Raw genomic sequence first — 72,089 nt, forward strand, 5'->3', positions numbered from 1 at the left:
GGAAATAGAAGGAGACCCTCATGTTTATACAAAATTACATATAAGAGGTTGTGTGGAGAATGGAAAAAAAAAATAAGGAGAGAAATGAATTACAGTAGATGGGGTAGAGAGAGAAGATGGAAGGGGAGGGGAGGAGGGATAGTAGAGGATAGGAAAGGTAGCAGAATACAACAGTTACTAAGATGGCATTATGTAAAAATGTGGATGTGTAACCGATGTGATTCTGCAATCTGTATTTGGGGTAAAAGTGGGAGTTCATAACCCACTTGAATCTAATGTATGAAATATGATATGTCAAGAGCTTTGTAATGTTTTGAACAACCAATAAAAAAAAGAAAATAAAAAAATATAAAAATAAATAGATTTTTAAAAAATGCCTGGGGATGTTGATGAGTGTAATGGCAACTTTGGTTTAAATCTTAAGAACCACAAAACAGAGCAGTTATTTATTTTCAGAAAGTTACGTAAATATGTTAAAAATTATAAATTGGGCAACATTAAGAAATAAACTTTTTTTGTTCAGTGGTACAAAGATGGGCTGGAGTTCTGGATCAGTGGCAGATCACTCACCTGGCACATATGAGACCCTCGGTTCCATCCTCAGCACCACATAAAAATAAATAGCATAAGGGTATTTTTTCCAGCCACAACTAAGAGTTTCTACAAAAGAGTTCAATGTAGATAAATTTTCAATTTCAATGTTGCCCTGTTTTAATTGGCCAATGGCTGGGATGAAATCAGCACTCCAGGTACTTTACACCCACTTTCTAGTTTCTCACAAACATGTATCCAGTAGAGTAGTTTGTAAAAAAAAAAAAAAAAAAAAAACATGTAAACAAGGCCTCTTTGCCTGGAGCTGGTGCTTCACACATCTGTTTACATTTCTAAGATAAGAGAAGTTACCAATTTGGCTCCCTAGTAATAGCAGGCAGGAGAAGCAAAGAAAGGGGAGAAGAATCTCTCCCCTTCTCAGGTGCAATCCTTAAAGGGTTAACTTGCTGAGAAAAGTGAAAGAAAAAAAAACTGCTTTTATGTGAACTTCTGCAGACTGTGAGCTTCTGAGCACTCCACTTATATGCTGGGTATAGAACTTTGAAGCTACCCAAACTTGGAGTTAAGGTGTTTGATTGAGTATATGAAAAGCTATGCCCTCTGAACCTGGCTGTAGCCAAAGAAAACTGTTTCCTGTTATCTCCCATGACTTGCATCATTTGTCCCCACAACATAATTTTATTCAGTTTAATTGACAGAACAAAATATTGCATAAGTATTATATACAGGTGATATCTGTGTAACACATTATATAGAGAGAGGCTTTTAAGGAAAATATGTGCAATTTATCACAAAACAAAAATTTACAGAGGACATAAAATGTTCCACTGTATACACCATGTGTGTAAATAAAACTCATAATTACAAAGAAAACCATTTATCTCAGTTTAATGTATAATATTTTCCCATTAAAATTTTAGTATGCATTAATTGTTCTTTTGAAATTTATGTAGAAATAAATATGTAAAATAGCCAAAAACCTTCTATTTTTAAGACCAAATAAAGTTGCTATTGTTTTGTGACATTAATGTATACTATGAAACTGTATTGCAATAATACAAACAAATGAATCATAAATTATCCAAATCTGAATCCACAAATATGTCAGTTTTTTGCATTGTTAAGAGCAATAGGAAGACCTAAATAAAAACTATCAATATGAAAAATAATATTAGACATGAATAGTAAAATTATCCAATATGAAGTTGGAATTTGGGACAAGTAGCACAATTTACAAGTAGAGTGTGTGTGTGCAGAAATTGCAAGGTACTTGGTTCCAAACTTAGAAACACAATTTATAAAAGGCATATGTTAGGGGATGATGTTAAAAATAAGGCAGAATATTAAAATTCTAGAGTTTTCCTCCATCTAAAAATATAATTAATAAAAAGCTACTCATGTTCTGAGTGTCTCTTTCACAAAGTTATAAATGAATAGAGAGACTGAAATACATTCAGCAATTTAGAAAATATTTACCTTAAATCAGAATGAAAATCTGGGGTACACTGAGTATTAGCCCAGTCTTGAGCAAATTAACCGCATATGAGAACAAATCCCCAATGGCCACTATCATCCACAGTAAACAGAAGTGTGGAAATAGTGATACAGAAGTGTCTAAGCCACAGAATGTATGGTGATTTCTAGGGGCAATGAAAGCCTCTGCAGTGTTTTATCAACTGGGATCAAGGCCAAATATCAAAGTTGTTATTTATCTCAAGAAAACATTTGCCAACATATTTTCCCAATTGCTGTTGCTTTCAGATGATATTCTCCCTAGATTTTATTGTGGATATAATAGGAGAAAATACAATAAACCCCCTGGTATCCTGAGTAAAATTCTAGCAGTTCATGAGCCCAGCCCCAACCCTGCTAACTCCAGTAATAAAGCCTGAACTACCAATTGCTCCTAGGAGGAGTTTGCTTGTATACTAAATTTCTAAACTTAAACATCTTTTGTTCAAGTTACTATGTTTTGAACTTCTAAGCTCTGGAAGCAAAAGAGACTGAGAATGTGCAAGTCTACATAGACTGAAAACCAATAAATTACATAGTATTTCTCTCACCTTTATGGACTATGATAACAAATATGAGAAATCAGAAACCACAAATCTGTTTATTCAAATAAATCTTTACAGAACACACCTACACTGGCTACTTCACATAAACTTGCCTCAGGAATTAAATGTATGAATTCAATCAATTTTCTGTGCCCTCTGCAATGCTCCTAAAATGTCTTTAGGTAAAATCTGAGAGCCAAGGGAGGTGGCAGAGGACTGTAATCCCAGAGGTTTATAATTGTGACTTGAAAGACACTCTTGGCTTCTTAGCAAGCCTCTAAGTAACTTAGTTAGACATTGTCTTAATATAAAACATAAAAAGGACTGGGGATTTGGCTTTGTGGTTTGCACTCCTGGGTTTATCTCCCAGTGCAAAACCAACTAAGGTGAACAATTTCTGAAAGATTACAATTATGCCAGTGTACATATACATGTAAAAATATTAGTGAAAATTAATATAGTTTTTGAAAACAGTGTTCAAAAGCTCAAGATAAAAATGACATATAATCCACTAATAATAATTTTGGGTAGAAAAGCAAGGCTGCATATGCCTATACTCCAGTGGCTCAGGAGTACAGCAAGAGAGAATCTCAAGCTTAAGAACAGTCTCAGCAATTTGGCAAGGTTGTAACCAAATGAGATGCTGTCTCAAAAAAAGGGAAACAGGTTAGTGTATAGCACAGTGACAAAGTGCCCATGGGTTAATCTATAGTGACCAAACTAATAATAATAATAATAATAAATAATAATAATAGTAGTAGTAATAATATTAAAAAATCTGGCTAAAAAATGCCATATAATCCAGTAATAATATTTCTGGGTACACATCTAAATGAATTGGAAAACTTTTCTCAAAGAAATAACAGCAATTCCATTTTTATTGTAGCTTTATTTACAGTATCTAATCAAAAATAAATAAAATGCCAGCCAGGCATGGTGGGAAATACCTCTAATCCCAGGGGCTTGGGAGTTTGAGGCAGAGGATGGAGAGTTCAAAGCAGCCTCAGCAATGGTAAGGCACTAAGCAACTCTTTCCAAAGAAAATGTAAAATAGGGCTGGAGATGAGGTTAAGTGGTGGAGTGCCTCTGAGTTTAATTTCTAGTATGCACCCCCCAAAAAAAATATCTTTTTAGATGAAAGGAACATCAAAAGATTCATTCCAGCTTCATAGCACTGAACTACTCCCCTTAGATGCTACACTTATAGTTCAAACTGATCTCTAGAAGACAAGACTCAGATAATGATATTTTCTAAATAGGCTAAGAGACATTGATATCTGTGGACACCTTATGTCAGACTGTTCTAAAACTAAGGACTTGGCAAATATGGGAGGTTTGAATGAGAACACAACACAGAGTTAAGTTCTTTAAAGGGGAATCTTAACTCACACACTGTGATATCTGAAACCACAGTTGGAGATAAAATTAGATTCTTTGCTTTACTGATTTCTGGGTTATTAATTCAATCCAAACAGATATGGAAAAAGTATTAAAGCTACTGGTTAATGTCTATGTAAAACAGGTTATTAAAAATGTATCAGGTTAGGACTGGGGTTTCAGCTCAGTAACAGAGTGCTTGCCTAGCATGTTAAGTCACTGGGTTCAATCCTCAGATCCACATATCAATAAGTAAAATCAAAGTCTATTGATAACTATTTTTTTTAAATGTACCAGGTTTCTCACATGGCTTTTGATGTTCAGATTCACTATGTAATCTAGCCCTTGTGATTAAACTTCCTTATAGTTTAAATCAAGTCCAGTCCCATCTTTATTTTCCTCCACACTAGGACAAAGATGTTTGCTGGAAATGTTTGGAATGCTTCTACAGGTCATTTTAATAAAGTGGTCTTACATATATGGAGTAAAAAACATCAATTAAGGTCCCATTACATTTTTTAAAAGTCTTTAATTGGGACTGTGAGGATGGCCTTAGCCCTGAGCTTAAACAACTCCATTTTAAAAACTCCAGTTTGAAACATGCAGTCACACCAGGCACACCCAAAGAGTCCTCCAGTATGGCCTAAAAAAAAAAAAAGTTACTTCCCCTTAACCTGATAAAGAGAGTGAAATATCTGGCAGGCTATATTTGCCTGATAACAGAGAAAGACAAGAAAATCAGAGTGGAGACCACAAGACCACAAGTTTCTGACCCCAGGGTAAATAATGTCCTGGAGAAATCCCATGATAGATAATAAGAATTGAAAGAGAGGTTAAAAGCCCCCAAATTTAGTATAAATAATAGAGCTAATGAGCAGGGATTTAGCCAGCAGAAACTAGGATGCACTCAAGCTGAGAGCCTGATGAGGACCTGACATACCATCACTTGTCATTGTTCTTCTGATCCTCTGCATGATTTTCTCTTCTCTCAAACTCTACCACTTCATCTGAATTTTGGTGAAAGCCACAACTTCTCCAAAGGTTCTCTCCTCAACATGCTGTCCACTCCAAGCCAGGAGAAGCCTGCCTTGGTTCTGGATCTGGTCACCATGGTCTGAGTGAGTGTGCATCTGCTGGACTAAAAGCCTAAGGCTTAATAATTTTGTTATGACATTTAAACTTAGTACACAGAGGGAATGTCTATCACTAGCCTGTCATGATTAAGTGACTTTTGCAGTGTTTAGAATTAATCTAGAATTCTTAGCAGTAAATTAATCAACCTATTTTTTTTGCTGGGAATGAATTATGTCTACTGCAGGGCCAAGCATTCAGGATCGTTATTTTCTTGAATAAGAACCTATAGAGTATAAATACATTTGTAAAGGTCTGGCGAATCGTCAGAGGGAGAGACCACCCAAGAGACTGACTCCATGCAATTGGCAAAAGGGGATATTTATTGGGGATCCATTCCAGCGGGCTGGGACTCTGTGCTCACTCAAGGAGGGAGAGCAGCTCAGAGCCCAGAGCAAAGGTCAAGCAGAGCTTAAGTACACTTTTTGGAGAGGGCAGGTGGGCTTTGCATACATCAGAACAAATCATCATGAGGCGTGGGGAAATTGAACAACAACTCTGAGACGTGATTGGCAAATTCATTGGTGAGAACAGCTCGGGCAGGGGTGATTGGTCATTCCTGGGGGGGGAGTGTACACATTCAAACTTATTGGTTCAGGCCCTGTGACAAACTGCACAGGACCCTAGGCTAAATGGCTAGTAGGGTGTTGTCTTAACTATCTCAGGAATCTGGGTGTAACAGAGGAACTCAATAATACCTAATCTTTTCATTTTAATTCAAGCCTTCCAGCTTAGAAACTTTACCCTTTCACATTGAGCAATTTGAGTGAATAAAGCATTGAAAGGGGCAGAAGAATTTGGACATTTTTTATTTCTCTCCTTTACTGCATATGTTGCAATTTTGCCCCTGGCGACTGGGACACATTGACTATATTATTTTATTAAGAAAAATGTCATCATTTTTAATGTCATCTTATTTTTTTCTGCTTTTTTCTTATGTGAAAGTCCCACAAGGATAAAGCAAAATCTTTTATAATTGCCATCCAGTTCTTGGAGAAAAAGAAATATAAATAAAGTATCCCTTTAAAACAAAACATGGGAAAAAATAATTATGTTGAAACTAAAGTTTTGAGATGAAACTAAATTTCCCATTTAACCAATTTTCTCTGGGATCTTGTCTCACAAGTTTTGAAGAATAAAATCTATGGACACTCCGTGAAGGTAATAGTAAAAAGAATAGGATTTATTTTAGCAAAAAGAAATACAATTCCCTAAATGTGGAAGAGGGCGTGATAGCACAAGAACCCATTTTTTCTGTGTCAGGTTCGACGTTTAAATATGTTTTTTGGCAGAGCATTGGTTAAAATCTATTTAAAATGAGTATTGAAAAAGACATTCTTATTACCAACTAGGCTGAAGTTTGTCCTTTTGGTATCCCATCCTCCTTCCAGTGACTTCCAATTGGGTTCACCCCAAGGACAAAGAATTTGGTTGAAGGTATTCCCACAAGTGAATCTCAAAAGTTCTTTCAATTTTAATAGGCCTTAATGGTGCTTATTAACATATCTATCCATTAACCTTCAGGTGTGGTTAAATAAGATGTCCATTGTCATTTACTATCTATTTTATTTTATTTTATTTTTTCTCAATCAAGTTGAGCAAGAAACCTGCTTTTGAGAATTTAAAGAGAGCTGGAAATTTTGGATTTAATCTCAGACCTATAAATAGCTAAACTATCAGATAGCCATTCAGGATTTAAGTTACTTCTTAGTCTACATTTAAAAAGCTCAGCAGGCATGAGGATACTGAGTTCAAAACCAGCTTGAGCAAGTTAGTGAGGTTCTAAGAAACTCAGTGAGACCTTGTCTCTACATAAATATATAGAAAAAGGTTGAGAATGTGGGTCAGTAGAAAAACACCCCTGGGAATAATTCATGGTCTAAAATAAATAAACATGTATACAACAACAATAAACACTTAGGAGGAACAAGAACAGGGGTCCCTAAAAAAGCCACAGCTTCTCTCACACAGGAACACAACTAATGAAGTTGGGGTCTTCTTCTGATGACTATCCCAGTCTTCACCACATATTCTGGGGACATGCTGAGATAATGGCACACAGATGCCCACATAGGAATTCAGGAAGGCCCTGAAAATACCATACAATTATGGAACAAAAGACTTGAGGTCTCAAATACTGATCTAAGCTCCACTAGTCAGATAAAACTAAAGGCCAAGCTGCCAAGGAGAGACCTTCTACCCACCAGACTCTGGAGACAATTATGAGGAGTTTCCAGCCACCATTGCCAATCCCACTGGCTTCAAACAGCCTCCCTACTCAGTCTCAAAATAAGAACACACACTTACCATTTCCTGGATTTCAGGATGCTTAGTGTTCCCCTTATATTTTTTTCAGCTCCAGTGTAGCACAGAAACCTGAAAGCATAGAAATGGATTCAATGAATGGTAGACTCCAAAATATAAGGAATAGAACACTGTGGAAGTCTGCCCCCTCATCACTGGCTGTGTCTTGATTGGATAGTTCTCACCCAAGAGACAGATTGGAAAGGGCTTCAGGAACTTCCTCCAAAATTGAGGCTGGTAGTGACACCACTGGTAACTGGTGACAAGTCTTACTTTCCCACATGTTGAAGTTTGAACATTAGAGAAGCATGTTCAGGCAAGCATACAAAGCAGGGTTTATTTAGAAAAGAGTAACATAGACTTCTCCCACAAGGGAGAAGTGGGACGGAAAGGGTAAAGTTTCTAAGCTGGAAAGCTTGAATTAAAATGTAAAAGATTAGGTATTATTAAATTCCTCTGTAACACCCAGATTCCTGAGATAGTTAAGACAATGCCCTACTGGCCATTTAGCCTAGGGCCCTCTGCAGTTTGTCACAGGGCCTTAACCAATCAGTTTGAATGACCAATCACCCCTGCCTGACCTGTTCCCACCAATGAATGTGCCAATCACATCTCAGAGTTGTTGTTCAATATTCCCATGCCTCATGATGATTTGTTCTGATGTATGCAAAGCCTCCTGCCCTCCTCAAAAAGTGTACTTAAGCTCTGCTTGAACCTCTCCTCAGGGCTCTGGGCCTCTCTCTCTTCCTGAGTGAGCCTTGAGCCTCAGTGCGCTGAATTAGGATCCTCTTCAATAAACTCACTCCTACCCATTGCATGAAGCTGGTCTCTTGTGGTCTCTTTCTCCAAGGATTCGCCAGATCCTTACAGGACATAGCTGGTATCAGGGTATCTCAAGAAGCAAGGTGTTCTGCCCTTTTTATATGTCCTAGGCTTCCTTTGTTCTCTTGCCTTTGCCCCCTTATCTTTCTCCTTCCTGAGGATATGTCTAGGCCTCAAAATGCTTGATGGGATGGCCTAAAGTTGGGAAATAGGTGGGTTTAAGGGGGGAGGGCAGGATGGAGTACAAGGACACATTAAAAATCTTATAGCTCTCTGTAGGGAGGGGAAATTCCTGGGGCAGGTTACCTTGGCAACATGTTGGAGCAGGGGCAGTTTCCTGATAATATCCCTCAGGGGATAGTCTCCAACTTTCCAAATTCACTCAAAATTGGCTTCCTAAATTTAACCTGATTTGATTTACATATCTACACTTTCTGTTTAATACAGTAGGCCTACTGTTTGAGTGATAGTGAATTTCATCCAGATCAGAATCAAATAAGGACACAAAGACAGGTTTTTGTTTGCTCTGTTTTTGTAGATCAAACACTGGGGATCCACAACATGAAGGGGTGCATGCCTGTAATCCAAGCAACTGGAGAGGCTGAGGCAGGAGGACAGTGAGTAAAAAGCAAGTCTCAGCAATGGCAAGGCACTAAGAACCTCACTGAGATTGTAAGGATCCAGCGAAGCGTTGGAGGAAGAGACCACACAAGAGACTGACTTCATGCAATTGGCAAAGGGGATTTATTAATTCAGTATGCTGAGGTTCCAGGCTCACTCAGGAAGATAGTGCAGCACAGAGCCCAGAGCAGAGGTCAAGCAGAGCTTAAGTACACTTTTTGGAGAGGGCGAGGGGGGGGGCTTTGCATACATCAGAACAAATCATCATGAGGCGCAGGAAAATTGAACAACAACTCTGAGACATGATTAGTACATTCAGTGGCATTAATAGGCTAGGCATGGGTGATTGGTAACTTCTAAGCGGGGTACATATTCAAACTGATTGGATTTGGGGCCTGGTTGCCTACGTGCTGAGCTACTCAGAGCCCTTAGCTATTAAACAACCAGAGGATCAGGAGGAACATTTACTGGGCAGTTCGCATATTGTCCTAACAGCTACAGGGATTATAGGTTCTAGGGGTACCAGTTCGGATATTGTCCTAACATCTACAGGGATTATAGGTTCTGGGGGTAGCAGAGGAATTTTAACAATACCTAGTCTTTCACTTTTTTACCCAAGTTCTGCAGCTTGGAAACTTTACAATGCCGGGTCTTTTACACTTTAACTCAGGCTTTGCAGCTTAGAATCAGCTTAGAAATTTTCCTTCACAAGATGACATGTTTAAATAAAATAGAAATAGGGCTGTGAATATGGTCTCAGTGGTCATGTGCCCCTGAGTTCAATTGTCATTAGAAAAAAAAAAACTGGAGATCAGATCCATGGGTATTATTCACTACAAAGTCCCAGGACCACAGATGAAGAGACTGAAGGATTAATAGAAACATAGATAGAGTCCTGGAGAAGGGTCTCAAATTCTTCTCTGATGGCTTTTCAAGTAACTGATATTACAATATTACAGGCATGCCTCACAGCCTTGGAATCAGAGTTTCCTCTCAATATTTAGATCTAGCCCAGACAGAAGTGTATTTATATAAAAATTAAGTATCACAATTACTTTAAAATTTTATTTAATATTTCTGTTCTCTGGCCTTATGAGAAAGAGCTTGAGACTTCAACTCATAAGTAATTCCCTGAGGCAGCTTTGTCCCTACTCCTCTACAAAAAAATGGGGCAAAAATAAAATTTCAAAGTTTCTAGTTTAATAAAATAAATAAGAGATGAACAGTGCCATGTCTCTAGATCTCTCAGTATTCCAGAACCTAGAGGATAAGGAATTAAAAATAAATTATTTGCAATTTTGCCTTGAGCATAATAATAGAATTATGATGTCTGTTTTTTCTTTGGTATGGGGTACTATTAGAATATTAGCACAAATCACAGGCATTATGTCTATATAGATTTTTTTCTACAATTCAATACAGTTCATCAACAGAGTCAACTTCAAATTTAAATGAAGAATACTTTAATTATTATTTCCAGTGTCCAGCCCTAGCAGGAATCCAGGGGTCCTGAAGTATGAATGGCATTAGGTACTGAAGGATATGTGGCCTCAGCAAAAGAAGAGGAGACAGGATGACAGGCTGAAAGTTACAAGCAGCCTTCAGAAGGATCTGAGGCCCATAGAGGGGACTTTATTTTTATACCTTTTTTACAGGTATTTATTCATGTAGTTAAAATAGCATCAAAGCCCAAAACTTATTTCATTTACATAATTTTCAAGAGTTGCAATCTTTTCTGACATATATTAACTTCATAAGATATTGAACACATTGTTTAAAATATGTTCCTGTAACCTTTGCCAATCATGATTAAGCTTTTACATTTTCACTTCAATCACTAAGTACTAGACTATGCAACTTGACTACCTGTATCATGACCTATTATTAACTTTTGACTTTAAAGCATACCTATTATTATTGGTAAGCTTTTTTGCTTCTGAACTAAAGTCCTAGTAATACACACTTAAAAAGAGTGAAAGCCTATTACTTAAAAGCCTACTACTCTGAACTGACTTTAAAATATATCTATATAAAATTTTACGTTATTTTGTTTTTCCAAACTAATTTTCTTTTTTTCACATGACCTATTTAACTGCTTTTTGAAAAAGTTTCTTTGGCCCTTCATCAAATTATGAATTCTTATCTCCTTATAATTTTTAATTAAAGAGCAGGCTCTGCACTTCAACTCATTTGCTATTACTATTAACTATGTGTTTCCTATTTTCATCATGAATTCCTGTGTAGGGCAAAGAAGGCTCTGTTAGTAAAAGGAATGTATGTTGGATAGGTTGTGGCTTTAGAATGAGGGGCTTAGTGTAAATTGTTAAGCTTTTCTCAGGAACCTTGATTTGCAATCTTTTCCCTGTGAATATCTTAAGAAATAACAGTATTGTTTGTATTGTCAGAGATACTAAAATACATCTAAAGACATATCTTATTTGTATCCTTAATCTCATTCTGGGAATTTTCCTGCAATCTCAGGACACATGTACTTTTATTATTGACTGTTGTATGCCCTAAACAAAACACTAAAAATTACCCATGGTGGTGCAGCCCTGCCACAGAATCCACCACACTGTGACCCAGTCAGACAGGAGGTGCAGGAACATCTTCACCACACTGTCTATAAGATACCAGGTATTTTCCACATAGAAACTAGCTGGTATCTTGTGATTGAATTGTGGCATCCAGTCAATAGTGAGTGGATTATTTATCTGTCATTGGATAACAAGTCATACTAAATGTATTCACTCACTGGACCCCTGAGCCAAACCTCAAGCCCTATTTTGTATTTTATTTTGATAAAAATTCTCACTGAGTTGCTTAACACCTCATCTTTGTTGAAGCCAAAATTGAACTCATTATCCTCCTGCTTCAGCCTTCTAAGATACTGGGATTACAGGAGTGCATCATTGCACCAGCTCTGTTCACATATTTAATGCCAGCATTCCCTCTTTGCCTTATCAACTGTTTCTTTTTTTCTATTGTTCATTTCAAATAAATGCAGTATTCTCCAAGAACTGGATGTCAGATTAAAGATTTTGGTTTCTCTTTGTGAGGATTTCACATGAGAGAAAAGCAGACAAGTGTAACTTGACAGTTTGAAAAATAAGAACAATTTGTCTCTGCTCTTTGTCTTCCCAGGTACAGAAACCTTATCACAATATCTGATTTGAAATTCTTCCTTTAAGAATTTCTGGTGTGATTTGTCCTCATTCTAACCTCCTATATTGTCCTATTTGTGGGTTTCATAACTGCTTAACAAAAGGTTTGAACAGCCACCATGTCTAAATTTTTTTGGAGGGCCTAGTGAATATCATCCCCTGTGTCTTTTCCCTCTAGAGAGCAGTATAAACTATGAAGTGAAGGTACTCCAGGGAGTCTCTGATAGCCCTTAGGGTGGCAAGGATCTTTTAGTGATACAGGGCTAGGGCACTCTGAAAAACTGAGATAGAATGAAGACCACCCCCTTCAAATGCAGACTTTTTTTTTAATCAAGATATATGTCTCCAAACTTATCAATCAGAGTGGCAGGCAATGAGTTTATTAGAAGTGATGTGAAGGAGGAAAAGAAAAAAGTGTGTTCTCTCTAAAAAGATAATAGCATGGGTCTCTTGAACTTCAGTTTTTTTGAAGATCTAAAAAAAGATCGCAAAAAATCTTGACTTTGAACTGACAGTAGGATAACATAAAACTCTCAAGTATCCTCTGCCATGACATCTTTAGGTTAATTAGGCTCATGTTCACCATTTCTAATTGAATTATTAAGCACTAATTCCAGGAAACCCCTTTGAAATAAAAAATTTTATTTACATTCCAGTCCTCAGTGGGTCATGTTCTTCTCCTGTAGATCCTCAACACCACATAAAAATAAGTAAATAAATTAAAGGTATTGTGTCCATCTAAAAAAAACTAACACCGGAAAACTGGGCACACAGGTGCAAGCCTATAATCCCAGCTGCCCAGGAGACAGAGGCAGTAGAGTGAGAAGTTCAAGGCAAACTTCAGCAACTGAGACCCTGCCCCAAAATAAAAAGGACTGGGGATGTAGTTCAGTAGCAGAGCATCCCTGAGTTCAATCCCTGCCACTGCAAAAAAGCAAAAGAAAGTACCAAAAAAAATAACACTTAGGATTTGCTCTCAGAAATTATTCCACAGATTTCAACAAAGTAAGGTACCCCAAACATTAGTTTCTTCTATTTCCTCTTTTTTAAATCTTTATTTATTTATTTTTATGTGGTGCTAAGGATTGAACCTCGTGCCTCATATGTGAGGGAAACACTCTACCAATGAGCTACAGCATACTTCTCTGTGCTTCAATATTGTTATGTCTCAGGGAGGAAATAATTTAAATCACAATCTTCAAAGAAGCATAATTTATGTATAAAATTTTTTAAATATGGTAAAATAAATAATTAAATCACATGCAGAGAGTAAATGAGAAAAAGAAGTAATGAATAAAGAGAGGAAAGATCAATATATAAACAACAGAAAAAAGTAGAGAAAATAGAGAAAAAATAAACTAATTAAATGCTGGTTCTTGGGCTGGGGTATAACTCAGTAGTACGGTGTGTCTTTACCATGTGTAAGGCCCTGGCTTGATCCCAAGCACACACACACACATAAAAAATAAATAAAAAATTTTAAAAAATAAATAAATAAAACACTGGTTCTTTGAGAAGACAGAAAAAAAAAGTGGAAACCTCCAGTTAGGCTAATGAGGGAAAAAAGAGAGAATATACATATTACTAATATCAGGAAAGAAAAGATGATATCACCACAGTTTGTAGAGTTATGAAAAGGACATATGCCAATAAATCCATCAACCTAAATAAAAACAACAAATTTCTAAAAAGATACCACCAAACTCACCTACAATGAAAACCTGAATTGAGTAGTCACAGGTTTATATTTAAGAGAATTGGTAGCTTGAAAATCTTCCCTTAAAATTTTTTTCAGATCCAGATAGCTTCACTGGAAAATTCCAACAAACATGTAGGGAAAAAAAAATTATACCAATTCTATAAAAAAACTGAAAAGGAGGAAATACTTCCTAACATATTCTGAGGCCAACATTAACCTGCTATCAAAGCCAGACAATGACATTACAAGAGGTTGTGATACCTCTCATGAACACAGGTGCAAAATCCTATACAAAATTGTGGGGAGAGTGAGGGGTTGTAAAAAGGGATAGAACCCAGGGCTTCACACATGCTAAGATAATGCTCTAATATGGCTAGGCTAATGCCACATCCTCAGTCCTTTTTATTTTGATACAGGGTCTCACTTAGTTACCTATCGTAGCCTTGAACTTGTGAACCTCCTGCCTCAGAGTAGCTGGGGTTATAAGTGTATGTCACCACATCCAGTTCCCAAACAAAATTTAAATGAATTAAATACAATAATATATAAAATGAATAATACCTCATGACTAAATGAGATTCATGGTAATATTTCAAAGCTGGTTTGCCATTCAAAACATATTGCACATCATTATATTAGCAAACAAATAATAACAATCCAATACCCATTCTTCGTTCAAAAACAACAACAATAAAAACCTTAGGAATACAACAGTCTCATTCTGATAAAAAGAATCCACAAAATAAACCTATATTTAACAGCACACATAATTTTAAAAAGATTGAATGTTTTTCTTTTAATATAAGGAACAAGATAAGGATGACCACTCCCATCATTTCTATCCAACAATATACCAGAGATTCTGCTTACTTTAATAAGGCAAAAAAAAAAATTGACATTCAAGTGAGAAAGGAAGAATTCAAGCTATATTTTTAAATGATGAGATTATCTATATAGGAAAATCCAATGAAATATACCCCCCAAAAAAAACTACTGCTAGAAGGTGAGTTTGGCAAAGCTGCATGATACAAGACCTAGATACAGAACTGAATTGTTCTGTTGGTAATGAAAAATTTTATATTGAATTTTTTAAACATACTATAATAATATCAAAAATGTCAAATATTTAAGACAAATTTGAAAGGGATATGAAAGACTTCTACTTTAAAAGATTGCTGAGAGAAATTAAAGAAAATCTAAACAAATGGGAAGAAATAACATGTTCATTTGTTGGAAGACTCAATGATGTTAAGAAGTCAATTCTCTCCAAGTTGATTCATAGATCCAATATCTCAGAATCCCAGCAGGCTGTTTTGTATGAACAGGTAAGCTGATTATAAACTTCCAATGCATATGCAAAGGACCCAGAACAGTCCAAAGAACTTTGCAAAAAAAAAAAAATCATAAGACAAACACTATTACAAAGATAAAGTAATTCAGACAATGTGGTACTGATATAAAGATAAACAAGTAGATCATGGTACAAAATAGAGGCCAAAATAGATCCATGTACACAGAAAACTTCCTTTGTCAATAGTACAAAGGCAATTCAGCAAAGAGACAATGTTCATTTTTAACAAATGTTGCTTGAAAACTAAAAACCCATATATAATAACTGATGAATTTTTACTCCTGCCTTGTACCACATACAGAAATTAACTCAAAATGGGTCATATTCCTAAGTGTAAAACCTAAATCAATAAACCTCCTCAAGGAAACAGGAGCTAACTTCTGTGACTTGGGGTTAGGCAAAGAGTTCTTATATATGATACCAAAAGTGCATTAAAGAACAATTAGTAAATTGAATTTCATCAAAATTAAGAACATCTGTTTTTTGAAAGAGACTGCTAGGGGAATGTAAAACATGTCAGACTGGGACAAAATATCATAAATCTGATAAAGAATTTGTATCCAGTATATAAAAAGAACTTTTAAAACAATAAATAAGAAAACCAAATACCCCAATAAATAATAGCATACAAGATTTGATACTTTACCAAAGAATGGCAAATAAGCACGTGAAAATATGCTCAACATCATCATCAGCCAATAGGAAAATACAAATTAATATGACAATGAGGGGCTGGGGTTGTGACTCAGTGGCACAGCACTTGCCTTGCACATATGAGGCACTCAGTTCAATCTTCAAGACTGCATAAAAATAAATTTAAAAAATAAAGGTATTGTGTACATCTGCAACTAAAAAAATATTTTAAAAATCACAATGAGGTAATACTATGTATCTATTAGAGGAATAAAATTTAAAAAGACTACCACAGTAAGTATTTAAGATGGAGACTTGGGGCAACTGATTCTTCACTCACTGCTGGTAGGAATGTAAAAGGAAATGACAACTTGAAAACAGTTTTGCAGTTTTAAAAATTAAAAATACCCTACCACATCGTCTATTTATATCACTTCTGGGTATTTTCCAAAGAGAAAAGCGAGCATAAATCCACACAAAGATCTGTAATACAGTTGTTCAGATATATTTAGTTCTAAGAGCCAAAAGCTGGAAACACCCAAATGGCTGTCAATGTTGAACAGATACATGCATACAATGGAATACTTTGAGCACTCAAAAGAATAAACAACTGGTATAATCAGAAACAGAGACAAATCTCAAAATAATTACACTGAGTGAAAGAGCCAAAAAAAAAAAAAAGAGTACATGTGATATAATTTAATTTACATAACACACTAGAATAAGTAAACTAACCTATAGTGACAGCAGATCAGTAGGTTGCCTGGAGAAAGGGACAGAGGACCATGAGGAGAGAAAAACATAGAAATTTGGGGTGGTGATGGATCTTTTCATTCTCCTCATTGTTATGATGGTTTCTTGGGTGTAAATATGTGTCAAAAGTGATTAAATCATACACTTTAAACATGAAGTTTATTGGATGTCAATTATATCTCAATAAAACTCTTTAAAAAGAGCTACCTGAATTATATATCAATTTTACATTGTCCCTTTTCTGTTAGCATACCGAAAATTTTCACTGTAGCAAACTTACTCATGTAACTGCTTCAAATACACCTTTTCCTTTGACATTTACTCTATATAAACATGACTGTAAAAGTAAATTACTGGATTATGGATGTGGCTCAAGTGGTAACGTGCATGCGTGCGGTGCTGGCTTTGATCCTCAGGACCACATAAAAATGAAATAAAGATGTTGTATTAACCAAAACCTATAAAATAAATATTAAAAAATTTTCTCCCTCCCTCCCTCCCTCTTTCTTTCTCTCTCTCTCTCTCTCTCTCTCTCTCTCTCTCTCTCTCTCTCTCTCTCTTAAAAAAAAAAACCTAAATTACTATTGGATAGAAAAGTTAACAAATTGATCTCCCTGAATTGCACAGTTGTCTGTTTACTGGCTTCAAATGAAGTCTGAATGTTTAGTTAAACTCTCAGTACTGAAGGCTCAGTCACTGAATACTGAAAACACTGTGTTGGAAAGCAGCCCTGAAGCAATTCATTAATTCAAATAAATGTTTACTGCACATGTGCTCTCCGTATGTTATGGTTAAAAGGGCTGGATTTTATGCAGAATGGACAGTACCAAATTACAAAGTTATTCCATGTCTTTTTTGGAATAATTTGTAATGTTTAGCAACACTTAAATCACATAATGAAAGAAGAGCAATGGAAGCAGACCACAGATGGCCAAGAACAGTGACTCTACTAATTAAAGGTTAAAATAATAAATTTCAATAACATGACTGAAGAACTGTATACTAACAGCTTAGAATTCCAAAATGACAAGTATCTCTCATATCTTAAGTGAACTCAGAACAGAGATTAAAAATTACTTCCACACACAGCAAGTATGGAGTCTGCCAGCTCTAAGTAGTCATTCTGGCTTAGAAATATAAAAAGATATGAAAAGACAGACCCCAAATTATTATTTTTTTAAATACCAATGACAAATAGAAAGTTTTAAGTAAATTCTCTAACAGTTGATATCAAAAATAATATTCTGTAACAGCATATTCTTCATTACTGAACTCAGCTAACTGGACCAAGAATGGAAATTACTATATTTTATAGAAGATACAAGCTTAATTATTCACCACAAATAGAACCATCCATAGCTCTGCCATAATATACAAGACCTTTTACAGCATAGCAAGGGCAGCCATTTGAAAACCTTATACTATCTTTTTCCCTTGCAATGATACTGCCCTTTAAGGTTGTTTATCTAAAAGAATCCAACATCTCCTTCATTTGTGTACAATGAAATGAGGCATTTTCTTCTGTCATGTATAACTGATTATAACTAATGAATAATTTTAAAAAAGAACCCAGGAACTCATGCCAGGTACCCAAAAAATCTATAAAAATCACTTGTTAGTGGTAACTGTGGATGGTATGTGCTTCAGATTCCCTTAAAAATTTACTCTTCTTCTAAATTTGTTCAGATTCTTCAAAACTGTGATGTTTTGTGTTCTCAAAGGTATAATTTTGCTAAACAATGAGCTTTTAATGAATTTTGACTGACATGATTTCTCTACATGTCTTTCAAACACATCATACCCAAATTCATATCTACATTAAACATTACTAATCCTAAGTGTTCAGTAACCATGGAATCTAGACATGAGTTCTGCAAGCACAATATCCAAGTATTCTTATCTTCACTGAGAAGTAATATGCACTAAACAAAAGATGAAGAAGACAACCATAGTATTCAGTTATTGCATCTTCTATTTATTGATTTTTTGTAGTTTTACAAATGAAAATGGTTTGCTTTAGGTAAATTGGTAAAAAAACAAGCAAAGACATTTAACCACTTATAATTAAAATTATGAAACATTACATCTCATCTCTGATACTGATTGTAATTAATATTGTGAAATAACAATACAGCTTAAGTTCCACTGAAGCTAAGAGCCAAATTGTGGTTCCTCGACACCTCCACTGTCAATTACTGCCCTCCTGTAGCATTTTAATTTGAAAAAAACCACTGTATCTTACAGTAATTTAAAAAGCCGAGATGCTATAACTTAATTTGAATTCTTATAAATGTCAATTACAACTTGCTAAAAGACACTGCTGCATCTGAAAATTTTTTGGCAAAAAAAGTAAATTTTAAAAGGCTCACATATACTGCAGGGAATAGAAAGATTTGAGACAATAAACATAATTGTTTAAAACACATTGGTAGGCTGGGGTTGTGGCTCAGCAATAGAGCACTCACGCAGCACATGAGAGGCCCTGGGTTCAGTCCTCAGCACCATATAAAAATAAATAAAGGTATTGTGTCCAACTACAACTACAAAAAGAAATAAATATTTTAAAAATTGGTCTTCAATATTCCAGGGTTCTACATGCATGGATTTGACCAACTGCAGATAAAAAATATTTGGGAAAAAAAATGCTTTTGTTCTGAACATGTACAGACTTTTTGGAGGGTCATTATTCTCTAAATAATAAAACATCACAATTATTTACACCATATTTATACTATATTAGATATTATAAATAATCTAGAGATGATAGAGAGTACTTGGAACAATGGGTATAATTTACATGCAAATATTATATCATTTTATATAAGAGAGTTTAGCATCTGCAGATTTTGGTGTCCAAGGAGGGTTCTGAAGCCAATTTCCCACATACACCAAGGGACAAACAAATATGCAACTGACTATGATATTGTGTTATATGATAGGGTGGTAGGACAAAAATATTTAGCCTCTAAGTTAATAATACTATATTTTTGCCTTAATTTTTAAAAGAAACAAACAGCCTCTCCCAAGTAGGAGAGTAATATTACTAATTTATATAAACACAATTATGATTTTATGAAATTTAAATAATAAAAATTATGGCATACTTAAGCTAAAAATAATTTGGCTTTACTGAATATGGAGTGAAGACAGAATTAGAAGCACAGTCATCTTAAAATTAAAGAGTAAAAATATCAAAGTTGAATTCCATTCTAGACTGGCATTCCAATAACTATTAAGAGATAAGAATCAGGAGTCAGATTTCAAGATGCCAAAATATGAAATCAGTAATCATTTTATTTTTGAATAAAAAATGGAACTACATTAACTTCTGCTACTTAGAATACACAATCTTGACATCAACTGAATTCTTACTTTTAAGGTGAACTTTCAGTCCTTTCCATTCACAAATAAGACCTGATTTATTAAGTTCCCTGATTTGTATCTCTAGAGTAGATCACAGCACATTCTCATAGTACAATATATATTGTTCCAAGTGTTTTATAAACATCTTTTGTGAGAATTTACAGAAGTGATCTGAAATCACTTCCAAGATTTCATCCTATAACTCAGTTATTCTTAAAAAAAATAGAGTTTCTCTGCCTTATTACTTTCATTTCCCTATTTATCAAAAGTCTGATTCTAATCTGCCCGTCACACACACACACAAAATCACTGGCAGGATTATCAACAGATAATTACTGGCATTAAATTCTAGGCAGGGCAAAAAGGCACAATTTGGTTACTTAGACATGAAAATTACAGGTCCACACCACAACTGAACTTTCATAAAAGTCTTTTAGCCAATAAGAATAAATCTCACGACTTATCAATCACTTAGCTCTACATGGGGCTCCTTAATCTATATTTCTTGATCAAATGATCCATCCCGTGCCTGCTATGCATGGCCACCTATATGCATTCATTCACAGATGTGCCAAGTACAGTAATGCTAGGCTCTGGAAGTCATAGCAAAGAAAATAGCTAGTTCCTAGAGAGGCTTCTATTAGTGAATAGAGTAAAGTGAATAGTCACAGGAACATAATATCTGGACAAGCACATCCCAACTAAGCTGGTCTAAAAGTGAACTCGGTTTACTTCATGCATTCTAGTCTACTCACTTGTGAACCTTGATCTTGCACAGAAATGCTAGCATCACAGGCTACTCAGGCCACAAACTTCTGACGTATTCTCAACCTTTTGCTTCAAATCTTTTTTTTTTTTTTTTTTTTTTTTTTTTTTTTTCTCATGGAATTTTGTTTTTTTTTTTTTTTTTTTTTTTTTTTTTTTTTTTTTATTGGTTGTTCACAACATTACAAAGCTCTTGACATATCATATTTTCATACATTAGATTGAAGTGGGTTATGAACTCCCAATTTTCCCCCAAATGCAGAATCACATCGGTTATACATCCACAGTTTTACATAATGCCCAATTAGTAATTGTTGTATTCTGCTACCTTTCCTATCCCGTACTATCCCCCCTCCCCTCCCCTCCCTTCTTCTCTCTCTACCCCATCTACTGTAATTCATTACTCTCCTTGTTTATTTTCCCATTCCGCTCATAACCTCTTATATGTAATTTTGTATAGCAATGAGGGTCTCCCTTCATTTCCATGCAATTTCCCTTTTCTCTCCCTTTCCCTCCCATCTCATGACTCTGTTAAATGTTAGTCTTTTCTTCCTGCTCTTCCTCCTTGCTCTGTTCATGGTTGCTCTCATTATATCAAAGAAGACATTTGGTATTTGTTTTTTAGGGATTGACTAGCTTCACTAAGCATAATCTGCTCTAGTGCCATCCATTTCCCTGCAAATTCTATGATTTTGTCATTTTTTATTGCTGCATAGTACTCCATTGTGTAAAGATGCCACATTTTTTTTATCCATTCATCTATTGAAGGGCATCTGGGTTGGTTCCACAGTCTAGCTATTGTGAATTGTGCTGCTATGAACATCGATATGGCAGCATCCCTGTAGCATGCTCTTTTAAGGTCTTCAGGAAATAGTCCGAGAAGGGCAATAGCAGGGTCAAATGGTGGTTCCATTCCCAGCTTTCCCAGGAATCTCCAAACTGCTTTCCAAATTGGCCGCACCAATTTGCAGTCCCACCAGCAATGTACAAGAGTACCCTTTTCTCCACATCCTCGCCAGCATTTGTTGTTGTTTGACTTCATAGTGGCTGCCAATCTTACTGGAGTGAGATGGTATCTTAGGGTGGTTTTGATTTGCATTTCTCTGACTGCTAGAGATGGTGAGCATTTTTTCATGTACTTGTTGATTGATTGTATGTCCTCCTCTGAGAAGTGTCTGTTCAGATCCTTGGCCCATTTGTTGATTGGGTTATTTGTTATCTTATTGTCTAATTTTTTGAGTTCTTTGTATACTCTGGATATTAGGGCTCTATCTGAAGTGTGAGGAGTAAAAATTTGTTCCCAGGATGTAGGTTCCCTATTTACCTCTCTTATTGTTTCTCTTGCTGAGAAAAAACTTTTTAGTTTAAGTAAGTCCCATTTGTTGATTCTTGTTATTAACTCTTGTGCTATGGGTGTTCTATTAAGGAATTTGGAGCCCGATCCCACAATATGTAGATCGGAGCCAACTTTTTCTTCTATCAGACGCAGAGTCTCTGATTTGATATCAAGCTCCTTGATCCATTTAGAGTTAACTTTTGTGCATGGCGAGAGGAAGGGATTCAGTTTCATTTTGTTGCATATGGATTTCCAGTTTTCCCAACACCATTTGTTGAAGATGCTATCCTTCCTCCATTGCATGCTTTTAGCCCCTTTATCAAATATAAGATAGTTGTAACTTTGTGGATTAGTCTCTGTGTCCTCTATTCTATACCATTGGTCCACTCGCCTGTTTTGGTACCAGTACCATGCTGTTTTTGTCACTATTGCTCTGTAATATAGTTTGAAATCTGGTATCGCTATACCGCCTGATTCACACTTCCTGCTTAAAATTGCTTTTGCTATTCTGGGTCTTTTATTTTTCCATATGAATTTCATGATTGCTTTATCTATTTCTACAAGAAATGCCATTGGGATTTTGATTGGCATTGCATTAAACCTATAGAGAACTTTTGGTAATATCGCCATTTTGATAATGTTAGTTCTGCCTATCCATGAACAGGGTATATTTTTCCATCTTCTAAGATCTTCTTCTACTTCTCTTTTTAGGGTTCTGTAGTTTTCATTGTATAAATCTTTCACCTCTTTTGTTAGGTTGATTCCCAAGTATTTTATTTTTTTGGAGGATATTGTGAATGGGGTAGTTTTCCTCATTTCCATTTCAGAGGTTTTGTCGCTGATATACAGAAATGCCTTTGATTTATGCGTGTTGATTTTATATCCTGCCACTTTGCTGAATTCATTTATTAGTTCTAGTAGTTTCTTTGTAGACCCTTTTGGGTCTTCTAAGTATAGAATCATGTCATCTGCAAATAGTGATAATTTAAGTTCTTCTTTTCCTATTTTTATGCCTTTAATTTCTTTCGTCTGTCTAATTGCTCTGGCCAGTGTTTCGAGAACTATATTGAATAGAAGTGGTGATAGAGGGCATCCCTGTCTTGTTCCAGATTTTAGAGGGAATGCCTTCAACTTTTGTCCATTCAGAATGATGCTAGCCTGAGGCTTAGCATAGATAGCTTTTACAATGTCAAGGTACGTTCCTGTTATCCCTAGTTTTTCAAGTGTTTTGAACATAAAGGGATGCTGTACTTTGTCGAATGCTTTCTCTGCGTCTATTGAGATGATCATATGGTTCTTATCTTTAAGTCTATTGATGTGGTGAATAACATTTATTGATTTCCGTATATTGAACCAGCCTTGCATACCAGGGATGAATCCTACTTGATCATGGTGCACAATTTTTTTGATGTGTTTTTGTATTCGATTCGCCAGAATTTTATTGAGGATTTTTGCATCTAGGTTCATTAGAGATATTGGTCTGTAGTTTTCTTTCTTTGAGGAGTCTTTGTCTGGTTTCGGAATCAGGGTGATGTTGGCCTCATAGAATGAATTTGGAAGAGCTCCCTCTTTTTCTATTTCCTGAAATAACTTGAAAAGTATTGGTATTAATTCTTCTTTAAAGGTTTTGTAAAACTCTGCTGTATACCCATCCGGTCCTGGGCTTTTCTTGGTAGGTAGTCTTTTGATGGCTTCTTCAATTTCATCTATTGATATTGGTCTGTTCAAATTGTGTGTATCCTCCTGACTCAGTCTGGGCAAATCATATGACTTAAGAAATTTATCGATGTCTTCACTATCTTCTATTTTATTGGAATATAGGTTTTCAAAATAATTTCTAATTGTCTTCTGTATTTCTGTAGCATCTGTTGTGATATTGCCTTTTTCATCCCATATGTTAGTAATTTGAGTTCTCTCTCTTCTTCTCTTTGTTAGCATGGCTAAAGGTCTGTCGATCTTATTTATTTTTTCAAAGAACCAACTTTTAGTTTTGTTAATTTTTTCAATAGTTTCTTTTGTTTCAATTTCATTAATTTCCGCTCTGATTTTAATTATTTCTTGCCTTCTGCTACATTTGCTGTTGTTTTGCTCTTCCTTTTCTAGGGCTTTGAGATGAAGTGTGAGCTCATTTATTTGTTGGTTTTTTCTTTTTTTGAGGAATGACCACCAGGCGATGAATTTTCCTCTTAAAACTGCTTTCATTGTGTCCCATAGATTCCGATACGTTGTGTCTGTATTTTCATTTATCTCTAAGAATTTTTTGATTTCCTCCTTTATGTCTTCTGTAACCCATTGATCATTCAGTAACATATTGTTCATTTTCCATGCGATGTAGGATTTTTCCTTCCTTCTTTTATCATTGATTTCCAGTTTCATTCCATTATGATCAGATAAAATGCATGGTATTATCTCCACCGCTTTATATTTACTGAGGGTTGCCCTGTGGCATAATATATGGTCTATTTTTGAGAAGGATCCATGTGCTGCTGAGAAAAATGTATATCCATTTGATGATGGTTGATATATTCTATATATGTCAGTTAAGTCTAGGTTATTGATTGTGGTATTGAGTTCTATAGTTTCCTTGTTCAACTTTTGTTTGGAGGATCTGTCCAATGGTGAGAGAGGTGTGTTGAAGTCACCCATAATTATTGTGTTGTGGTCTATTTGATTCTTGAACTTGAGGAGAATTTGTTTTATGAATGTCGCAGCGCCATTATTTGGTGCATAAATATTGATAATTGTTATGTCTTGTTGGTGAATGGTTCCTTTTAACAGTATATAATGTCCTTCTTTATCCCTTTTGATTAACTTAGTCTTGAAGTCGATTTTATTTGATATGAGGATGGCCACCCCTGCTTGCTTACGAGGACCGTGTGCATGGTATATTTTTTCCCATCCTTTCACCTTCAGCCTGTGTATGTCTTTTCCAATCAGATGTGTCTCCTGGAGGCAGCATATTGTTGGATTTGTTTTTTTAATCCATGATATCAGCCTATGTCGCTTTATTGGAGAGTTTAAGCCATTAACATTCAGAGTTACTATTGATATATGGTTTGTACTTCCATCCATGTTTGATTATTTATCGTTTTTTTTTTTAAAAAAAAAAAAAAATTTAGTTTGTTTTTCCATGATTATTTTTCCCCCTCGCCCTCTGTCTTTACCGAGGCACTTCCCTCTGATGGTTTTGGTTATTGTTTTTCATTTCTTCCTCATGTAGTGTTTTGCTCAAAATGCTTTGCAATGCTGGTTTTCTGGCTGCAAATTCTTTTAACTTTTGTTTATCATGAAAAATTTTTATTTCGTTGTCATACCTGAAGCTTAATTTTGCTGGATACAGAATTCTTGGTTGGCATCCATTGTCTTTCAGTGTTTGAAATACATTGTTCCATGACCTTCTTGCTTTCAGTGTCTGTGATGAAAAATCCGTTGTTAACCTTATTGGTTTACCCCTGAATGTAATCTGTCTCCTTTCTCTTGTAGCTTTTAATATTTTCTCTTTGTTCTGTATATTGGATATCTTCATAACAATGTGTCTTGGCGTTGGTCTACTGTGATTTTGTGTGCTCGGTGTCCTGTATGCATCTTCAATTTGTATATCTGTTTCCTTTTTTATTTCTGGAAAGTTTTCTGTAATTATTTCATTCAGCAGGTTACTCATTCCCTTGGTTTGAATCTCTGTACCTTCTTCTATCCCGATGACTCGTAAGTTTGGCTTTTTTATGTTATCCCATAACTCTTGGATGTTTTTCTCGTGATTTTTTACCAGCCTTTCTGAGTTGGCTAGACTCTTTTCAAGATGAAATAATTTGTCTTCATTATCTGACGTTCTGGTTTCTACTTGCTCCACTCTGTTAGTGATACTCTCAATTGAGTTTTTAATTTGGTTTATAGTTTCCTTCATTTCCAAGATTATGTTTTGATTCTTTTTTATAATCTCTATCTCCTGATAAAGGTGCTTAACTTCTTCTTTTATCTGTTTGTGTAATACATTCTCAATGTGTTCTTTTGCTGCTTGAATTTGCTGTCTCGTATCCTCTTTAAGGTTCCATTCCATCTGTCTAAGGTGTTCCTTGAGTTCTTTATATGACCATTTTTCTGATGACTCTAGTTCCTCCTGAATATTTAGGCTGTCCTGCATTGTTTGTACTCCTTTTCTTCCTTGCTTTTTGAAGCTGCTCATGTTACTTCTTGTTCTGTTTGACTGCTGCGTTACTGTTTACTCCTATAAATTTATTTGATGCTGTAGCCGCAGGTTTCAATGAAGTTATCTCCTCCGCCGCAGTCTGATCTGCTTCAAATCTTAATAACTGCCCAAGCCAGATTGAATTAAAAAAAAAAAAAAAAAAGATGGCTCTGCTCCACAATGCTTCCCAAATTCTGGGAATGCTAGTGATGATAGCAAGGAGTTCCCAGTAAAGCTTCTGCCTTAGCAGAAGGCAATAAAATCAAGCCTACAAGTAATCTTGGGGGCTGGGGTTGTGGCTCAGTGATAGAGAACATGTCTAGCATATGTAAGCCACCAGGTTTGATTCTCAAAACCACATAAAAATAAACAAAATAAAGTTCATCAACAACTAAAAAATATATATATATTAAAAAAAAAGAGTGCTCTTGGGATTTTAAAAAGCACAGCTGGGAGGAGACCCTCTTTTCTCTCTCTTGTTGGAGAGCCTGAGGATGACCCCTGCTCTGTCACTTTTAACCCCAAGGGCCTAAAATCTTGCTGGCTTCTGTGGCATTTCATTCCTTTGAAACTTTCTTCAGAAATCTTACTTCTTTAGTAATCTTCCTTTTAACTTATGGTGGTTGATTGCAGCCAAGCATCCAGATTTGCATGTTCAAAAATTTCCAGTCTGTGTATTCACTTCAACCATCAGTATACTAGCTCAGGTCCTCATTGGCACTTATCTGAACTAGTCAAACATCCCCACAATTCTCTTAGTTCTAGTCCTCACAACCACCATCTGTGATACAATAACAGGAAAAACCATGTTCCCCACACACACTCAAACTCATCAATAGCTCTGCATTATTAAAGAAAGATCTAAAATCTTTAATAGGACTCACCCCACTCTCTATACACAATCTTCTCTCCAGCCAAACAGCTGTTCCTCCTTGACTCACATTTTAGCTCTGACTACCCAGAACTGCTTGGCTTTGGGCTGGATCTCAGAAATCCTCACCCACCACACTGAATTAATTAGTAAGTAGGAAGTTCCCATTCTTGAAAACCTGAAGAAATCAAAGAAAAGTGGCTTTCTTCAGGTTTGTTCCTGTGTATCAAAGTCATCACAATGATATCTACATTTCATTACATCGATATCCATAAATATTGCTGTTACAGATAACTGGTGCCAATGTACACAACACACACAGCAGCAAGTATCTGAACGGAAGAATCAAAGATTATAACAAAAGGTTCTGATCATCCATGCATCTCTGCAGACAGAGCACCAGCACTGACTTGCTGTGGGGATTTCTCACCCAGACAGTGCCCCTTATCCTCCACTGGCACCACAACCCTCTGTAGAAATCCGTAGCCTGGCACATGACCTCTTGTTTCTAAAGGACAGGACCATGTCCCCAGCATTCCTGGATCTCCAAGCCCAGTAAAGTCCTCAGAATACATTAGACACCTATAAATATTTACAGAATAATATGTGCATTCTGAATAAGCAGAACACTCAAAGTCATTTTCTGATTTTAAAGAGGGCACTAGATATCAGGTTTGAAATCTTGGGCTTCTCCAATTAATTTCATGAAAATATTTGAAAACACATTATTTTTAATATCTCTAACCCATTGTGTAGTTAATGAAATGACCATTATTTCTATAGAAAAAATTTAATGGGGGATTTGAGAAATAAAATTTTAGGTTTTTTAACTTATAGAAAATTTCAGGGAAACTGCATAAGGAGACAAAAAAACTGGTAAATTAGACTCCAATAAAAAATCTATATGCTTCATAAGAAGTGAAAAGATTATAGAATAAGAAAAATTTTATACTTCACATATCTGATAAGAGTACATTTGTGTATATCCAAAATACATAAAAACTATTACAACTGAACAAGAAAAGAACAGCTCAATTTTAAAATGGGCAAAGGATCTGAATAGTCATTTGTCTAAGAAAGATAAACAATGGCAAACAATTACATGAAAATATTCAATTTCATTAGTTATCAGGGAAATCCAAATCAAAACCACAATGAGATGCCACTTCATACCCATTAGGATGACTACTATGGAAAAATACCATGGCAAAGTGTTGGCAAGTATATGGAGAAATGGAATCTTCAAACATTGCTGATGGGAATGTAAAATGGTAGAGTCACTTTATAAAACAGTCTGGCAGAGTTACTTATGGCCAATAAATTTCACTCCTCAGTATCTACTCAAAAGAAAACATAAGTCAACTCAAAAACAAAAATATTCACAGCAGCATGATCATAAGAATCATAATCATAATCACCCAAATATCCATCAAATAATAAATGGATAAACAAACTGCAGTGTATCCATATAACAGAACACTATTTAGCAATAAAAAAGAAATAAAGTTCTGTTATGTGCTACCTCAAAAACAGGCTAAGAAGCCAGACACAAAGGGCCATATATTGAATGATTACATTTATATAACAAGTCCAGAACAAGTAAATCCAAAAAAAGAGAAAGGAGATTCATAGCTACATGGAGCAAGAGTGAATGGAATGTGATGACTAAAGGGTATGGGTCTTCTTTGGAGGTGATAAAAGTGTTTCAGAATTAGACAGAAGGATAGGCACACAACTATGTGAATATACTAAAACTCAGTGAATTGCACATTTCAGGAGTGACCTTGATGATAATGTGAATTATATATCAATAAAGCTGTTATTTTTTAAAATGGCTACACAAAGTCATATAGTAACACCTCTGCACAAGGCTCTGGTGAATCACTCTGCCTGTGACAGAATAATCTGTCATAAAAACATACAATCTGTTAAAATGAGGAAATAATCTATGTTCCTACCAATAAATCTCTATTGCAACCAATCATAAAACCATATATAAAGTAAAAAGAGCAAAGAACAAAATAGAATGCAATTCACAATTAGCTGGCAGGTTACAGAATGAAACTAACCAAGGACTACAAAAAGAAAAATGCTTATTAAGACTATCCAGTTCTTATCAATTACATGGATATAAACAAGTCAAAATCCTGTATACTTATAAAAAAAAAATCTGGCAGCTTCTTTATTGGCACATAGCAAGGAAAAACAAGCATTCTCTCCTATAACCAAATTAACATCCCACAGAAGGTCTGTTTGTACTTGGCAGCATGAACCTTTCATTTCAGAGTGCTGCTAAATTAAACAAGCCTATGTTGTATTGAACACAATGAGCCAGACACCCTGGCATGCTCCTAGACTTCATTAGTTGATGCTGAGGAACATTAAAAATAAAAAGGATAGTATGAATTAGGGCAAGGGTGGCAAGAGAATAGAGTTATTGTCAGTCTTTTCAACATTTCCATTATCTAGAATACAACAATGAAAACAGTCTAACAACTTTCTTCTTTTTTTTTTTCTTTTTTAGTGGAACTGAGGATTTAATGAAACATGGATGTACTATAAAGGGGCTAAACCCCCAGACCTTTTTATTTTAATACATGGTCTCACTAAGTTGCTGAAGCTGGCCTTATACTATTGATCTTCCTGTTGCAGCCTCTGAAGTCCAATACAATTTTCTAAGATTCTACCAATACGCTTCTCTGTATGCATTACCCTTCTCTGTATGCATAAGAAAGCACTGGAACTTAGATAGAGAAATCTGAATTCAAGTGATAATTTTTTGTTTGTTTGTTTTTATTTTTTTAAACCTGCTAGCTACATACCCAAGGACAAATTTCACAATTTTACTGAGTCCTTGTTGTTTTGAGAACAAAATGAAGTAAAAATGCACACAAAAAGCACAGTGCAATGCTCAATCCAAGCCCACCACAAAAATCCTAACTGTTCACAACTCTGCACAGCAAATACTCATTTCAGAACTTATACCAGAGTAGGAGTGATTAATATTGGCAATCCTTCTAACTTGTAAACATCTAAAAATCTATGAAGATTTAATACTGAATGAATAATCTTCCTCCTCCATTCCCCTCCCACATAGGTTTTTTAAAAGCTATCAATAAAGTCTCTAAAAATATTAAATCACAGCATGACACAAAGCATTCATTCACCTAAATGGTATTTAAAAGTACTGAACTGAGAGAAAAACATGGAGAGGAACACTCTATTAGAAAGAAATGCCTATTTTGCAGTGCAATAATTGGTAATCTTTCCATAGAGATTGATGCAATATGATTATAATTTCCAAGTGTCAGTAATCTGTTTTTAAGGTAAAAGAAAAAAAAAGTGGGATGGTTTCAACCACCAAGAAAAGATGTGAGAAGATATTTTTTCTCATTGACAGCAATTAATGTTTGAGTGATGGCTGCTAGAATGTTCAGACTGAAAAACTTTGTTATATTAGAACAGACTGAAATATATCTAAAACAAAACACAGGGGGTTTAACATATACAAACACAATCTGCACCTAAGTGTCCTCTCTAAACAAACCAAAGAAGGAAAAGCTTGTGTGAAATTCCAATTGCACTGCTATAGATAAGGTGTGGGGAGGGGGATAGTGGTTTTCAGCCATATTCCCATGCTGGATGTCCAATTAAAGACAGCATCTAGACTCTGTAGTAATAGACTTCCTCTGCCTAGCTCCACACAAATTTGCATTATGTCACACACTAGACAAAACTTTCAGGGTTAGCAGGAAAGAAATTTCTCAGGGGGATGGGATGTTCAGAACATTGGGAGTTTCACTAAGCTCTGAAATCATTATGGACCTTGTGCCCCAAAGCTACTGTTATTCCCTCCTCTTTCTAAAACTCCACTCATAAGACTTTGAGTTAACAGTGCCCCTTGGGGAGATCTGGTCAGTTGCAGAGTCCACAGAAGGAAACTCTAAGTGGCTCTCATCTACACTGTACACCAGCACTTGGCATCTCTCCTGCCACTGCAGCTCAGTACTACCACCTTGATTGCAAAGCTGTTTTATCTCAAAGAGTACAAAGTCTCAAATTCTTCACAGGAAGACTGAACTTCTCTGTCTACCCAACTTTCCAATCAAATGATCACTTACTATGCCAGTCTAAATTAAGCTTTATGCCTAATATAGAAAGAAACTATTTTAAATGCACAAAATCCAACCCATGTAATATGTAATGAAGTCTTTTTTTTGATAGTTGTAGAAGAACATAATTAATTGATTGATTGATTGATTTTTGTGCTGAGGATCAAACCCAATGCTTCACACATGCCAGGAAGGCACTCTACCACTGAGCCACAAACCAAGAACTGTAATAAAGTCTTAATATCTATTTAAATGTAGTATAAAAATTTTAACAAATGCAGCTAACAGGAGAAATAAAGGATAAAGCCTTCATTTTAATTACAACTTCTATTTAATCCCTCACTTTTCAGGAATATTTTTAGTAGGCACTAGGGCACAAATTAAAGAAATGAACTCATCAGTATAATAAAAGGCACTGTATAAACAAATTCCTCTACTGCCACAGAAAAGAGATTCAAGAACCTCAAACTTCAAGATTTTAGGAAACAAATAAGATTACATCATTAGCCACAATAAGATCCCAGAAGGAAAACCTCAGAAAAAACTCATTAATCTTGCCCAATAATGAAGACTCAATAATTTCAAGTCTGCCTTGATTTAATTTTGGACTATGTATTAAGAAATAATGACTCAAAAAAATAAAATACTTGGGAATCAACCTAACAAAAGAGGTGAAAGATTTATACAATGAAAACTACAGAACCCTAAAAAGAGAAGTAGAAGAAGATCTTAGAAGATGGAAAAATATACCCTGTTCATGGATAGGCAGAACTAACATTATCAAAATGACGATATTACCAAAAGTTCTCTATAGGTTTAATGCAATGCCAATCAAAATCCCAATGGCATTTCTTGTAGAAATAGATAAAGCAGTCATGAAATTCATATGGAAAAATAAAAGACCCAGAATAGCAAAAGCAATTTTAAGCAGGAAGTGTGAATCAGGTGGTATAGCGATACCAGATTTCAAACTATATTACAGAGCAATAGTAACAAAAACAGCATGGTACTGGTACCAAAACAGGCGAGTGGACAAATGGTATAGAATAGAGGACACAGAGACTAATCCACAAAGTTACAACTATCTTATATTTGATAAAGGGGCTAAAAGCATGCAATGGAGGAAGGATAGCATCTTCAACAAATGGTGTTGGGAAAACTGGAAATCCATATGCAAAAAAATGAAACTGAATCCCTTCCTCTCGCCATGCACAAAAGTTAACTCTAAATGGATCAAGGAGCTTGATCTCAAATCAGAGACTCTGCATCTGAGAGAAGAAAAAGTTTGCTCCGATCTACATATTGTGGGGTCGGGCTCCAAATTCCTTAATAGGACACCCATAGCACAAGAGTTAATAACAAGAATCAACAAATGGGACTTACTTAAACTAAAAAGTTTTTTCTCAGCAAGAGAAACAATAAAAGAGGTAAATAGGGAGCCTACACCCTGGGAACAAATTTTTACTCCTCACACTTCAGATAGAGCCCTAATATCCAGAGTATACAAAGAACTCAAAAAATTAGACAATAAGATAACAAATAACCCATCAACAAATGGGCCAAGGATCTGAACAGACCCTTCTCAGAGGAGGACATACAAAATAATAAAATAAAATATAAATAAAAGGTTCTGGGAATCTAATTTACTGGTGAGGTGCCCCTGGGTTAAATCCCCAATACCAACTAAAAACATGTTATCTCAAAAATGTACTTTTTCTTACCTATTAGATTAGCAAAGATTAAAAAGATTAACAAAACTTGGTATGAGCAAGGGTTTTGAAAATAAGATTCCCATGGTCATTGAAAGGGATAGTTTTTACAGATAACAGCTTAGCCATAGTTATCAATATTTAAAACATATATAATATTTGACCTGGAAGTTATACCTCTAAAAAGATAAATGAATAAGTATACTATCATCAACATACCATTATTCACAAGAAAGAAAAACAAGTAACAATGTAAATGGTTATCAAAGGAGTAGATAGATAAAGTATGATGCCTCTAAATGATGGAAAACTAGGCAGCAAAGGGCTGGGGTTGTAGCTCAGTGGTAGAGCACTGGCCTGGCACCTGTGAATAACAGGGTTTGATTCTCAGCACTGCATATATAAATAAAGATCTACTGACAAATAAAAAAAATAATTAAAAAAAATAAAACTAGGCAGCCAGTTAATTGATCACCCATGATTATGCACATCAGTTTCAACTCACAATTAGAGATATATAAAACATATTAAAAATGACCACATAGCTTCATATAGAGAGAAAATGCTATTTATTGAGTCTTTTATACTGCTATTTATTTAAAGTCTTCTGTATACTTTTATATCCATCAATAAGTTTCCAAACATGAGTTAATGGTGGCCATTTCTTTGTGAAGGAATTGAGGGCTTACTATTTTTATTATGTTGTTTTTATGGGTAGAAATTTTTCTAATTATTATAATAAAAAATCACAACAAACTTTTAAGATAAAGAAGTGCCTCTATATCACCAGAATTACTTTAAGTCTTATCAACCTCCAATTTAAGAGGAAAAAATTCATTGAATGTTGCTAGATGTAACACAGGATCTCCTTCTCAGAACCACACTTTAAAATGACAAGATAATAGAAATTAAAATATTAGAGTCTAAGAGATAGGGAACGACAAACATCATTATTCAGACAGCTCACATTATTGGCATCCACCTTACCACCCACAGGTTCTATGAACTGAAACACTCCTAAAAAAAATATCCCTTTACAACTTAAAGAAGCAGAATAAATAATAATAATAAATAAAGAATTTTTAAGATGTAAAATCATTAAACACTTATCACAGTGAAAATATTTAATTATTTTCCTGTCTTACATTCTTTCTAGCACTTGAAAAAAAAAGTTTGTAGAAGTTAAATAGATTTTAGATGTATACATTTAATCTGATGTTTATTTCTTTTAGATTATTGTTTTTCTGGGACTAGACAAAATAGTTCAAAAGTACTCATGGAAAAATAAGCAAGCAAGAATTCCCAGGAATATGAAAAGCAACAAGGGGAAACTAGTTTTAAAAGATGTTAAAACTTCTATAAAACCAATAATGTGATGCTGGTGTATGAAGAAAAAGACTAATAGAATACAAACTGCAGAGATACCCCAATACATCCAAAAGTTAACAATACCATAAGAGTATTCAAAGAAGGGCTCTAATATCAACAGGTGAAAATACCAGGCACACAGAAAAAGATAAAGTTGAACCTATGCATCATTCTCAACACCAGAAAAAATCCCTAGTTTGAACATTTAAATATAAAAGTGATACCATAAAAGTACTTAAATAAACCATGGGCAAATTCTAAAAATCTTGGAGGCCTTTCAGTGACTTAAAATCCAGATACCTGGACTGGAGCTGTAGCTCAGTGGTAGAGTGCTTGCCTAGCACTTGTGAGGCACTGGGTTCAATCCTCAGCACCACATAGAAATAAAGAAAAATTTTTAAAAAATATCAAGATACCATAATGAGTAATATAAACTGTAGAATTCAAAGAAAAAAATGTAAGGCTTCTGTATCTAAAAATATGTGAAGGTAAATAATAAATAAGTGAAAATTTGGGGAAAAACCACAATTCATATCACACAGGGCTAATCTCTACAATTTATAAATTTCTAGAAATTGATAAGGGGAAAAAAAGCAATTTGAAACAAAAATGTGAAAAAACACATGAATAGAGAATTTACAGGAAAAGAAGTAAAACTAGTTTTTAAGCATAGGAGCTCAACCTCATTAATAGTGATAGCAATGTACATTAAAACAACTCTATATTGATAATTCTCATCCATCAAACTGTTAGCAAATTCAAGGGTTGTAAAGGCACAGTACATTGGAAAGGCCCCAGAAAAACAGGAACTCTCTCATACACTTCAATCTGCCCTCCTGTATCTGTGGTATTCAAACTGGATTTGAAAAATTTTAAAAAATTATCATGCAGAACACATACTAACTTTTTTCCTTGCCATTAGTCCATAAATAATACAGTGTAACAACTATTTACATGGCATTAATATTGTATTAGTTCTTTTAAGCAATCTAAAGATGATTTAAAAGTATGCAGATGTACATAGGTTATATGCAAATACTTTGCTTTTTATATAATAGACTCAAGAATCCTTGAATCTCAGTATCCACAAAGGGGTCCTCAAACCAATCCTCCAAGGATAAGGAGGAGCGACTGTACTTTTGGGAGTTTAAAATGGCGCAACACTTAAGAAAGGAAGTATTTAACAAGCCATAAATGTCCTGCCCACTGGCACAGTGATCCCACTTTTAGGAATGCATCCCACAGATGTACCTGCATATGTAAAATGATATATATACAAGCTGTTTCACCACAGTATGGTTTTTGATAAACCTAGAGAAGACCCAAATACCCACAAGGGTGGCTGGTTAAGTAAACAAGGCACTTAATAGATGCTGTTTAAACACAGATTTTTTTTAAAAGTGTTTTCTATAAACAAAGATTATATTCTTTCTAAATAAATACTAATAGGAAAAGATCTCAAGAGCATATAAAGAAAAAGCCATGGGACAGAATTAGTTACATATTATGCTACAGTTTATATAAAAAGAATATAGTACACTGGCATTTCTCCGACTATAAAAGGAAACAATTGACATCTATGGGAAATAAATTAAAGGAGGTTATCCAAGAAAGAGGGGTGAAGGGGGGGAGGGGCAAAGCAGACACCTATAGATAAGACTTAAAAACAAGCTTTAAATAGATTTTTATATAGATTTTTTGCTCTGAAATTAGATGCTGAAAAGCAATCTTGGTGTGCTTATTACAAAAAATATGCTTTTTCCCCCTTCAATCAAGTTAAAGGATATGATAATCTGTTTTAAAAAAGCTATTTGAAGGAGTAAGAAATTAGGAAAGCAGTAGGATCCCAAGTTTGAGACTGCTTCAACAGCTTCAGAATATCCCTTTTCAAGAAGGGAAAAAAGGGTTATAACTCAGTGGTAGAGCGCCTATGGGTTCAATCCAATCCCTGTAAGTAACCCAGGCCCTAAGTGATGACATGAATGTATATTCTATGCAACTCAGACATACTATCATACACACTGCTGTCACTGCCCAACTCTTTTCTAACATCAAACTTCTAAAATGATTCTAGTGTTGTCAACATTTCTAATTTGAATTCCCATCAAACACAGAAAAGATTTTGTGACAGGAAACAACTTTGCCTCCCAAGATTCTAGAATAATTGACAAGACCATGTCTATGTTATATGTCAGACACTTCAGGAAAAAAAAAATTCCTAGAAAAAAGTTGTTTGTCACCCCTTTCTTGTTAAAATTAAGTAGATAATGGATATGTTCTTAATAGTATTCTCAAAGAGTCAGAAATGTCCTTAAGAAAAATTTTTAGTTATCAAAGAGTTTGGGGGACACCTTGGGGCATTTAGTATTTGGGAGCCAGGATCTAGGCTTCACACAATGCTTGGGTGGGATGGATCTGTATCATCAAGATTCATCATGGTCAAAAGAATTTTGATCTTAAAATGGTTTAATCAATCCCACTTTAAGTGAGCATTTCTTTAAAACATAAAATTTAAAAATTAAAAAAAAAATTTTTAAAAAGACATAATAATTAAAGCTTTTATAGGAAACCCCACAGCTTGCCTCTAATTATGTAAGACAAAGTAGTAAGGGATGATTCAGCAGAATAAGGAAACTGTCTGAAAATTAGTGCTCGTTTCTTTACACTACACATTAAGGCAACATAAATTTAATAATGAGTATGCATAGAGTAGTATATATGCTAACAGTATAAGATAGCAGATAAATTTCACCTTAATGAATCCAAAAATTTCAATCTTGTTAATACTTTACTCTTATTACTAGCAATTGAAGGAACACATTACTGTTCCTTTAAGTAGTAGTACCTCAAAGCACAAGACACAAAGGATGTCCTGTGACATAGTGGGTAAAGGGATCCATGGAAGGGCCATAGTATGATCTGTGGGTAGACTGAGGCACCCTGTAATTTACCTTGACATGTCATCCCTACTTCAATCTAGCCTTTCCTTTTTATTAGCTTAAATAAAGTTATCCCATCACTAAGTGTTTTCTCCCTAGTTTCCATCTTCATCTCCCTCTTTGATTTTTTTGTTTGAACTAGATCCTAATAACACTCAAACTTCTTGATTGGCAGCAGGTGCAAGCACTCAAAAGCATGCTGTTTTCCACCACAGCTGAAAGTTCTAGTTATTAGTGAGACAGCATGCATATCATACATTGTTCTTTCCTTATTTCTCTTTTACATGTAAGTGAAAGTATCATACCCACTTTCACTTATGTGTGTAGGTATGTTTTCTGATTTAGGAACCTCACTGCTCAGTAGTGAAGTGGGCTCTACAAATGCTCAACACCAAACCCAGGGGCCTTGTTTCTGTGGTTGACAACCAACTGTTCCAGGCTAGAATCACGTGCTTCAATGGGAATCAAACTTTCTTTTGCCTGAGGCAAGCCTTGGGCTAGTGACCCCACACCTAGTGTTCAAAGGTCACTCTATGCCCTCCTCTTCTTTCTCACACAGGACCAAATGACAGATTAGGGGTGGAAGACCTTCCAGGAATTGAACAAAAGGCTTGAAAAATCCCTTTCCCAATGAATTCACATACCATTACACATTAATCTGCATCTAATTTCAGAGTGGGTCTGACACACCATCTGCAGCCCCACCAGGACCCCAGGAAACCAGCTGCAAGCACTGCTTGGAGAAGGACCTGAGGCAAGGAAGGGGCACAAACCTGTGCAAGTATTGGGAGCCCCATTCCACCACATCCAAGCAGTGCAACTTTGGGCAGGGCGCTTCACCTCTCTGTGCAGCCCTAGCATGAAAGTGAACAAGTTAAGTGCCTGGCAAACAGCAAAGTGAGCCAATTATGGCCAGCAGTGCCAAACCCACCGCCCTGGGAGACTGAGGTGGGTCCGGGGTCCCACCGAGCGCGAGATCTGACTGGCCAGGGGGAACTGGCCCAAGGCCCAGCCGCCCCACCCTGCACCATCAGGTATGGCGCCGACCAGGCGGCGCCGCTTCAGCCCCAGGCCCTGCTGGACTGCCTCCAAAGAGCTGGCCACCCACCCGCCCCGCTCTCCTTGCCAGGGGATGGGTCTCTGCCGCTTTCACCCTCTTCAGCTCCCAATAGCCGCCGCCGCCACCGCCACCGCCACCTCTCCTGCTGTATCCTCTGCAACCACTAACGCCAGCGCTGTGAGATCTCGCGAGACTTTGGTCCTCCCCTCACTACTCCGCCCTCACCACTGTGCAAACCCAGCCTGGAACTAGCTTGGCCCCTCCCCTTTACACCGCCCACCGCGCCTGAGGGTCAGTACTAGCCATTCTTGCAACCTTCTCTCCATATCCCCATCCCTGAATCCACTCCACCCACCCCATGACCCCAAAGGATTAAAACCCAGGTGCTAGGCAGCACCTCTGTTTTATGTGGCCCATCAGTGTTTTTGCGCATGCGCCTTCCCAGGCCCTGAACCTGGGAGCTTCAGCCCGCATGGTAAAAATAGTAATCATAGCAGCTGAGAACTTTAACAACACCCCTTGGATCCTCACAACTGCCCTAAGAGGGTATTACCATCCTCCCTATTTCACAGAGGAAAAATTAGCTTGGCAAGATTAAGCAATGGGCTCCAAGTCATACAGCTGGGAAGTGGCAAGAGCCCACATTAGAATCTGGGCTCCTCTGGAGCCCAAACCAGTGCCCTCCATGAAAACCCCTAGGCCCTATCCCTGCTTGCTCCAAGGGCACTGCCTCTTAGCTCAAGTCTTCACTCCCCATCCCATCCCTGGCCCCAATGTTCACCAAAGTAAACAGAGACACGCCTAGGAGGTCATCTGCTAAAATCCCCCTATCTTGATAAAATTGTTATCAATAAAATGTTTCAGCTTCATTGCATGAATTTCCTAAGGCCACCCTGTGCTATTTTTTGTGCAGGATCCAGAAAATGATGAGACTGTATTGAATTCTGTAGTCTCCTTGGATATGCCATTCCATCATACTTTGCTGATACAAAGTATGATGGAATGGCATAGAGGAGATAGAATATACATGATGTTAGGGAGAAGACACATGGCATTTCTTCCCAGGGGAAATCGTAATAATTGTTTCTAAAGAAGAGGAGCTAAAATTTATTGAAGGTATATATTCTTCCAGTCCTGGAGATGAAGAAACTTGCAAAAGTGTTCATAGTTAGTCAGAATTTGAACCTGAGTCTGAATTTGATCCTGTTCCACAAGCAGCATAGTCTACTTATTTTGGGTCAGGTTCTGTAAAATCATGAGCCTTTAAGGTTCAATTTACCCCTTTGTTGGAGTCTTCCTTACATGATAATTATGTCTGTTAGAAAATGCAGTCCCACTCACCCTCCAAGATAGTTCACTCTCCAGGAAATAATTCTGCTATATGAGCCAGAGCATATGAGTCCCCTTCTACATATCAACCCAACCCAATCCACCAGCTGAAAGAGTGGGTCAGGAGACAAAATCACATGAAAGGGGCAGATACAAGGTGCCTCGCACAGCTCCAAGTGCTGTCCACTCACTAACACATTTAGTCTGATAATTCAGTATCAGTTAGGATAAGCAGCACTGGGCTGAGAGCAGCAGGAGTTGAAGCAAGGGAAGACTCCTGGCATATGGCACTCCAGGAAAGCAAAGGAGAAGCCATCCTTAGTTCATTGGGCCAAGCCTCCATGTGGTTTGGGGCATTTTTCTTTGAAGCTTAGCCTCAAGTACTTTTCTCCAGCCCTACCAATGATTCTTGGGATGCCTAACATCCTCTAGTGCACTAACCTTTCTACTTAAAGCAGCTAGTATTTCTACCCAAGAACACTGGCCTCTCATAAGCCATTAGAGCCCAGGATATTTTGGGGAAGTTTGCTAGAGACAATGGTAATAGAAAATTTATCTGCTTTAAGAGAGAGCCCCGGGCAGATGAGGTGGAACATGCCTGTATTCCCAGCTACTTGGAAGGCTGAGCTAGGAGGATGGCAAGTTTAAAGTTAGCCTATGCAACTTAGTGAGACCATATCTCAATATAAATGCTTTCCAAAAGGGCTGGAGATGTAGCTTAGTAGTAAAGTGCACATGCAAGATCATGGTTCAATCCCCATACTGCAAAATGAAGTTAGATAGATAGATAAATAGAGAGAGAGAGAGAGAGAGAATATGCAGGAAGCCTGTACATCTCCTTTACTTAGCTTATTCATGTGTTTAAACCAACTCCACTTGGCTTCTCTGTTTCTTACAGCCCAAACATTTACACTGGGTCAGGCAGGAAGACAGCAATTGGTGGGGGATAGACATGCATCGTCCCTGCCAGGTGGAGCCACCCGAATTTGTGTGCTATCTTCTAAAGTAGCCCTCTCCTCATCAGTCCTACTCAGGTAAGTGCTGTCTGGTTCTAAGCACTCAATTTGAGAAAGAACCTCTTTCCTTTGCCTCTCACATCTTTTGATTGCCTCTTTGATGGGTATAAATGGTATTTTACTTTCCCAGCTCACACATCTGGTAAGTGGCAGAGCTGAAAGTCTGGATACCATCCAGATTCCAGGCTTTCAACCACCAAGTTTAATGCCATATACCATCTAGACTCATTAATTTTTTAAAAAAAAAGGCAAAACAAAAAAATAGGGCCCTGAGACTAACCAGAAAAACAAAAAAATCTCAAATTCCACTTCATATTTTCTATTTGGCTTCGAACTCACCTCGTAAGTATTGCTGTGAAATAAAGTTGGTGGTGCCAATTTTGTAGAGGCTAGTAGTCATTTGCACTGCTCACCAATGACTTCTGGCTCTCCACCTTCTGGGCACCTGCAGGATTGACTTCCTGGTCACGTGACTAGTCCTGACCAAAGAGTGTACATGGAAGGAGTTTGTGCCATTTCTGGGTGGAGCATTTAATGCTAGTGAGAGAGGAGCCTGAGATATGTCTTTCTGATAGGACAAACAATAATGCCCGTGATCGTGTTTTCTCCATTGAGAAAACTATCAACCAAACCAAACTATCATTGTTGCATAATGTGAGCAAAACACAGATCTTTTTGATTTTAAGCCATTGAAATTTGGGGGTTAATAACTATCATAGCCTGCTGTAGTCTATCCTGACTGATGCAACTGGCCTCCTATATCCATAGTTTCACCAGTTGAGGATCAAATACTTTCTTTAAAAAAACTGCTTTGAGGGCTGGGGCTATAGCTCAGTGGCAGAGTGTTTGCCTAGTATGTGTGAGGCACAGGGTTTTACCCTTACACTGCATAAAATAAACAAACAAAATAAAGGCATGCTGTTCATTGACAATTACAAAAATAATTTTTAAAAAACTGCATTTATGGGATGTGGTGATGGCTCAGTTGTAGAGCACTTGCCTAGCATATGTGAGGAACTGGGTTTGATTCTCAGTCTCACATTTAAAAAAAAATAGATAAAACCAACAAATAAAATAAAGGTATTGTGTCCATATGTAAATAAAAATACTTTAAAAACTGCATTTATACTGAACATGTATAGAAATTTCTTCTTGTCATTATTTCCTAAACAATACAGTATAACAACTATTTTCATATAATTTACATTGTACTATGTTTATAAGTAATTTAGAGGTGATTCAAAATGTACCAAAAAATATGGATAGGTTATTCAAATATGTACTTTGTATAAAGTGAAGAACATTCATTGATTTGGGAATCCAGGAGAGGTCCTGAAACCAGTCCCTCTAGGATACCAAGGGACAATTGTACATACAGTATGATTGTTTTCTCATTGATTCAAACATTTTTCTGCCCAGCTGGTAAAGAGTAAAAGCTCAAGCCACATTCCTGAAGGTCCTAGTTTAATACATCTGGGATGGGGAACAGACCTGTGCACTGTCTGGTATGCCCAGCCAATTCTAATGGTCTAGCAAGGTTGAGATTCCTGCATGGCTACATCTTGTGATGGTAGATTAAAATATGGTGTCTACCCTTGAGGGATACCTAGACTGGGAGGACAAGCCCAGAGCCAGAAAAATTACACTACTAACACGGAAAATGACCTGAAATATGCAAAAGTAAGTAAGAATATATAAGCAATTGATGAAAACTAAAGTTATACATGTAATAGAAAGTAGATATGCTTCCTGGCAAATCCATTCATCAACTCTGTGACCACAAGACCAGGTACCCAAGCTGTCAGCTTAACATGAAGACTATTATCTGTCACTATACTTTTCAGTTATGTAAAACAAAGCTTAGAAAAGCTCTAAAGATGTGGCCCAGATTCAAAATAGTTAGCAGAGAGCTAAATTGGACTCCAGATCCAGGCTTTTATCTATCTAGGGCCCAAGGCCTTGGCTGATTCATTTACGGTCCCTGTTTCTCTTCCAGATTTTTTTTTTTGTTTCCCCCTTTACCTTTAACCATGTATTCTGACCGCATTAAACTGCCTGTCACTGCAGGCCCATACCATTCCACTTACTGCACACTGCAGTGCTTTGGCTCCAGCTGTCCTGTCTGTCTGGCATGCCTTCCCTCAATCCTCTCCACCTTGTTTCTGAACCCCAGCCAGGTTATTGAATACTTGATTGGCTGGCCCCATCCTTGGTGCTATGACTGCCCCCAACAGCAATTCCTTTACTGGCTGACTTAGCATCTCCATCATTAGGTTGCAGTTGGGTCTCAGTTTCCTTTCTCTGAGTCATGTAACTAGCATTGGGGACACTGTGCTAAAGCACCAGCCATGACCCCGTGAATGCTTAACTCAGCTAAATCACATTCCTACAACCCACAAGACAGATCCTTTCAACAAGACCACACAGTGAAATATTTATGAAATGCCTTTGTTTTCTGGTAATTTTGTGACCACTGTACAATTCTCCACCTTTGTGAATCTCAGTTGTCAGAAGTAAAGTAGAACTAATGGGAGTAACTGCCTCATGGTTGTGAGAATTTATTAAGATGTAAACTTGAGTGCCTTGCTTGGTTCATAAGGGAGACATGAACTAAATCCCAACCACCTTGGTTGTTATGAGTATCTTCTTATTACAACACTGCTATTATCTCTACTCAGCATACTCCCATAGATGTCATCATTAATATTATCACTCATACTTCCAACCATGTCTAAGTGACTGTGCTAAACATTCCTTCCTAGAATGCATAGTATCCTCAGAATCCTCAAAATGTATTCTTCACAGTCTTGTAATGATTGGGTGTCCCAATCATAAATTATCTCCCTGGTACCTCCAGGAATCTCTCCAGTGCATTTTTGGGAAGTCTGTAGCTGCCAGACAGTTCCATTCAGGCTATCTGGATATGGCTAAGAAAACATAGGTTCTCTTTAGCCTCCCACTTTCACTGACATTCTTCTCACTATGGGTGTTTCCAATTCATTTATGGTCAGCCCAGGCCACTGTGGAGATGGCCCCTATGTCTCCCTATGGAAGGATCAGGATGGCAGTCAAACAGGCCTGTGGGCTTCTGAAATCTAAAAGGAATAATACCTGCACAAAGCTTATTTTTTTTTCTTACTAGAAGGAACTCTAATAATGGGGATTTTAGTTGGGAATAATAATGCCCTCAGAGTGATCTAATCTTGTCCCCCTTCCCTCCTCATCTTTCACATATCTGAAGCACAGTAGGCAAAATTGGGGTTTTGGTGAGCATTTCCAGTTGAGATTGCCTGTTGAATGAGTCTGGGCTATTATAAAATGACAAGAAAACAGATCCTTTCCTCACTACCCAAATGTCATCAGAACAGGAAACCTTTGAGGGAAAACACAGCTTAAGCTACAGAATAAAGAAAAAATGGAATATTGACTTTTCTGATTGGAAAGATTCTGAAGACCCAAGCTTTGAGTGGTGTTTGCTGAGACCTCACACTGAGATGAACACTCAGAGGGCATGTGAAAAATAAAGGAGAGACCCATTTGTAGGAAGAAAAGAAAACAGCAGGTATGTTAACATTGTTGGTATGAGAAGAGACCAGAAATCAATGAAGAGATAAAGAGGTGGCCCAAGAGGCAACTTGCCTCCAGGAAGGTCAATGACCAAAGTGAGAAGGCCTCAGATTGGGAATTTTTCTCAGAGGGATGGAGTGAGAAAAAGCTTTTTTTTTTGTTTTGTTTTGTTTCAGAACCTTGTTGACACACAATGGCTTAAATAAATGTTCATTCCCATCTCATCTGACTCATTTTGCTGGAACAATGAGCTTACATTCCACAGCCTGGACTGACCCTCCTGTACCTCACTACTGATAAAGCATAAAGGGTATGATTAGTGCTTTTTGCATGAAGAAGGACCATGAAATTAGCTGGCTTCTCTTTTGTGTAGCTTCTGACAGCAATATATAGCAACCTATCTTGTATTCTTGTGTCAGCCATTTCTAGGGGAAAAAAAAGTTTGGGAGGCATGATCGAGGAACATTTTTCACAATTTAGCAATATGTAAGCAACAGCCTTTCAAAGTAAAAAAAAAAGGAAGAACGAATTCCACAGTTACAAGTAAGGAAAGAGGACATTAGATGGGTACAGTAGTGCAGGCCTGTGATTTCAACTACTCAGAAAGCTGAGACAGCAGGATCAAAAGTTTGAGACCAATCTAAGCAATTTAGTGAGACCCTGTCCCAAAATAAAATAAAAAAGGCTAGAGAGGTAGCCCAGTGGTAGAATGTCCCCGAGTTCAATCTGAGTACAAAAAAAAAAAAAAAAAAGATGGCATTAGGATGAACACTGTGGTAAAGAATTGAAATTAGTAGTATCATTATAAACTAAAGCTTTTTAATGAAAGGAAAAAGAAAACAAATAAAAAGAGATGTATGTGTATGCATGCATTTATAGACATAACATAGTTTCAAATTCTGAACACTAAGAGGACTTAGAACTCTTGTTCCATAGAAATGAGCAGGACAGATCTCCACCCAGATCTGGATTCTAAATACTATTCTCCAATAATAGAGACTTGAAGAAATTGTTGCTCCCAGAAATGGAGCAGGAAAAATGTAAAATAATCCTGGAACACCTTGTGGTGTCAGAAAATAGAGAGATACTTAATAAGGAATAGGGGCTTAATTTTTTTTAAATGGTAAATTATAATTACATATATCAGGAGGATTCCTTGTAACATATATGTAATGATTGCAGCATAAATTGGTTGATTTGATAGGGACTTATTGATTAAGATACAGAAACCAATATGAAAGAGTTTCCAATAGCCAAAGTTGGAACATTTTGAGAAACTAACTATAGTATTGGACTATAAGTCATAGAATTAAATAGATAACCATAAGTCCATATGAATAGAAAAAAATAAGAAAGAAAAGAATAGAGAGAGTTGTTTCCTTAAAGATAATTACAGTTTATAAATAAAGAAAGGATAAGTGAAATAAAAATAAAATAACCTTTAGGAAACCATAATAATAAGTGTTATGGGTAAGATCTATGAATGGATGCCAAAAATGTAAGTGAGCAAAAACATTTTTTTCCTCTAGTATGGGAATTTAATCTAGGGCCTCATGCATGACACACCAGTATTCTACCACTGAGCCACATCCCCTAAATAAGTAAAAATTGAGAGAGAAATAAGATATTTACAAGGTATGTTTCCCAAGATATTTATTAATCACAAAGGCAGAAATAGTAAGTTTATAATAAGAAATCCAAGAAGCATCACAAGATTGAAATTAATATCACTCTAACCAGTCATGTTGATGTATCCCCCTTCCCACCAAATAATCCCATAAGGACCTTTCACCTCTGTGGCATCTCCCAACCAAATCATAAGTAAACACCAAATCCAAGAGGAGAGACCTTGTGCAAAACATCTGACTAGCATCTTTTAAAAGGATCATGGTCATAAAAGACTAGAGAGACTGAGGCACTGCCATAGACTTGAAGAGACTAAGGAGTCATTATGACTAAATGCAACACAAGATCCCAGTCAGAAACAAGACCTTAAAGGAAAATTGGTGAAATTCAAATAAAGTCTATAGATTAGTTGATAGTTTTATAACCAGGATTTTGTCTTTGTTTTGATAGTTGTACTATAATTATTTATTTATGTATTTGTATTGAGGATTGAAGCCAGGAGGATTGTATTGCTTGGCCACTGAGGGAAAACCCTATCCTTTTTTATTTTATTTATTTATTTATTTGAGACAAGGTCTTGCTAAGTTGCTTAGGGCCTTGCTTACTTGCTGAGGCTAGCCTCAAGCTTGATATCCACCTGCCTTACCCCCTTGAGTTTCTGGGATTACAGGAATTCACCCTTGTGCCCAGCCTAGTTAATCTTTTTAAGAGTTAATATGAGTGGAAACGGGGTGAAGGGACTGCAGGAATATTCTGTGATTTTGTAGAGGGCGAAAAATACTTTAAACAACACCAATACAAAACCCTTGGTTAATAATGATAGAATTGAGAAGTGAGCTTCACACCAGCATTTTAGGTTAGGTGTGTGTGAGGGCATGTGACATAGTTCACATCAGTGGGCAAGTAAATCTCTCTCCTGCACTTTTTCCCTGGCAAAACCTGATGTGAGGGCAGGAGACCAAATCAGAGGGTGTTTCTCAGCATAGCTAGATCATCAGAAGAGAGAGGTGCAAAGAGAAGTCCAGAGCAGACTTTGAAATTAGGGAGTTTAAAAGAAACAAATTGTTCTGATAAGGGAAACAGTGGAGGAGAATATTGGGGAAGGGCAGGGAATATAAAAGTTGGAAAGGGACAGAAGTTCAGGGAGCTTTGAAAAAAGATTCCTAGCATTCACAACTTATACAAGTTGTTTGCATTAAAAACTCCTTCCATATCCCCAGACCTTTGTAAAGTCTGCTGCACATACAAGCTTGGTGTCTGTGTCCATGGGTCTCTATGTCTATTAATTTGTATATGTTTGTGTATGTCTAACTATGTCAGTGTCTATAAGTATGTTTGTCTATATTTTTATGATTTTTTTTTGTTCTGTGAGGCAGTCCATATCTCTGTGTGTACATTTGTTTGTCTTTATTTCTATTTATTTGAGTCCATCCATAAGAGTGCATCTCTGTGTGTATATTTTTGAGCCTATATGTCTTCTTTTTGTGTGTATGTGTGTGTATTGGAAATCCCAGCAAAGGACTGATTTCTTGTGACAATGGATTTACATACAAAGTCACGGGACTCAGAGGACCAACAAGACATCAGCCAAGACAGAAGGAAATTGAGCCCTAGGTATCATAAGAATGTAAGGTCTTAGGAATTCAATGACATCTTTGCATAGGCATTGGAATTTCCCCCAGGCACTTGGAATGCTGGTGGGGGTGGAGTTTCATGTCAGTAATAGCTAGAGACTTCAGAGGGCAGGATGACCCTACTCCAAGTCAGCTTACTCTGTATTATCTCCATTTCACAGGTAGGGAAACTGAGTCTCACAACAGCACTTTGATGAGACTGAAGAGAAACAGCCAGCTGATGAGCCAGCAGAGGCCTCTGGGTGAATTGAACACAGTGAACTGCAGTGAGGAAAATCAGCATCCGATCTATTTTCTTTCAGTCTTTCTGATAATAAAGTCTCTTGGGCATAGTCCACCTGCAACACCTCTCTCTTACTGCTAGTGTTTCTTTATTATCAGTCAACACATGCTAGGAGCATCACAATCTCAGGATACAACCAAACATATTCTTCCATAAATGTGCAAAATGACTGCTCTGCAGATATGTGATGTCACAATCATAGCACACCCTGTCCCACCCCTCCAAAAAAAGAACAAGTCTGGTTGGATTCTTAGATAACTTGGCTGTCTTATCTACATAAACTTAATGACAGGGCAGATACTATTTTTTTTCCATTTAGGAGACATTTTAATTTTGATAATAATTTTGTTAATAAAACATGAATCATTCAATTCACTAAAAACCATTTAACATCTGAAGGCCTCCTGAGCTCCTAAAAAACTTTAAAATAAATTTTATGTATTTTTTAGTTGTAGATGGACACAATACCTTGTTTTTTTAAATTTAATTTTTATGTGGTGCTTAGGATTGAACTCAGTACCTCACACATGCTCAGCAAGTGCTCTACCAGTTCTCCAAAAATTTTTTTGAGATTTGTGCCATGAGAAGTAAATTCAAGAGAGTTTCTGTTTGTTTGTGTAATTTTTTTATTTTAGAAATATTCAAGGCTATGAAAGAGTTACAAGAACAGCAAATAATCTTCTATACACTAGATTTGACAGCTATTATTTCTGATAAATTTACCTTGTAAGCTCTTGTGTGTGCATGCCTCTCTTTCTGTACGTATTTATATGTGTATAGGTATATGTATATGCACATGCATATTACACACACACACTATTTTAAAGCATTGAGATTCCAATGTTAGAATATTTAGTTCTAAATATTTCAAGTATTTCCTAAGACCAGGGACATTCCTTTGTATAACCACAATATGGTTACCAAATTCAGGAATGTAATGTGGACACCATGATATTATCCAACATATAATCTATAGTCAAATCTTCTGGTTGTCCCAATGAAGTCATTTTCAATAATTTTATTTTTTTCTGATGCACAACCAATTAGGAATCAGATTACACATATTTTTCATTTAACCTGGAATAGTTCCTCAGTCTTTCTTAATCCTTAGGACCTTGATCACAGCCTATTTTTAACAAAGAGAAAGCAAGCTTCAGGTTTGGAGTCTTGAGCTCATCACAATATCCAGCTAGAATGCCATAGATTTTAGTTTTCTGAGTATGTATCTTCCAATTATCATCTATTTATAGAAAGTGACATGAGTTTCTACTTTTGGGGAGTAATTTATGGTGTCTTTTAAAACTCTGCTTTAAAAGTAAAATATTTAAAGGAAAATACTAGAGAAATAAAAAAGCAGGCATGTAAGTCAGCCACATTTTCTCAGCCTCAGCACTATTAGCACTTGAGGCCACAGAATTCTGTTTCATGGAGTGTCCTTCATATTGTAGAATATTCTTCAGTGTTCCTGGCCAATACCTACTAGAGGCCAGTAGCATTCCCCCACTCTCTCTCTAGTTATGACAGCCAAATACGCATGCAGATATTACCAAATATCACCTTGGAGGCAAACTTACCCAGCTGAGAGCCATTGACCTAGCCAAAAGATGTGAGTGGAGGGTGAGTTGATGCAGGAGCTCACAGATCTTGGAGAAAAGTACTCGCTTCTGTCCAGTTCAGTTCAAGCCATGTTGATCAATCACTGGCCAAATGTCTTGCCCTGTGCAAAGCCCTGGAGAGACAAATAGGCAGGAAATAGTCCAGTTCTTCAAGAGCTTCCCTGAATTAAGCAGCAGGCAGGGGGTGTGTAAGAGGAAGAAATAATTAACCAAGAGGAAGGAGCTGTGAAAAACTATAACATAACCTGGAATTAGATCTTCTTATTAAGCCTCCTCACTCTCTTTTTTTTTTCTTCTTAAAGAGAGAGTGAGAGAGGAGAAAGAGAGAGAGAGAGAGAGAGAGAGAGAGAGAGAGAGAGAGAGAGAGAGAGAATTTTTAATATTTATTTTTCAGTTCTCGGCGAACACAACATCTTTGTTGGTATGTGGTGCTGAGGATCGAACCCAGGCCGCACGCATGCCAGGCGAGCTACCGCTTGAGCCACATCCCCAGCCCAAGCCTCCTCACTCTCAAAAGAGCTCTCTTCTGGCCCAAGTAATTGTTTCTAAAACATGAATCAGATCATGTCAGTCCTCTGAAGAAAAGCTTTCACCTTCCCACTACACTTAGAACCAAATAACTTTCAACTCCTTGTGGGACCTGCACCATCTAGCTCCTTTCTCCCTTTTGGCCTTAATTTTTTTTGCTCTCTTTTGGTCTTGAGCTGAAACTACCCTGGGCCTCTGTCTCCTGAGATTTCCCCATGATCATTTCCAAACAAAGTTCTTTGCATTGTGATGTTCTCTATGTGGAAAAGTGTCCCAAGTATTTTCAGGGTTGGCTCCTGGTCACAGAGGTTCAAATGTCACTTTTCCTGACTACCTTTTGCACTGAATCCCTCTAACCAATTACCCCATGTAAATTTCTTCCATGGTACTTTCTGTATCAGGCACTGTTGGTAGTGGACATGACTTCCAATGAAACTGCTCTTCTTTTTTTGTGGCCAGCTGGGCAGAGGTGGCCCATGAGAGATGCAGAAATCTGCTTACCCTACCTGATATAGACACTGTCTCCACCTCTTTACCTCCTGCTGAAGTACAGGAATGAGGACAGGAGAGGAGGTGTTTGAACACTGCAGGACCCCAGGGAGAATGCAAATTTCAGAGCCACATATCCAGTACCAGCATCCTCCTATCTTCTACTCCAGGGAGAAAATCAAAGGCCTAGGGTGTGAGCCACGATAATCAGGTTATCTTCTACTTGCCTCCAAAAGCATATCTAACTAAAATACTATTTGAAATTACTGTGAATTTTGTTGCTTGCTTTAATATGTGTGTATGCATTTAATAAATATGTGTATATAAATTTTAATTGGCACATAATTGTCCATGTTTATGGGGTCTAGTGTGACATTATGATACATGTATACAATGCATGGTGATTAGGTCAGGGAAATTGGTATAGCCATCACCTCAAACATTTATTATTTCTTTCTACTGGAAGCATTACAAGTCCTCTCTAGTGGCTATTTTGAAATATGCAATTGAATGTGGTCAAGCATAGTTACCCCACCATGTCCTGAAATATTAGATGTGATTGTTGCTGTCCTGCAAGCCTGTACCCATTAACCATCCTCTCCCATTTCTTGCCCCCAGTTTTTTGGCTTTTGTGCATATCCCACCCCTAGGCAGGATGAGGAAGACCTGTCTTACTTATTTACTGCTACATCTTTGGCCCCTGGGCACAGAGTTAACTCAGGATAGAGTTCCACAGCTACTTACCTACATGTTCTCTAATTCATCTCATGTATAAAATAAGAATTATCACAGCACCTTGAAATATTTTGAGGACTGAATGAACAAATCTGCATATAGCACTTAGTGCAGCACATGGCACCCTGTCATTGCTCAAAGAATTGCTAGTATTTGTTGACTTAATGAACTAATTAATGTATGGAGAAAGGGTTCTTTCTCTGCTTGCTTTTTAAGCCCCATGTCCTTTGGCTCTCTCTTTCTCTTCAAATCAAAGTTGTTTTACTTGGTGCTGACAAGTCAGGCTATTGATTAAGAAACATGACCACACAGTGAGAAGAAATTCACACCTCTTACTTTGAGCTGCTGGATCAGCACTTGCTGGAGGTTGAGAAGAGACAAGCATTGCAAATAGAAGAACAGGGTCCATATAGCCCAGGCCAGGAAGTGCTGGAAATGAAATTTAATAAGCTGTTTTGCTTTTGCACACAATGGGATGGGTAGAATTTAGCCAATAATTGCCTGACAAAAATCACTTGGATGTCAAGTGAAGGTTATAGGGACAGAGATTCAAAAATGTAGTGGGGAAGGCTGAAACCCATCTGAACCTAAGAAATATACTTATTCTTAACTCAACAGAATATTAAGCACCTACTCTGTGTGATGTAGACAAGGATCTGGCAGAGAAACAATAAGGGGATTCCCACAGAGATTCCCACGGACTCCGCTGACTTTCTTTCATAATAGCCTTGCCACCAAGTAGACACTAATTCAAAATTTTAGATCCCATTTGGCTTAGTTCATGATCAGTATTACTGCCACTAACTAATAGTTCCAGTACTTACTCTGTACTAGGCACTCTGCTGAGACCACTTTACCAACTGTGGTCAGGGACACTTGCTAGAAACCTAACCAGCATCTATTTCCTTCTTCCTTACTAGAACAAAAACTCACTTTTATTCAAGGTGGCACCAAATAACAAAAATCCCTCCAAAACTGGCACTCAAACTTTGTCACTAGCATCCAAACACATGTGTGAGTGGGACTTAGACATTTTATTTCACCCCAGGAGTCAGTGAGGTGAGGGTTAATGTTATTCTTATTTTACAGCCAAGCATACTGAGGTTTAGAGATTAAATGAAATGTCATATGTCATACAGCTTCCTGCTGGTGAAGATCGGATGTGAATCCAAGCCATCTATTCTTCTGGTCTATTCTTATTTGAACAGATAGCATATATATGCACAATGGCATTTAGTCCTCTCAAGAACATCAATGGGCAGGGTAACTGGTAAAATTTTCTGATACCTGCCATGGTATGTTCTCTGATCATCTGACATCTTCCCTGGGGTCACCTCTCTGGCAGCTTCAAATGCTAGCCCATCTCCAGCCCAGTGGAGCCTGGAGTATGGAAGAAGAAGAAGAGACAGGTGGGGAAGTGGTCAGATTTTAGATGTTCATCTAGGCAGAACTCCTAGCAGAAGATTTAAGATTTTACCTCTTAAACCAAGGGAATATAGGTCACGGAGTAACCATTTTCATTCAAGTTCTAGTTGCTCTCAACAGAGGGTTTAGTCTGGGATGAATACTGGGGGAGTCACAGACCTCCAGAAGTAGCTTAGTTCCACACACTCAAGCTGTGGGGAGAGCGTGCTTATGATGGGTCCTGCCGTGGCAGATACTGCCTTCCTCCAGGTCTCCCAGACAAACAAAGTGGAAGGCACCATGGAAATACACAACTGTCTCTGGGCCTCAGTATTTTCATTTTTCCAATGGGAACCAAGGTCACCTCCCAGTGTTAACAGGACTGATGAGGGGCAGAGCCATGGAGCAGGTTGGCAAAGTCACAGGCTAGACAGTGAACCTCTATTTTCATTTTCACTTCCATCCTATTGGCTTCCTATGGACACTGTCAAAGTTGTGCCTGGAGCCAGCTGGGACCAGGGAGGGGACTCAGTGACTGCAAAAGGATTGACTTTTATTCATTTTATTCAAGCTTCATTTTAATGCTCAAGTTGTACCATATCACCAGCAGGTGTTCATGGATACTTAGTAAACTGATTGAATGAATAAATGAATAATTATGGAAGTCATAGACATCAATGATGTCCAGCGAGGCTCTGATATGCTTTTGGTGGGATTACCTAAGTAGCAAAGGCAGTCATTTTTCAACCTCAGTTTGAATATCACCTTCTGCGAGAGGACTCCCCTGATACCCTCATCAGGTATAAGTGCCCACTTTGCACTCTTCTCTACCCTTCTCTCATATACTAGATGGTTCATTGTGGTTTTCACTTGACTTCAAATTCTTAGAGGACTCCCTGATACCCTCATCAGGTATAAGTGCCCACTTTGCACTCTTCTCTACCCTTCCCCCATATACTAGATGGTTCATTGTGGTTTTCACTTGACCTTGAGTTCTTAGAGACAAGGTTACATCTTATTTAATTTTCCTGCATCCCTAGCACAGGGTCTAGACCAATGAAATAACAAGAACATTTTATTAAGTGTTTTTCAGGTACCAGGCATTGTTCTAAGTGCTTTAGCTATCAATATGCTTGACTACCTGAATATCAGGTTCCAGGGTGACATTCTCATGCCATTGTACAGGTAAGAACACTGAGGCTCAGAGGAGGTAAGAAGCCTGATATTTCTGCCAGCTTTCTGCATCCTTCTCTATCAGACAGCCTAATTCTTGAGGTTTGAGAACAGTATGAAAATCCCAGTGATGGGACAGTCTGTCTATCTGACTGGGTAGGTGTATAGAAAGAGAGAACAATGAAGAGACAGCACATGTTAGCAGCTGACAACCCTGCCACATGTCAGACACAATGCATTCTCTGTCACAGAACTAAAACACTGAGACCACACCAGGAGCAGTGCTTCTGAATGGAGATTGTTTTTTGGGGGCACTACAGGAACCATCTGCTAGTAGATTCAGAACAAATGGGTACACGTATATGCTGTTAGGGCTATGATATTTCTTGCAGGAATACCAGGGAAAACAAAACCAAGGTAATGTCTCAAAACCTCAGCAACAAACATGGAAATGTGCAGAAGTGAGCTCATGTGGAATAGAGACAGTAACACAACAATATCGACACCCACAACCAAGAGTAAAAAAAAGTTCAACACCTTGTTGGCACATCCAGTTTCAAAAATAGAACAAAATAGGGCCACAATCTTGCTTTTTGAGGGAACTCCTGAAATCTCCCAGAGGATCTGTTCTTTCATAAACCTTTCCTGCCCACACCTCTTGTTACCCATAAATCTTACTCTCTACATGGCAAGGGAGCCTGAAGAGCTTGGAGATTTACTGGAGCAAATAACTTTGCAAAAACAATGTATCCCATAAACAATTCTGGTGGAAAGCATCCAGCCCCATACAATAGAGCTAATCTTCTGGTCACACATTTCCCATCTGGTTTATTAGCATGGACGCCGCTTCCTTCCAGGTGGAGGCAAAAGCCACTTAGCCCGCATGTCAAAAAACAACAATGCTTGGCAGATTCTCTACTCATGTGGAGTTCAAAAGGCAGAAATTCAGAAGCATGGAGCAGCTCTTTCTCCCCTACTTTTTTTTCTTAAAGAATCACTGCAAATTTGAGGGCAGGGTGACATATTGATGCATGTAGCTTTGTGGGCCATGATTCTGACTTCTACTTTAGCTCTATCACTGATTAGCCCTGTACTATGAGGCAAGGGATTTAACTTCCCAGAAGTATAATTTCCCATTGTTCAAGAGAAATTGTGTATAGATGCCTAAACCCACTGGTGCTTGGTAAGGTGTAAAATCAAACTGTTGAGTGGTACTGTTAGCACAACAATGACAAGTGTTGTTGAGAATGTGGAGAAATTAGAAGATTTGTTCCCTGGCTAGTAATGTAGAAAGGTGAGTGCGCTTGAAAACAGCATAAAGGTTTATCAAGGAATTAATAACAGAACTGCCATGTTGCCCATCAATGCTATTTTTGGGATATATGTTTGGAAGAACTGAAAAAAAAATTATACACCTGTGTATATAGCAACATTTTCTAAAATAGCCGAGGTATGGAAACAACATAAAATTCCATCTATAGACAAATAAGGAAAAAAAATATGGTATATGCATACAATGAAATATTATGCAAACTTGGAAAGGAGGAAATCCTGTCACATACCACAATTTAGATGTACATAGAGTTCACTATGCTGAGATAAAGCCAGATGCAAAAAATACAAATATGTACTATGTACACATCTTTATGTATCTTAAGTAGGCAAATTTCTACAACAAAAACAATTGTAGCATCCAGGGGCTGAAGAAGGCAAATGGAGAGCTATTGAATGAATGTGGGTTTCAGTTTTGCAAAAGGAAAAAGTACTAGAGATCTGTTCCACTACAATGTGAATATAGTTAACACTACTGAACTGGTCACTTTAAAGATGGCTACATTGGGAAATTTGATGTGTTTTTTAACCAAAAATAAAAATAATAAAAATATATTTTTTTTATGTTTCAGATTGGCAAAATTTAAAATGCCTGGCTGACGGGAGAGTTGGTTATATCAAAGAGAAATGGAAACATTCCTACTCTGTGAATAGCTGTGAAATTCATGTGACTATTCTAAGGGGCAATTCATAATTAGATACACACATTCTACAACCCAGCAATTTCTTTTCTCATTATTTATCGTAGGGCAGGTACAAAGATTTTCACTGTTATAAGAACAAAAGTTGGAGACGATCTAAATGACCATTAATAGGGCAAAGGATAAAGAAAAATGGCAAATACTCACAAATTAATAAAGGAATCAGATCTATACCAATGTATATCTCAAAAACATATTATTGAGTAAAGAAAACAGGTTATACAATAACACAGACAGCATGCCACTCAAAATAATGCAGAAGATTAAACGTATAAACTTCTAGTGTACCAGTCTTGAGATGCTCCCAGTGATCCCTGATAATTATGCCTTTGTGGAGTTCTTTCTACAGTGAATAAAGCTCAGCTGTATCTTACTCATTCCACAGAGACCTAATAGGGTTCTATGAATGTGGCTTCCAAGGCTAAATATAAGATATGCTGCTACCATGTTGCTCTCTGGTTTTTCCTATTGCTCATTCTGAAGGAAGTCAGCAACCACACTGTGAAGATGCTCAGGCAGGCTGGGCAGAGGCCTGGAAGATAAAGAACTAAGGGCTCCTGCCAACTGCCAGCACAACTGGGAGCCACCTTAGAGGTGAATGAACAAGTACAAGTGAAGCCTTCAGATGACAGCAACCTTAGGAGAGAGCATGAATCAGAAACACCCACCTAAGTCATTATTGAGTTCCTGAACCTACAAACTTTGGTATATCAAAGGTGCATTTTTTAGTACTTAGAGTTTGAGGGTGATTTGTTACACAGCAATAGGTAACCCATATATTTATGGTTACCACCTAAGGGTCTGTGCCTGCGGCCTGCTTTCCATTTGTACCACTAAGTGTCAAAAAGATGTTAAAGACACATTACTATCAAGCTGAACACTTCCTTCTTCAAGTACTCAGAAAAATGGATAGTTCTCTAAGTTTGATTTCTCTTTTGACATGAAGTCATCTTCACCAGTAGCAGCAGCCCATGCTTTGGACAATGCTTATTTGGTCTGTTATTGACTGAATTCCATGCCTTTAACATTCAGATGTTGAAGTCATGACCCAAATATCTCATGATTTGGAGACAGGGTCTTTAAAGAGATAATTTATTTAAAATTAGGTCATCAGGATTTGCCCAATACAAGTTATCAGTATAAGAAAAGATTAGGGGGCTGGTGTTATGGCTCAGTGGTAGAGCACTTGTCTCACACATGCAAGACCCTGGGTTCAATCCTCAGCAACACATAAATAAATAAATAAATAGTAAATGAATAAATAAAAAAATAAAGTTTAAAAATAAAACAAAAGATTAGTACATAGGTGCACTGCAAGAGAAAACTATGTTAACACAGGGAAGATGCTTAGAGTACCTATAAGAAGGGTGAGAGGCCTCAGGAGAAACCAACACTTCTGACCCATAGGTCTTGGACTTCTGGCTTCCAGAACAGTGAGAAAATAAATTTTCTTTGTGTAAGCCACCCAGTTTGTAGTCCTTTGTTTATGACAGCCCAGACAATGAATGCACAATCCAACACCCTTGCTTCATACCTGATGACCTTAGGTCCAGAGGTAGAAGTGACTTAGCTAAAGAAACAGAGAAAACAGAAAGCAGAAGCACAGAGGGCCCATGTTTTCTTATCTCAAGTGTGGTTTCTCCATTAGGTGAGCCCAAGGCCCCAAATATGGAAAAGATATCTCAGGATACACTGTCATCACCAATTTAGCTCCTCGTTCATTCCTATTCTTGATGGCAAAAATTGTTCCAAATGTTGAAGCTGTTTGGTCCCCTATGGAGACATAATGTGGACTAACCTTGTTAAACACAGGTTCCCATAGAGAAAATGAAGGGGAAAAGCAGTAGAAAGTCATGGAAGAAGCAGATAAGGAAAAACTGTTTATCTTCCTTGCTGTCATGAATTGTAGCAGCAGAAATGAGAGAAATAAGGAGAGAGAGTGGACACTAACTTCCAGATGTATAGGTAAGTCTAAACAGGTTCTGAGATTCTCTAGACACAGCAAAACACCCGTGTCCAGAGTCCTGTAACAAGTTCTGGTTATATTTTGTGCTTCTTGCAGCTTCCAGTCAGGTCTTCAGGTACAAGACTTCTTGCAGAAATAGCACTGTGTTTGCCCATTTGTCCAGTTGGAGGAGCCAGCCTCCACCTCCTCACTTTTTGGGAGAATGGCAATGCTGAAAGATGTCAAAAACATCTCACCACCTTTTTTTCTGGCCTGGAAAGTGCAACTCCTGGTCTGGTCTGCATGGAATACTAATTAAATAATAATTGTGGACAACAGCCACTCTGAGCAAATAAAAAGTTGTATTTGGAGACTGGGGTGAGCAAGTACACACCTGGACTGTTTGATAAAGGCCATTTGTAGCTCCCAGAAGGCTGAACAGTGAGTTTGAAATGAGCAAATGCTCTTCAGTAAGAACCCAGAATCTCTTGCCTGACAAGTGTGCAGACAGGCCTCAGACCCCTCCTAGGCCAGAATACTTGATCATCAGAATACTTGATGAGATGGGTATGAGTTCCAGGCTGAGGTTGAGGATTAGATTCAGCTGGGTGAACCCCTCCTCTCCCTGGTTCATCACTCTTTAGCCCCTTCTGGAACAGTATCTCATCACCAGAAGCATGATCTTCCCAGAGAATACTTCCCTGTCAAGAACCTAGATGGTGAAGATGGTGATGGAGCAGGGAGTGGGGCAGTGGTTATGCCAATAAAGTGTGGCAAATAAAGTGTTTCTATTGTTGTTTTCTTTTGCCATGCTGAGATTTGTCCTCAGGCTTTGTGTTTGCTATGCAAGTACTCTACCACTGAGCCTCACCCCCTTACCCTGAAAATATTGTTTTATTGGAATGCCATCAGGATTCAGTGATTATATATTGCAGATTTGAGGCTATTATCACAGAAAAAATTTGCTTCACAAAGCCTAAAGTTTTCATGATGTGGCCCTCTGAAGAAATATTTCCCTGATATAATTTTAATATCACCAAATATATTGGCAGGTTTGTGGAACAGGGAACCCTATGTGCAATTCACCAGCAGCATTCAGGTTAATTTGAGAGTCAAATATTTTGAGTAATTATCAAGTGGTAATGAAAATTAAAATTTAATTATGAATACAATTTCTGTAACCAGGTAGAGTGCCAGTGTGGCAGGCAGCTTCTTTCTGCAACTTGGCAAGTTGTTAGAAGTATTAGAACAAAATGAACTTAAGATGTGTTAACAAACTAGAGCTTTAAATGTGCTTTGTATTTGAAATAATACATATTCTATAAATCTCACCTTATTTTCAAAAATGATTACATACTACATTATTTTACAGATATAAAAACTGAATGCTTAAAGAGTACTTAGACAATTTCTAAAAAAATTTGTAATAAATATTCTTTACATGTCTATATGTAATTTATCAGTATAAATCTTTTTATAAATGAATATATACAGACAAAATCAGAATATATGCAAAAGATCCTTCTTCATGTGTTTTTTATATAAAATACACACATTTTGGTCTGGGGTTGTGCCTCAGTGGTAGAGGGCTTACCTAGCATGAGTGAGGCACTGGGCTTTATTCACAGCACCGTGCGTCAATAAAGAAAATAAAGGGTCATTGACAACTAAAAATGTATTAAAAAGAAAAAAAATACACATTTTTATATTACAGATATAATACATGTCCTTAACATGAAAACCCCAAAGGTAATAATGAAAACCACCACAAATACTGGTCAGATATTGCTCCTCTAACAGAAAACAGAGCTTTCAGCTAATTCTAGCTCTGGAACAAGAAAATAAATGATGTGCTTGAAACATTTTGTTTTGCAAGAAAGTCAAATGTACTCCAGGATGAATTGGACACATCAAAAAGATGTGTAATCAGCTTGAAATTGCAGTTGCTGTCTACATCTGTCTGGGGTGAGAGAGTACCAAAATGATAAGCTTTTTCTTATTGCCCTCTTTTGGTTGTTTTTTCTATTTTTGGTTATGTAGAATCAATGAAAAAAATCATCATTTGGCTATCCCAATAGTAATAATTTGACACAAGGAGGAATCATCAATGAAATATTAATTCTAGTAGGTGAAATTTTAGGGACAAAGCATATATTTATAAACTCCCAAAGTATCTCCACACAAAATATTTATGAACTATAAAGTGTAAATAAATACAATGTTTACCATGGACCAACCTGGCAGATACTACTTAACCAAATAATTAGTCAACAATAACCAGAGATGGAACCAACTGACACTGTATATCTCCATAGTGTCTTGTGCCCATATATTTGCTTACATTTAAGTAGAGGTTGACTCTAGATCCTAGACAATATGTCCAAAATTACTAGAGGCTGATCATAATTTTTGACCATGTCTTTCAGTGCTTCCAGAATATTCTCTAGTGTAAGAACTAGGAATTGCATACATGATGGTCTTCTTCTAATGGCATAACCTGAATCTACTCATGAGAAAACATCATGATTCTAATTTGAAGGAAAATCTACAGAATGACTACTGACATAAACCATTCAAAAATTAAGAGGTGTCTTGAATAGCCCATAGATACTCAGGAACCGTCCCAGATTTAAAAAAAAAATAAAAGAAAAAGACCACTGGACACAATGAATAATTGATATTCAAATTTTCCCAAACTAAATTTATTTTTTTCTTAGACAATTGTTAAAATAACGTCAAATTTTGAATAAGATTTGTAGAGTGAATATTCATAAGATAGTTTCCCTATTTTGATCATTGCACCATATTTATAGAAGATAACTTCTCATTTTTAGAAAATGTGAATATTTAGGAATAAAAAGACATTGTGTGCATCTTGCAAATGGCTCACAGATAAAAAACTCTTATGTACCTATACTTATCTAGAAATGGAAAAGAAGAGATAAAACCAGTTAACAAAATAATAACATTTGGGTAATGTTTCTTAGAAATTTTTTCTAAGAAACATTACTACTGTTTTAAATCTTCTATAAATCTGAAATTGTCAAAATAGAACATTTCTGAAAGAAAAATAAATTTTTAAAATATTAATAATTAACAGCATACTCAATAAAATAAACCACGAATTTGTATAGGTTTAATAAATGAACAAATTTTATGGTGAATAATTAACAAAGGCATTTATAGTCTCAAACTATCTCCCCACAAAAAATAATTACAAAGTAAAATCCTGCAATACCACCTTAATTACTAAGATTAACATCAGCAGTAATGATGATATTATAGGTCACATGATGTGATTCAAAGAGAAAATCACAGAATTGATTCTGTGATACTCTTGCAAAAAAACATGTAATCTAGTTCCAATCATAAAAAAACCAGAAATCTATCTTAAGCACATTTTATGAGCTTTCTCCCTGAAAAGTTTCAAGGTCATGAAAGTTAAGAAAAGACTAAGGAATATTTAAATCTGAAGGCATCTATAAAATACAACAATTAAGATAATTTTATGGCTCTGAAAGAAATATTTTTATAAAGGACAATATCAGGCTACTAGAAAAACATGAAAATAATCTGAGGATTAAGTGGTTGAAGGCATTATGATAAAATGTATGAGTATTGATTTGAGAAACAGCATTTGCTTAATGTTTTTTTTTCTCTTTATAAAATCGTGGAAAATATTTGTGAAGTTGTAGGTTCTACTATAAATTACTTTGTCCACTGAAACATTTTAAAGTAAATTACTAATATATGCCATATTTTGTGATATTTTTATTATTTCCTACAAGTCAGAACATGCTAGATAACAAAATAACCTTTATAATGAAACTGATATTATTAACAAGTATACTGTTACTTGTTAATATTTGAAAAATTCATTCATTATGAATGAAGACTGTATTGTCTTTATCTAGCATGTTCTGACTTGTAGAAAATACTAAAAATATCATGAATGATAGTATATGTTAGCAATTTAATTTATAATGCTTCAGCAGGCAAAATTACTTTATATTAGAACCTGTAAATTTACTATTATTTCCCAAAATTGTGTAAACAAAGAGAAATAAAAAAAAATTAAGCAAATATTTTTTTCTTATTAGGAAAAATTCTTAAGTCAGTGCCTCAAATTAAAATTATAAAATATTAAGGATTGTATGTTTGATGGCAGTATAATAATTTTAATACATTTATCCACTAGTGAATACAATAGTAACCAGTATACCAAAATAATGTTGCCTAATTCTCTGGATCCATATTCTGTGATATATTTTTATAATACAAATAATCCATCATTAATGTGATATTTAGATCTATCAAATTAGTGTTGACAATTTGGTTGTTGAATTGAGTGTAAATGCTAGCATTTAGATAGTTTGAAAGAATGTCTTAGTAAAAACTGGGTTTGCAATTGCATTTCAAATTTTCTTATAGATGTAAATAATTTTCATATTCTGAATATTTTATCATATATACGATACACACATCCATTTCAATAAATTTTTATATCATACATTTTATAAACAATTTAAATATTATGTCAACAGTCTAAAAACACAATATTAGCTTTCATATATTTTTTCTTAAAATTTTGTATATCCTTATGATGTTTCCAAAAGCACATCTTTTCTTGGCTTATTAGTAAATTTTAAGGCAGAATCTCCCATGGTCAGGATTCAAATTCTGCAGCAAGTGAAGAGAAAAAGAATTATATTTTTGCCTCAAAGATTTTCTAAGTATGAATCAGTGAAGATATTGAGAACTTTTCATTGTTTATAAGAATGAAAAAATAGATATGTAGGTCCACAATATAAAATTGAAAAGCAATATACCCATATTTTCTTACACAGTTATCATTATGACAAAGTATTAGAGCTTTGGGTTTTCCACCCTTTATGCATAAATTTGACAACCATATTCTAGGGTATTCTGGCAAGCACTGGAATGACAACATGGAAATGATAATGGACACCCCTCACCAGTCATATACCATAGCTTGAAAAGCAGGCAAGCAGGCAAATTTCATACAGAGTCATTGGCATTATGACAGGGATAATACTGGAACACTTAGAAGGGACTTCTGTCCCAAATTTGTGTAAGTGTTTTAGTTCCTTTAGTGAAAGTTATATGTCACTTAACATCTGAAGGAAAAGGAGAAATTGTGACAGAGAGGTAAGAGGTGCATGGAGACACCAAGATGAGAAATAACACTTATGGAATCACAGTGGAACAGTGTCACTAGAGTCTAGAGTAAAGTGACAGTAAGAAAGTGAGAGGAGACAGGCTTAATAACCTGACAAAAATCCAAGTGATTTGAGCATTTTAATTTTTGGCTAAGAAATTTCATACTTTTCTTGAGGGCAACATGTAAACTAACGATGAAGTCAGGACAGGGTATTTTAAATGCATAACTGTTACTAGGTCAGTAACAGTCATACATTTTGGCCAGAAACAACAGAAAATGGGTGATGCCATTTTTTTTTTCACAAAAAAAATTCAGCCTATAGTCTGACAGTTTCATAGTGGAAAAGGAGCAAAAAAAGGCAGTTTCAAACTTAAGATATTTGATTTTGATTTTCAGACTTGGAAAAAAATACATAGCTCTTTAATTGTAATTGATTTCTTCTCAGAAGTTAATGGCCAGCATTTTTTAAGCATTTGGCCAATTTTAGATGTGTACTTTATGAGAAATGTGTGAAAATACTTCCAACTCTTAATATAAATATCACCATGTAGAGTGTTCTTTGTATAAAAGCTGTTTTCTTACTAATTCCCTCCAAAGAGTCTAAAATAGATTACTAAACATGGTAAGTATGTCGTTGTGATAACAATAAGGTGACATCCAATTCCTTTACAATTTTGATGTGAAAAAAAATGATTTTGACTGACAGAATTCCCATTCCTGTCTTTCTCTTATTCTGTTCTATTTTTCAAGGAAATTATTTTAAACAAAATTTTTACTGGTGCATTTAATTATACATAATAGTGGAATTGATTATGAAATATTCACAGACAAACATAAAATAATTTATCACTCTTCCTCTCTAGTATTTTTCTCCTTTCCTCTTTTGTGGCATTCTGCAGTGATTAAGGAGACATATCTTTGTATCTTGATAGAAGAATGTTATTTAAACTCTCACAATAAGGCTAGCATGATATAGAAAATAGAAAATTAATGTTCCACAAGGAAATGTAGAAGTATTAGATTAATTTTTAAATAAACTAGCTTATGAATAAGTAAAAAAAAATCACTTTTTCCCAGAAATACTATGGAAAAAGAGTTGCCCTCCAAAATCTCCCTTTACATTGTGTCTACATTCACACACAATGTATCATTCTTTTGTAAATGGTAAATTATCTCATTTTTTTCTGGTAAGAACTAATAAGAAGAACTTATACTTGCATCATGCATAACAACTAAATTTCATGCTCTTTTTGTTCATGGTCATCCAATTTCATGACTCAAGCACTTCAGATCTGATTCTCTCATTTTTTCAGAAAGGTATTCATGTAAGCTAAGAAACTGAAATATATATATATATATATATATATATATATATATATATATATATAGAGAGAGAGAGAGAGAGAGAGAGAGAGAGAGAGAGAGAGAGATATCAGCTATTAAATTACATTATAATTTATATAATACGATTATTTCTGTCACACTATTTAATTTCAGTGTTGTTTTTTTAAAGCTTAGATTTGTTCTCCTGTAGTTTTTTTAGGTCAAATGGCAAATAAAAAATAAGACTGAGGCCACATTTCCACAGGTATGCACGACTTTACTGTGTGCTAAGAAGATCATCAAAACACCATGGAAGCAGGGTGTGATGACACATTCCTAAAATTGCAGTGGCTTAAGAAGTAGAGACAGAAGGGTCTTGAGTTCAAAGCCAGCCTCAAAAATGGTGAGCCTCTAAGCAACTCAGTGAGAATCTTGAGTTTTGTATTTTATTTCTAAATAAAATACAAAATAGGCCTGGGTATGTGGCTCAATAATTGAGTGCCCCTGGGTTCAATCCCTTTTACAAAAAAAAAAAAAAAAATGGAAATAGCATGGAATCTCTAAACCAAGGTGCATTAAAATGGGTATTCAAACAACAATGACAGACAATGAAAGCAAGATGTTATCTTTAATTTGTTCTTTTTCAAGCAGATATTTCATTGTTACAATATTACCTCTGAATAAAATTTTTCAAATATTATAGAAATATCTTTAAATGGATTAAAAATAGTTGAATATTTTTTCAGCTCTTAAAAATATAGCTCATCATTGCTGGAATAATATTTGACTTGTTCAAATGAAGTCTTAGTATAAAGAAAATCACCTGGTTGTACTGAAGGGCTCCTGTTACACAATGCAACCATAACCTTAACCCTAAAACTAACCCAACCCAAATCAGTTGGGGACAACACTCAGTATAGAATAGTGGAATGAATCTGATAATTTTTTTTTCTAGGTATGTATATGAACATACCACAGTAAATTTCATCTTAATGTGTATTCATAATGTATAATTTTAAAAAATTTAAAAACTACAAATATGTGTAAGATCAGTAGAGCAGAAGAAAGAGAACACAGGGATGAAGCAGGGGAGATAAAGTGAAAGTACTGGTCACTTAATTGGAGCACAATATATTTTATGCTTATGTCAAAATTAACCTCAATTTTATCTATATATAAAATCATTTTTTAAATTTTCATGAAATAAAAGAATAATTTAAAAAGTTGTCATAAAAGTAAGTGGAGGGATTGTGGCTCAGTGGTAGAGTACTTGCCTACACGTGCTAGGCACTAGGTTCAATTCTCAATATAAAATGAATAAACAAAATAAAAACATTATGTCCATCTACAATTAAATAAAATATTTTTTAAAAAAGAGTAGGTGGAAATTCTAAGTAAGTGGGCACAACACTGAAAAGAATCAGAACAGAGGTAGTGCATGTAATTATGGGTTCGTAATTTTTCTAAAGCAGTGTACTTATTTCTAGGGGGCTTCAAACTTGCAATTAAAGCAATGTAGGTGAAAGAGAGACATAAATCAGAGATGTATGGTGTGGCAGGTAACAATGCTGCCTTCTTGAAAGATTCTCCTTGGAAGACTCTTGAGGAAGCCTTTAGAAATATTGGTATTTTAAAGATAAATATAGCAGATGATGTATACATTATTTTAGCTTACTACCAAAGCCATTTTATTGTGTCGGTTTCCTTAAATATATGCAACTAGAAAATCTTACTAAGACTAGAAAGATTCATATTTAGTGAACTAGTTCAAGGACTTCAAGAATATTCCTTGAAGATTTTTTCAAGAATTTTCCTGCACATTCTACTTATTACCTAGGTAAATTAAGCATTTGGCACTGAGACAATTCAAAGCAACAACCACTGGTGCAGAATAAGATAGCTGGGTTGGTGATCAAGATATATTAAAACTGCTGCCAAGAAAGTTGGATCATGAATTTGTTACCAGGGCTTCAAGAGACTCCTTTCCATTTATTCCGTCATTTACAGGCCCCAACACTGACCAGGAGAATATTTTTAACCACTTTGCATGTTATACTTCCCTTCATCCCCATGATTATGTTTCCCTTCATCACAAGTATTACAATGTAGAGAGGAAAAACTATATAGAACATTTTGTCTCTATGTACATGTAAGGATAATATCAAAGATTAAAATAAAAAGCAGTTAATATATCAGGAATTAGAATGTTCTCAGAGTGTAGTTTATAGCAACACTGGACACTTAAGTTTTAAGTTATAAACTTTCAAAATTGTGAAACTTGTTCATGTTTCCACGTAGAAGCAGTTTTGTCACAATATAACTATCTGAATTAAAAAACTTCAAAAACACTTAACTAAAAGTTTAATAGACCAGATTACATATAGGAGAACAGTAGGGGAAGAAAGCTTGATAGTTTGCTTCCAGATGTAAAATGCAAAGGTGGGTGAAAGATAAACTTTCCTAACATTAATTTCACAAATTATATTATCTAGTTACTTTTGCATGCTACTGATCTCATGAACCTGTCTCAAAGTTATGAAGTATAGACAAATTAAGGAGACTAAGTTGCTCTCTTTCATTCTAGGTTTTGACATACTTTTCAAATTTGGATTTTTCTATATAGAAGTGCCTATACTCTTTCAGTTGTATTTTCTAGAATTTTCAGTTTAGATTCCAGATTTCTAATACTGAGTTCCATCTGACTTCTTATTGAAGCAAAATTAGTCTTTTTTAACTGCTCTGAAATTTATGCAGCTACTGATTGTGCCTAAAGAAAATAAAAAGAATATATTTTTTAAAAAAATTAGAACCCAATTATTATGTATTTATTTCATTTAGTTCTGAGTAAAAAATTCAGACAGCAATTTTAAATGTGAAGAAAAAAGATGCCAGACTTTAAACTTCTCTCATCTCTCTCTCAATTACATTAAATAAGAACTAATAATTAAATTCTTCCTCTTCTCTTTTTCCTCCACATTTTTTGCCCTCCTCCTCCTCCCTATCCCCCTCCCCCCCGGTGCCTCCTCCTCCTTCTTTCTATTGCAAATGGAACCCAGGTCCTTGCACAAGCTAGGCTAGCTATGTACCATTGGAAAGTAATCTCAGTTATGAATCATTCTCATGTTAGTACTTAGATCATCTGACAATTTAAAGAATAATAGAATCAATTCAAAATATAAAAGTTGAAAAATTTAACCTAACAATTCAAAAGTATATTATATTTCTGCATCACATTTTTTTCTTTCCTCCTCATAGTTTTATTTATGCCCACTATTATCAAGTATCCAACAGTTATCTGATGAATATAATTACTCAGATGGAATTAGCTATAAGAATGATGTAAACTGAGGTATTTTAAGGTTTAACAAATGTTTTCTTCCTCTTATAAATCTACACAACAACTTTCCTCAAGAGATATAGAATACACATGTAATGTATATGTCCAAAATATAATTTACAAAACACACTGGATCAAAACACACTGCAGATAAATAAGATAGCCTATAAAACCAGAAGTATTTATTTTTACTTCTCCTCTAAATTCCATCTTGCTCATTGTTCAATGTCACATTCCTACCATACTTCTTGGCCTCATTTTACTCCAGTGCTCTGTGTGTGCCTTGGGAAGTATATAACATTTTCTTCCAACTTCTTTTGACTTCTCTCTTTTTTTTTCAAATTTATCTTGTATACTTCCCCCCCCCAAAGAAAACAAGTTCTGCATAAAAAAGTCATATTTATTTTCAATTGTAAATATTGTAAATGCTTTGAAGATACATTGTCCATCTTTGTAGTAAGATCATATATCTGCTTGAATAAAATAAGTATGAAATAACACAACATGAAAATAAGGTATTTAAAATATTTGACACAAACTGAAACAACAAATTTTACATAAATTCAATTGCAACAAAACATAATTTATACCAGCATTTTGATGAGTAGATTAAGTGTCTATAATAAGATATATTAGCTTTTCAGTTGGTCGAGAATTACAGATCTATAAATTCCAATTCTGGCATAATAAATGTTGGGGAAATCTATATAGAAGATTTTTTCAAATACTAACAAAAGTATGAACATTCTACAGATGAATTCACTATTGTATTATGTTAATTTAATTTTATGTTTTGTCACTGAAATAGAATAAAAGACTTGACAGGTCAATCTACTAACAAAAATTATTGGTTGATATCAAATAATAATTTTGTTTAAAGAATATTAGTCAGTAATATTTTCCATTCATTCTAGAATAGGTGTGAACATTAAATAGTACTCTAACCTTGAGTGAATTTTTTGCTCAATAAGATAATCACCATGCAAATACTGTTGGTGAAAGAAAAGTCAGAGAAAGTGCATGAAAAGAAAAATTTACTTTTATGTGAGCTCTGAGTAAAAGAGATAAAGTCAACAAAAACAGGCAATACAGAAAGCACAACATAAGTATGACAGAGATATGGTACTGCAAATTGGTGCAAAAACTCTGAAAAGAAGTATAAAGAGTCCTCAGCAATCTTGAAATGTAGCCACCGTTTGACCCACTTATCTAACTCCTTGGTTTACACACAAAATCTTTAATATCATCATACTACAGGGATGCAGCCACAACAATGTCTGTAGCAGCTCAAATCACAATAATTAAGCTATTAAACCAAATGAGGTTTCCTTTAATAGAAGAATGGATTTTTAAAAATGTGTCATATACACACAATGGAATATTACTCAGCTTAGAGAAAGAATGAAATTATGGCATTTGCCAATAAATGAATAGAACTGGAGATTAACATGCTAAGTGAAATAAGCCAATCCCCCATATCCAAAGGCTGGAAGTTGTCTCTCATAAGTGGATGCTAACACACAGTAAGGAATTCGGGAGAAAAGAATAGAATTTCATTGGATTAGACAAAAGGGATGGGAGTGAGAATGAATACAGAGAAAACAGTAGAATAAATATGACACGACTTTCCTATGTTCACATATGAATACGTGACCAGTGTAACTCCACATTATGTATAAGTTATACTCCATGTATTTATATGTGAAAATACAGTCTACTGACATATATATGTAAAAATAAAAATAAATAAATAAGTAAATTAATATTGTTTACATTTATAAATAACTAAAATGTATATTGGTAGTTTTCCAGGACTTTGGAAGTGTAGGGATTAAAAAACTGAAGGCTAAATGGTTTCAGGTTTCTTTTAAAAATATAAAAATGTTCTAAAAATTAACTGTTTAAATGGTTATATAACTCTGTTAATGAACTAAGAGACACTGAATTTTACATGTTAAATGGGTTAATTGGATGTGCATTACATATATCATAAAAATGCCTTTTAAGAGATCAACTGAAAAAAAATCTTAGCTAACATTTTAAATTTCTAGTTTGGAATATCAGTCCAGAAATAATACAAATATTTATATGCTTTCATAATGTATCTAGAATAAAACAAAAAGAAACAGCCCAAGTTTTTCAATAATTAAACAATAACCTAAAATATACCTGCATTTTGAGAAATGCATAAAACCTTTTTGTACACCTTTTTAAAAAAATTAATTTATCAATTACCTGCAGATTCTCTATAGATGCACAAAAATGAAAGTAAAAGTAACAGAATTTTCTGAAACATTCTATTAAAAAGTACCTCTGATTTAATTTTTCTTATTGTAACATGAAAGTAGAGATAGCATTAAAAGCTTCTGGGTTATAGAAAAAAGTCTCAGATTTCCTCAGATTAGATATTTTAATAAAAGATGCATGAGTTTGTAAGACAAAAATTCCAAAATACAATTTTAAGTGTAAGAAATAAATGCAGTATAAAGATCCCCATATATAATAAAATCAATTATAATTAAAATATAAAGAAAGCTGTTCATTGAAATTACTATCTCAGAACATTTTTTATTACTTAAGTAGATTTAGATTTACAGTTGACATGTTCAATTTTAGACATACTTGTCATTTGTCTTAGTGTCTTCATTAAATCCTGTCTTTGTCTTTCAAATTTATGTGAAAATGTGGTAAATCTTTTAGTGAAAACTCTGATACAAATGGTAATTTCATGTTATCAGTCTCACAACTATCTGATATTTCTGTTAATGATTTTGTTACTCATTTCACTTTAAAAGTATATTAATAACATTTTGTAATTATGTTTACTCTGAAAAATATCATTACTTATATGTTTATTCTCTTTTTTTTTACATGTTTGTACACTCCTGTTTATTTCTGAATTCCCTTAGGGAAGGTTGTGTACTCCTGCCTAACAACTATCACATTCCTTAGACAACAGGGTCAAACCCTGTATCTCTACATACTGCCCTTGATAATGTTGTAATGTTTAACAACCTACTGAATTCTCAATGAGAAATGGTTACACAGGTCTCATTGGTGGTGGTGAATTCTGCAGAGGTTATAATCCTTCTCTTATTAGAAGCTCAAATTAATACCCCACATCCTCACATCTTTAAACTTTGCTAAAATAATTCCAATATACATTCATGAATCTTTGATACAATAATTCCAATATACTTTCACAAAGAATAAAGGAGACCCTAGGTAACCTGGTTTCCACCTCACTGCCTGTCCATATCTTCTAGAATTCTCACTGGTCCTCACACCACTCCTACTATACATAAACCCTGCCACCCTCATTAGTCTGGACATGGGGGCTTAGTGACAAATTAATGAAATTTAGATAGCTACAATTATCTTTCTACTTAAAGACACTATATAAATTTCAGAATAGAAAATGGGCCATGAAATGAAGAAAACTATTAGCAAGTTATCATGGATATATGCAATAAATTACAGATGAAAAAATTTTGGTTTTGCTACAATTCATCACATCAGTCCCAATTTACTACAATGACATATAGATGCTTTTAAAGAGGTGGACAAGACATGAATGAAAACAAAAAATATCAGGACAGTTATTTTCAGATTTAAGTTGAATTGAAATGACTAAAAATAAATTTACCAATTAGATATATATAAAAATATCAAAGAAAGTCTATTACATAATACAGCATCTACATTTCAGTTCAACTGGGAAATTTGGAATGAACAATCAAAGTAACTAATTTAATTGAAACTAGGTATGAGCATTTCCATTATCTGTTTCATTGTGATCTTAAAGTATGGCAATGAGAACACATTAAAATTGTAATTCAGTGATAGAATGTAGCTCATTGGTAGAATATGTGTAAACTTTGGGTTGAATAAACAGCACCAAAATTAGATTTTCAACATTATTGATACCATATTACTAATGTCAGTGTATACATCTACAAAAAATCTGTAACTCAATCTCTTAATTTTTTTTTAATGAGAGAATTTATTTATTTATTATTTTTTAGTTTTCGATGGACACAATATCTTTGTTTGTATGTGGTGCTGAGGATCGAACCCGGGCCGCACACATGCCAGGCGAGCACTCTACCGCTTGAACCACATCCCCAGCCCTCTCTTAAATCTTTATAAGAAACATAATTTCTTAAATTGAGGGATCTGTCAGGCCCAAGGTTCAAAAAAATTTCCTCCTTTTTAAATATTAAAATCCATCTAAGTCTTTTGTGTTTAGTTGGCATATGAGTAACTATAGATATTTTAAAATATGTACACAGAGTGTAAGAATCAGAATAGGGAAATTGGAAGGCTTAGCACTTCAAACACAGATTGGTTGTGCTGTGAATGATGCCTAAATTATATTTGCTGGAAAACAGGTTGTACTCTTTTGATATAGAAAACACAGTTTTAATATCTACACTTTTTATATTCATCAAGATTCAACATTTTAGCCATAAGCAGGTATCACTTTGAATATTCCTTCGAAGACCCTTTATACAGTTAACTTGCTTGATACTTCCTCTGCTTTCTCCTTTCCATATTGATCCAGTTGTTCTTTTAAATGATTGGTTTTATTAATTCCAAATATTTGTTTTCCAGCATGAGATGATATCTTTCATTCTGAGCTTGAAGGTTTTTTTATAACTATTATGTTATAAGTATATTATAATTTGGGTTTGAA

The 72,089-nt window shown here is 35.7% G+C and overlaps 2 long non-coding RNA genes across 2 annotated transcripts; one reads left to right on the plus strand and one right to left on the minus strand.

Annotated features, from left to right (window-relative positions):
• Window positions 1-4,495: 4,495 nt before the first annotated feature.
• On the minus strand, window positions 4,496-37,996 carry LOC144369559 (uncharacterized). Its single transcript, XR_013429346.1, has 3 exons — window positions 37,887-37,996; window positions 7,425-7,493; window positions 4,496-4,629 (listed from the first exon to the last, which is right to left on the minus strand). It is a non-coding gene; the product is annotated as an uncharacterized LOC144369559 (long non-coding RNA).
• Window positions 37,997-40,405: 2,409 nt separating this feature from the next.
• LOC144369560 (uncharacterized) lies at window positions 40,406-47,689 on the plus strand. Its single transcript, XR_013429347.1, has 3 exons — window positions 40,406-40,536; window positions 44,262-44,395; window positions 47,507-47,689. It is a non-coding gene; the product is annotated as an uncharacterized LOC144369560 (long non-coding RNA).
• The last annotated feature ends 24,400 nt before the right edge of the window (window positions 47,690-72,089 follow it).

The sequence above is a fragment of the Ictidomys tridecemlineatus genome, chromosome 12 (assembly GCF_052094955.1).
Source record: "Ictidomys tridecemlineatus isolate mIctTri1 chromosome 12, mIctTri1.hap1, whole genome shotgun sequence".
NCBI classification, from domain to species: Eukaryota; Metazoa; Chordata; class Mammalia; order Rodentia; family Sciuridae; genus Ictidomys; species Ictidomys tridecemlineatus.